The sequence below is a fragment of the Caretta caretta genome, chromosome 5 (genome assembly GCF_965140235.1).
Source record: "Caretta caretta isolate rCarCar2 chromosome 5, rCarCar1.hap1, whole genome shotgun sequence".
Taxonomy (NCBI): domain Eukaryota; kingdom Metazoa; phylum Chordata; order Testudines; family Cheloniidae; genus Caretta; species Caretta caretta.
Genome location: NC_134210.1, coordinates 62,424,336 through 62,489,241, shown reverse-complemented (window position 1 = coordinate 62,489,241; position 64,906 = coordinate 62,424,336). Strand labels below are relative to the sequence as shown.

The 64,906-nt window shown below is 41.2% G+C and overlaps 1 protein-coding gene across 1 annotated transcript; it reads left to right on the top strand.

Annotated features, from left to right (window-relative positions):
- Positions 1 to 4,438: 4,438 nt before the first annotated feature.
- Positions 4,439 to 47,052, top strand: PCSK1 (proprotein convertase subtilisin/kexin type 1). The gene is made up of 15 exons (XM_048850582.2): positions 4,439 to 4,565; positions 5,054 to 5,425; positions 7,321 to 7,425; positions 11,155 to 11,265; positions 15,108 to 15,254; positions 16,376 to 16,452; positions 18,269 to 18,357; positions 21,488 to 21,660; positions 24,114 to 24,326; positions 27,005 to 27,105; positions 29,189 to 29,422; positions 31,001 to 31,158; positions 34,511 to 34,644; positions 39,682 to 39,843; positions 41,154 to 47,052. Exons 1-15 carry the CDS (start codon positions 4,539 to 4,541, stop codon positions 41,514 to 41,516), a joined length of 2,466 nt encoding a protein of 821 aa, XP_048706539.2. The 5' UTR covers positions 4,439 to 4,538; the 3' UTR covers positions 41,517 to 47,052.
- Positions 47,053 to 64,906: the final 17,854 nt, after the last annotated feature.

The following is a 64,906-nucleotide window of genomic DNA, read 5'->3' as shown; positions in this document are numbered from 1 at the left end:
GAGACAAGAGCCTACGGTCTCCTGCCTAGGAGCCTGATTTTGTCTGTTTACTCTGATGTTACACTGCTATACTTCTTTTGACTTCAGTAGCATTATTCCTGATTTATGCCAACTTGAAGATAAAATCAGGGCCAGACGGTTGAAATCCTGACCGCACTGAAGGCAACAGAAGAATTCTCATGGACTTCAGTGGGGTCAGGGTTTTGCCCAAAATATTTAGATACTACAGTGATGATGAACATACTAAAAATGTACAGATAAACAAATTCCTAATTTTGCACTTTAACCCTAAGACCATCCTTTGCCTCAAGAATTTTAATGATTCTTCTTAATTTATGGACTGAAAAATGAGCCTTTTCATTAATCTTTCTCTGTCCAAAGGTCAATTTTATCTTTGTCCACCTCCTATGCCATTCAAGAAACAAGTCTGCTGAAAAATGAAAAGTAATATGGGTTTAGAAAATCACTTTGTCTTTATGTTAAATTGAAGTTGTGCATTTAGAAATTTCTTTTTTTTTTTAAATTGGTCTGATTGTATATTAGCATATATTTAGCCACAGTACCCCTGGGTGCATCATGGAATAAACACATCTGTCACTCATAAACAGTGCAAAGTCATGGAGCATGAAACAATTATTCTTGGCTTCACCTGATTCTGCTGTACAGGCTATTGCTTTTACATTGCATTATTATTAGACAGGAATATAATGAGTAAAACCTTCATTTTTATGACATAAGTACATAAGAACGGCCATACTGGATCACACTGAAGGTCCATCTAGCCCAGTATCCTGTCTTCTGACAGTGGCCAATGCCAGGTGCTCCAAAGGGAGTGAACAGAACAGGTAATTGCCAAGTGATCCATCCCCTGTCGCCCATTCCCAGCTTCTGGCAAACAGGCTAGGGACACCATCACTGTTCATCCTGACTAATAGCCATTAATGGACCTATCCTCCATAAAAACCAGGGTCAAGATTTTCAAAACAATCTAAGAGATTTAGACATGCAATCCCATTCATTTTAACTGAGATTCTGTAATATGAATTAGAATCACCCTTTTACATCTTTGACATAATTTCTTACACATAGATACTGCTTTTATCGATTTGTTTAAATATTGAGTGAAAAATTTATCACACAAAGCAATATGAACTTGCAATGTTATAATATTAATAAAAAATGAAATAAATATCTAGGTAGCTCAAGAAACTGAACTGAGCGATTACCACAATTAAGAAGAGACCTATAATGTAATTGTCCAGGAAACTGAAGAAATCATATTCTTGGCACTGAACACGGATAAAATCAAGGAATGATTAAAATGAATTAAAATTAATGGAAGATTTGTCCTAATCCCGTAATTGGCTTTGAAAATCTCAACCTAGGTTACCATACTTCAGTAAATATGAGTATTCAAAATTAGCAGCACTAAATTCCAATATGAGTACCATTATGTTAATTGCTGTTCTATTTTAGCCTGTCTAGTCCAGTGGCTCTCAACCTTTCCAGACTACTGTGTCCCTTTCAGGAGTCTGATTTGTCTTGTGTACCCCCAAATTACACTTCACTTAAAAACTACTTGCGTACAGAACCAGACATAAAAATACAAAAGTGTCACAGTACACTATTACTGGAAATTTGCTTACTTTCTCATATTTATTATATAATTATAAAATATATCAATTGGAATATAAATATTGTACTTGCATTTTAGTGTATAGAGCAGTACAAACACGTTGTTGTCTGTATGAAATTTTAGTTTGCACTGACTGCACTAGTGTTTTTTATGTAGCCTGTTATAAAACTAGGCAAATATCTAGATGAGTTGATGTACCCTCTGGAAGACCTCTGTGTACCTCCAGGAGTACAGGTACCCCTGGTTGAGAACCACTGGTCTCGTCTATTACTTACATCATCCTTCTTCTTCCCTTGGCCTCTCTAAACCTCTTGCTTCTATAATCTTACTACTTCTGTCTCCTGTAAATGTGATTAGTCTTTCTTGCCAGAATCTTTTGTCCTCTCACCACCTCTACCATCTTCTGTGTCTTTTGACTTCCTGCCTCATTTGTTTGGCACTTCAGCTGAGGAGCCCAGCTCTGCCAAATGATTGACTACAGGTATCATAAGGCATTCAGACACCATAGTAATGGGCATGGTTTAAGAACCTGAATAAAGCAGAATACAAAACTACTCTCCCATGGCACTTCTCTGAAGTTTAAAAGCAGCTTGCTTTTTCTTCGTAAAGTGTTCTAGTGATTGCAGGTTTGTTCAGCATTACTTTCTCTTCTACCAGACCTCAACCCCACTGATGCTTCAACTACCTTTGTCAGATTTATTTTGTATTAGGAAACTAAGAATACAATTCCACTCTTGGAGCTGCATGGCAGATCTCCACTTGATTCTAGAGTGTCTGTCTAATCAATTTTTATCTAGATATTTATTCTGAGCTCATCACCATAGAATATGAGCACCTTGGTATCTGATTTCATTACATTTTGGAAGAACAGTATATCAGACTAGAGACTACCTTTGGATCTGAGAGGAGGATTTTGCCCAAAGGGAGAAGCTGTTTACTGCTCTTACATTTTAGGTGGCCCCTATGAAACAGAATAGACATGCTGGTCAGGCTGAGGAATAGTGCCAGGAAAACTGCATCTGTGCCATGATTTTGACATTTAAAAACAACTTTTTGATTTCCGTGTGCTGCATATCATTGACTGACTTGACATCAGTGGGAGCCGTGCAATTGAATGAGGGCCAAATTTGATCTTTACACCATAATGTCTCTGAGAGGATTAAGTAGGCCATGTAAGCTATAGCATACAATGTTAACATTTCTTATAGCGTGATTGCACTTTTTCTTTTCTCATACCTTTTTCTTAACTTTATATTTGTATGCACTATATGTAATGACAGGCCAAATTTGGAACATCATGGGAACAGTGCGGTTGAGGTTGGGTGGTGGGCAACAGCATGGCAAATGTATGTACAAATGCCATGTTCAGCTACATCCCTGGAAAGAGTATTCAGGTGAATTGTCTATTCTTTGTAAAAATAAACTGGGAGCATTAAGCAACCCACATGTAGTTGTTCAACTACAAAACCAAACTGACCAACTGTTTAGGACAGATGGTTAATGTCAGGCAAAGCAAGTATAGTGACTAGTCTTCAGGAGGGTTTCTGAGCTGTGGGGAGAGGGAAGAGAATGAAATGGCAGCTGAATAGCTAAATAAAATATAAAGGGGGAAATTATGAACAGATAAAATGATATATATTTATATAATATTCTGTTCTTAACAAATGTCAGCATTACTGGAGAACAGAGCCATGCCATGATATGGCAATATAATATTTTAATTCTTTAAAAATTAACAATGATACTTTATTTTAAAGATCCCTAGCACATAGACTGGGGAGCGGTGCAAATTAATGCATACCTGTGGTGCGATGGAAGTATCAGGGGACATTGTGCATTAATCAAGCATTACTGCATAGTAGGTTTTGTCTTATTAGCTTAATTGAGAAACGTTTTGTTCTCCCAGCTCTTCCCTTTTATTGCTTCTCTGTCTTGACCACAGCTCTTCCCAAGGATGGCTAGCAGCTAAAAAAAAAACCCCACACTGTAAAGGTTTTGTTTTTAATCAGATGATAAAATCTTTACTCATTTCCAGTTTTAGTACAGGATGAATCTTAGAGTTTGTGGGGGAAAACAGCAACCGTATGTTCATCTTGAGGTACTGCCAGGAGTCTGCCAACGCACTTGCCTCACAGTTCAATTACTGCCTTATTAAAAGAGAAGTTGGATCTAAAGCCAGTGTCAAGCGGAGCGGAGATTCGCGGCCGAGAGGGCATGAGACTATCTAGATGCACAGCTCACTCAGATGCAGCCGCTAGTCGCTGTCCATCCCAGCCATGCTGAAATGTGCCATACTTTGGACTGCATTTGAGCAAACCTGCACTTAGACACAGAAGGAATCTATAGTACTCTGCGCCTTCCCTGTCTCAAGCTGTTTTAACTGCATGCTTACTTCTAAGCACCTAGGATAATCGTTCTTCATCCTGACGTACTGAAAAAGATTGTACTAATAGAGAGGGGAAATAAAAATAAACCCCTTACGATTCTGAACGCTTTGTACTGTGCTAAATATCATTATTGGGAAGACGTGTAATTAAATAGGCACTACTTCCCATTTATTTTCGTGATTAAAATTTGACTTTGAAATACTTTTTCCGAGGGGTAACATCAAATATTTAGGATGTGCCTCTAACTCATTGTCCCGTCGACCCTTTCCCCAGAAAACAGCTCTTCCCGTTTAAACAGAGCAAGAAAGCGAACCGGTTTCGGATGTGTATCCTTTATCTCCATCTGCGAGCATGTGGTAGGCAACGTTATTCTGCGCGCAGCACACACTGTAATTTCCACTGTCACGCCTGTTCCCACTGCCGTGATTTTTCAAACCCCTAGTTTTAAAATCCCCCGGGAGTAAGGAGGTAAACTAAAGTTGGCTCATCAGAAAACTGCACGTCCCTTTGCTGCAATGGGAGCTGGAGCTGCTTCAGACGAGGTTAGTGCTAGCTGTTTATCTCTTGGACAGAACCCCTTTACAAGTCATCTGCTGGGGCAGTGCAAGCATTTTCCAGGGCGGTTAGAGCCAGTCTGTGAGCTGTGTCGGGCATTAACTCGTGCCTTCTGCAGGTTAGAGCAGCCACCTCCTGGAAGAGGAGCCTAAAGCCCCCTGATAAGAAAAGGCACAATACTGTTTGCTAGTGCCATGCACTTGACAGAGAGCTTATCTCTGGCAGCGCTTAGGGAAGCTGTTAATGGTGGAGGATGTGTGTGGGCAGGGGTAGAGGGGTTCAGCTCCTAGCAGAGGGTTGGCTGGGTTTTATTTTTCCTCCTCTTATTTGAATGTGCGTCTGTCCCTCCGGCTTATTTTAGCAACCCCCCCCCCTTCCCCCTCCCCGCTTGGGAATAACCCGCTCGCTCGGGGGCCAGCTACATTTGACGTCAGGCTGGCGTTCGTAGTTTTGACGTGTAAACACTCGGTTCCAGCCCGGCGCGGGAGAGGGTTTGGGCGCCGTTCAGCCCCGCGCCAGAGCCGTGGCGCGCTTGGCTGGGAGACGCTGCGCCCTCCAGCCTGCCGGGTGTCCGCATAGCAACCAGGAGCGAAAGGGCTGCAGCCGGGGCGATCGATCCGCCGCCTGGTCCCCCCCTCCCCGCGTTTCTTTGATTTCCCGCGTCCCTCGCCGGGCCATGGACGGGAGGCGACGGGTGGCTCTGGCTCTCCTCTGCGCCTGGTGCGCGGCTGCCAGCCTGGCCGGCGCGGAGAAGCAGTTCGTCAATGAATGGGCGGCGGAGATCCCTGGCGGTCCGGCGGCAGCCCAGGCCATAGCCGAGGAGCTGGAGTACGAGCTGCTGGGCCAGGTAAGGGGCAGCCGGCAGGTAACTTTCGGACGCCTCTCCCCGGGCACGGACCGGCCCCATGTAGCCTGGAGCGCCCCCCACCCCCACCCCCAGGCAAGGTCCCAGCCCTGGGCTCGCTGGGGCGGGGAAGGCGATGGCGGGCGCCGATCCAGTTAGCTGCGGCGGGCCCGGGTTCGCTCGGGGGGCTGCGCGCAGACGCGCAAGGCGGCAGGGCCCCGGTGCCCGGGGGCGAGGAGTGCCGGGCTCGGGTCCCGCCTCGGGGCTGCCTTGAAACTCGCGCCCCCAGGGGAGTGTTTGCAGCTCCGAGCCCTCTCGCGCCCGGCCCCGCCCGCGCCAGGGAGGTGGGTCCAATATGGCAGCATCGCGTTCCCCGAGTGTCTGGTGTGAGTGGCCGGCGGCTGCCAGCCCTCGGCGCGGGGCGCGGGACTTGCAGTGGCAGCGGGCGAGCCGGCAGACAGATGCCCGCGGCCCGCCAGCTCCCCCGGCAGGGAACGGAGCCTTGTTAACTTTGCTTTCCCCGGGAGCTGGTTCTTGCCTCCCCCGCCTGTGCGCGTTACAGAGGGAGATGCCGTAGCCCGTACCTAGCCAGCGGACAGCGAGCCCTCCCCTGCCTCGTGCAAAGCCAGGGGCTTCCGCCCCCGCCGCCCCGGGCTCTCTGGTTAGGCAAACTTCTGGCCCGGCGGTCGGGGCGGGGGGTGTCTGGCGGCGCTGGCTCGCTCCTCCAGCGCTCGGGATGCCGTGATGTCAGCGTTGTCAGGGATGAGTAACTGCCTTGACGTAACAGCATCCTTGCTGCTCCGCTTCTTCTGGAGCTCCAGCCCCCTGGGTCCTGCTGCTCCAGCCAATGAGATGGGCGGCGTTAGGAACCAAACCACCGTGCAAGGGTAAAAAAAGCCTGTATCTAAGGTTTCAGAGTAGCAGCCGTGTTAGTCTGTATTCCCAAAAAGAAAAGGAGGACTTGTGGCACCTTAGTGACTAACCAATTTATTTGAGCATAAGCTTTGGTGAGCTACAGCTCACTTCATCTAAGTAACCCAAGTAGGAGAGAGGATGCTGAAGATAGAGAGCCTGGGGACCCTAGTCTAAAATCCATCTCTCCTCTTCCAGTCCCCCATTGGCTAGCGCCACACAGTTTTCCCAAACAGTGTCTTGCCCCGCTGATTGCCAGGGGGAAGACAGGCCCTCTCCATCAGAGAGGTTTATCTTTTCCTAAAACATACTGCAGTATGTATAATAGTAGGTCCATGATTATGGCCCGGACCTGGTCCCCCTGAAGAAAATGGCATAACTGCCACTGACTTTAGTAGGATATGGATGGATATGTGTATTACTCCCAATATGTCATATGGAAATATAGATTTCATAGCTGTAAACAATAAACTGGGATAGAGAACCCCATCAGTCTAGTTTGCATGCACAAGGAGCTCATATTTGTATAGTCACTGGCTACACATTTGAATACTCCAAGAAAATATACATTCCCTTATTCAATCCCATCAACATCCTAAAGAGATGCTGTCGGCAGTAGCATGTGCCATGGTCAGAAATAAAACCTTGTCCTTAAAATGTAATTTAATTAAGATATGTCAAAATAGGGACCAAGTTTTACTTTAATTTATACCAGTGTAAATCAAAAGTAACTACTTTAGCTTCAGCTTGGAGTGTGCCTCTTGTTTTCCCAACATTATGCCAAATAACACACAGCTTTTGTTAGTGATCAACACCTTAGCTTGGAGATAATTTTATTTTAGAATACAAATATTATAAACTGTACATTTATTCTAGTTTTCACTCATCTGAAGATGGACTCTAATTCTGACAAGTTATGAATGTTGATATTTGTTTGCAATAGGAGAAGTATCTGGCAGTATGGAAAATATTCCTTTGTTTTATAGATTGGATCACTCGAAAATCACTATCTATTCAGACACAGAAGCCATCCAAGAAGATCTCGAAGAAGTGCCATTCATATCACTAAGAGACTCTCCGATGATCATCGTGTAAGTGTAGCATTTACCCTTTCTGATATCCAGCATCCATGTTGTCAGCTTATTGCTTGACTTGTAATGTGGTCACAGACACATTTTGCAAGTCAAATATATTCTTCCATCCATACTCGTGTGGAGTAGTACATTATTCCATGAACAGGCCCATTGACTTCAAGGAGTAAGGCACTAGTCAAGGTCTGTAAGACTGGCAAAATCTGGTCCTAAGCTGCTGTGTATTTTTCTGCAAATTACTCTTTTATAATTCCAGACCTGCAGTAATTCTGGATTGAAATGCTTATGTGTGGTTGGTGAAAATACATACAAAGAACTTCAGGGCTTGATCGAAAGTCTGTTGAAGTAAATGGTAGTCTTTCCATTGACTTCAGAGGACCTGACTGAAAGCTCATTCTGTGCTATTTCTAGGAAATCTAGGTCTAGTTCATTGTGCTTATATATTAGAAAAAATTAGAAAAAAGTGCTGAGATTTTGCTGCAATACTCTGTTTCAATAACTAGCTGTCCAATTAACATTTAAAAAGGGCCTGTTATGGGGCCCAGTCTTTCAGTATTTGAGCACTCAAAACTCTTATGGAAATCAGACAAGGCTGGCCATCTGATTGAAACCGTCAAGAGGAGTTTTGACTTTGTAGGGTCTTAGTTACACCGGTGAAACAGATCCTCCATTTATCTAATTTTGTGGATGGTAAAGGTGGTGGCTGCTTTTTAAACACACCAGGTAACTGGTTAGTTTTTCAGTAACTAAAAGCTTAGCTTAAAAGTTAGGAAATTTAATAAATTTTAAAACTACTATCTAGTGGAACAGCAAAAATCTAAATCTAAACTTCTTATAATATTTAGAGATCCAGTTGTGAAAAAACATTTAATCATTTAAGAACAAAAATATTTAAGTGATCAGTTACTCAAAGAAAAAAATTAGACTGTGAGCTTTTGTTAGGAGGCAACATTCAATATGAGAAGCTAGTCAGAGATGAGAAAAAATGGGTTAGGATATACTTTGTTCTGCTTGCTCTGTTTCAAAGTCACACTTCCCCTTGTGTCTTACTGCTAGCATTTCCTTTGATAGTGGAGATAGGTTCAAGCTGAAAAATGTGAACATTCTAAATTTGGAGATGTTTATATACAGGATTTGGGTTTGGCTGATTGTAAATAAGGGTTGCATTTCCAAATTCACATCCAGATCTGGCTTCACATTTTCAACACCCCGATAATACCAGGTTGATCTGATACAGAGTTTAGGTTCAGTTCTCTCCATTTGATCCAGTTACATTTAATTTATCCATTACTGGGGGAAATACCACCAATTTTGTTTATAGTATATTTCTCTGCTATAACACAGAGAGTGGGGGCAATTGCGTGACTGACTTTGATGACAATCATTATTGCATATTTATCTATTGAAGTAAAGAATAGAGGGCTTTGAAATGTTGCAGGTGACATTTGCAAAATCATCTCCAATTTGCTTTTTATTTACCATCTAGTATTCAGATAAGCTATTTAAAAGAGTGAGACGTAATTATGTAAGTATATACAGAAAACCAAAAGCAATGCTGTAATGCTATACAGTTATACATAGACATCTTCTCTAAAGATCTATACCTGTTCAAGAGCAGCCCATCTTAAAAGAATTAAATACATTTTTAAAAGACAGTTAATAGAATCCTGCCTTTAGCTATGTTTGTAGCATTTCATTTACTTTAGTAGGGCTGTGTGGGTGTAAATTAAGGAAACTTTTGGCCTATAGTATTGAGAATATTAATTTGTTTTATCGAAATGCAGTAAGTAAGATCCTGGAGCTATGCCTCTTTATAATCTGCCCAGTGTTTAAAGTAAAATATGTAATGCTTTTAACTGTTTTAAAAATGTGTAATTTTCTGGTCCCTAACTTCTTCCAATATTCAGACTAGTTTAAGAAATCCATTTTCTATCAACAACATTACATCAAATTCAAGGGATAATTTTAACTATTCTGTATATCAATGGCTCCCAATGGGTTAGTACAGAGCCTTGTTTCTCTCTATTAGATTGACAGTTTGAATCAAGCCCAACTACATAGTGACAAAAATTTGGCTTGTTAGACTATGTTTTTCACTGATATATGAGTTTGGTGATCTCGACTCATGTCCCAGAGGGCAGTTGTCCTCATCACAAAAATGATGAGCACAGCTGACACTAATTGTTAACAAGCATTAACTGACAAAGAGGCCAAGCACTGAATGGACATGGAGGAGAGTGAAGGATTACTGTCCTTACTTATGTAGAAGTGGTCCTCCTGCACATTGATGGGGCAGTAGTAGAATATTTCTTGCACTAATACAATCCATGCTATTCCGGTTAAGTGAATAAGGAGAGGACTACAGTCTCCAGGGCTGTCACTCAGCACACATTTTTAGCACTAAATGTACACAAAGTAGGAAAATCTATATTATGCAGTGTACTCTCAAATTACATATGTGCAGTGGCCTCAGTTTTTTTTAGCTATATTCTCTTATTTGGAGCTTTTCATTAACTTTCCCTTATGTGAAATACATTTAAATCATATCAGTATAACAATTCATTAAATTAGGTTTTTCATACTCACAATTGTGACATATCCTGTGACAGATGTGTAAAGCAAAAAGGTATGAGAGCACAGCCTAGAGAGATGAGTCCTAATAAAAAAACCTAATCTAATGTTTAGAGCAAAGAGTTAGGGAGCCAGGAACATCTTGGGCTGAGGACTTGTTGTAGGATCTTGGCAAGTCACCTAGCTTGTTTTCACTTTACCAAGCTGGAAAATGGAGCAAAAAGCAAGTCTATATTAGACACCAGCTATGGGCCAGATTCTGATACCCTTACTCCTGTTGAATAGCATCTTACTTCAATGAATAGTTCCCCAACTGAATAAATAGCATTATTTGCAGAATAAAGTTACACTCAGCATAAGTAAGGGTATCAGAATCTGTCTCTGTTAAAATTGAACTGAATTTTTCTGGGTAAATAGACAAAGGAGTAATTCATTCCAAAAGACAAAATGAGAAACCTTTTGAAAATACCATCAAGTAAATTAAACATAGTCACGTATATCTATAACTGGCATGCAATTACATGCATAGAGACATTCACAAACACACTTGAACGTATTCATTTTGGTGTAACCCCACTGACTTTAATAGAGTCACACCAGTGTTGAATTTGGTGTACTATTCGCTGCTTTCTAATTGTTCACACTTTGAAGTGGAATGTGATCATAAGTGCCATTTGGAAAGAGGCTTTGAGGGACAGATGGACTATGAGTAGCAACATCGCTGTGACTGTAGCAAGAATAGCTCTTTTTCCCTCTCTAAAAATTCACGGTTCCTGTTCTTTCTAGTTCACACAGAGAGATATTAAATTGTAGGCTGAAGAGTGAAACAAATGGTGTTTTTGCTTGTTTGAGTCACTACCACAGATTAGGCAATCTTCTAACAGCTATATACTTTTAACAAATAAAAGGTACATTATAGGGCATTTGCACAGAAAAGATTTTCACTCTAGCTGTACTTTAAATGATTTTATAGTACCATGGTTTCACTGAATCTTCCTTCTGCTTAAGATACACTTTAATGCAGAAATGCACTTTGCAGCAACGAACCCTCCACTTTCCCCCTTAGATTCCAAGGTTCTGTTTTACAATGAAACACTCTCAAAACCAGTTAATCTCTGTGAGTTTATATGTTGTTATTGTTGATAAAAATACTTGTAGGTGTCATGGGCAGAGCAACAATATGAAAAAAAGCGAACTAAGCGTTCAGCCTTGAGAGACTCAGCAGAAAACCTTTTCAACGATCCTATGTGGAATCAGCAGTGGTACCTGGTAAGAGTTTATTTTTATATGGTATTAGCAGGCAATGAACCTTATTTCTACTAATCACTTGTGCTATTTTATTGATGTCAAAGAGGGTGCACAGAAGGGAGCAGACTGTAGCCACTTTCTTTGGTGTAGCCCATGGAAATGATAGGTCTCAGCGTTTGATATCACCAAGCAACATTCTTTTTCTTTAAGCCACGCAAAGGCTATGTCATCCAGTTTCCAGTTCAAGTTTCTGATCACTGGAATTATGTGATACCTTAAAAAGCTGTTAAACAGTTAAGAGCCATGTTTACAATAACATGAATTTTAGCCTTACCAGATAATACCAGCATCTCTAGTTTTATCTCTTTAGTTGGTAGCATATTTTCTGTGTTGGAGCTAATAATGCACACTGCATAGGTCAACAGAGAATAACGCTTCAAACCTGCCAGGTGCTGAGCACCCCAACTTCTGTTGACTTCGGCTGGAGCTGAAGGTGCTCCTCATAGAATCATAGAATCATAGAATCATAGAATATAAGGGTTGGAAGGGACCCCAGAAGGTCATCTAGTCCAACCCCCTGCTCAAAGCAGGACCAATTCCCAGTTAAATCATCCCAGCCAGGGCTTTGTCAAGCCTGACCTTAAAAACCTCTAAGGAAGGAGATTCTACCACCTCCCTAGGTAACGCATTCCAGTGTTTCACCACCCTCATAGTGAAAAAGTTTTTCCTAATATCCAATCTAAACCTCCCCCACTGTAACTTGAGACCATTACTCCTCGTTCTGTCATCTGATACCATTGAGAACAGTCTAGAGCCATCCTCTTTGGAACCCCCTTTCAGGTAGTTGAAAACAGCTATCAAATCCCCCCTCATTCTTCTCTTCTGCAGGCTAAACAATCCCAGCTCCCTCAGCCTCTCCTCATAACTCATATGTTCCAGACCCCTAATCATTTTTGTTGCCCTTCGCTGGACTCTCTCCAATTTATCCACATCCTTCTTGAAGTGTGGGGCCCAAAACTGGACACAGTACTCCAGATGAGGCCTCACCAATGTCGAATAGAGGGGAACGATCACGTCCCTCGATCTGCTCGCTATGCCCCTACTTATACATCCCAAAATGCCATTGGCCTTCTTGGCAACAAGGGCACACTGCTGACTCATATCCAGCTTCTCGTCCACTGTCACCCCTAGGTCCTTTTCCGCAGAACTGCTGCCTAGCCATTCGGTCCCTAGTCTGTAGCTGTGCATTGGGTTCTTCCGTCCTAAGTGCAGGACCCTGCACTTATCCTTATTGAACCTCATCAGATTTCTTTTGGCCCAATCCTCCAATTTGTCTAGGTCCCTCTGTATCCTATCCCTCCCCTCCAGCGTATCTACCACTCCTCCCAGTTTAGTATCATCCGCAAATTTGCTGAGAGTGCAATCCACACCATCCTCCAGATCATTTATGAAGATATTGAACAAAACCGGCCCCAGGACCGACCCTTGGGGCACACCACTTGATACCGGCTGCCAACTAGACATGGAGCCATTGATCACTACCCGTTGAGCCCGACAATCTAGCCAGCTTTCTACCCACCTTGTAGTGCATTCATCCAGCCCATACTTCCTTAACTTGCTGACAAGAATACTGTGGGAGACCGTGTCAAAAGCTTTGCTAAAGTCAAGAAACAATACATCCACTGCTTTCCCTTCATCCACAGAACCAGTAATCTCATCATAGAAGGCGATTAGATTAGTCAGGCATGACCTTCCCTTGGTGAATCCATGCTGGCTGTTCCTGATCACTTTCCTCTCATGCAAGTGCTTCAGGATTGATTCTTTGAGGACCTGCTCCATGATTTTTCCAGGGACTGAAGTGAGGCTCACTGGCCTGTAGTTCCCAGGATCCTCCTTCTTCCCTTTTTTAAAGATTGGCACTACATTAGCCTTTTTCCAGTCATCCGGGACTTCCCCGGTTCGCCACGAGTTTTCAAAGATAATGGCCAATGGCTCTGCAATCACAGCCGCCAGTTCCTTCAGCACTCTCGGATGCAACTCATAGGATCAATCATTAATGAAGAGGTGGCAGAGGATGAGGTTTCCTGCCCTAAACATGTTTTTTTACCTCCTGTGACAACTCAGCTAAATACAGCTGAACAGCTGAGTTTTACATTGCTTTTCTGAGAATCTGCTGGACATATCATAACTAAACTTAAGCCTGTTCACCACATATGATCACACTGTGCATCTACTTATGCCTGTACCTTCAGACTTCATTGGCTCCAAAAGAGGGAATGAGGGTAAGGTACTGTCGGAGGCCCCAGGCAGTGCTGGTTCTAGGGACGGGCACTTGCCCTGGGCACCAGCTTCACTGCTGTGCCCCTGTGGATTTTTTATTTGCTCTGCTTTGATTGACCAGCTTTTCTCTTACCCCAGTGCTGTTTGGTCAGATGTGAGTTTTTTGTTTTGTTTTTGTTTTTTTGCAATGGAGACTATTCAGAATCTTATATTTCCGGGAGGCCTTTCCCCTGTGTTCTCTCTCCAGCTCATTTTCAATGGAGAGAATGCAAATATAGAGAAAGGCAGTGTGGTCTTGTGGAAAAGGCAATGGACTGGAATCTAGGAGACCTAGTTTCTCTTCCTGGCACTGCCACTAACTCACTGTGTGGCTCTGGCCCAGTCATTTCTCCTCTTTGCATCTCAGTTTGCTCATATGGGGATCATGATACTTACCCTCCTTTACAAAGTGTTTTTGAAATCCTCAAATAAAAAGTGCTATTTAAGGGTTAAGTATTTTTTTAAGGTGCTTCCCTGTTCATGTAATAAATACATTGCTCATTGGCTCCTCTGATGACAAAATAGAACTCCCTGCCCCAGGTTATCCTCACACATTCATCAGAAAAGCAATTAAATGATAGATCCTACAGAACAACCCTATGACCTAGAATATTTCCCTGAACTGCAGCTGCTAGAAAACAGGGCATTGTAATGCAAGAAATGTTGTTCCCGCAGTGCATTTCATTATCTGGATCTCACGCTTGGTTCAGCATTCTTCTGGAAACAAAGATGTACAAACATTTAAAAAATTCCTATTTAATAATGTATTTATGTGCTGAGAAACACAAAGAAAACATTAGTGATTGAATCTGTGCCTGTGTTTTTATAGAGGTATTAAGTAAAGCTGTCATATATTGAAATATATATATGGTTATGGTTAACATTACAAAAAAAAATCCGTTAAAGAGTTAATCTTTAAAGACACTTCCTTAAAAGGAAAGCCAGCATAGGTGAGTCATGTTTCCAAGAGATTTTCCACTGAGGTAGTAAATAGGAAATTGTGAGCCAGCACAGTCCTTCATAATCAACCCATCATTTTAATTCCTTCCATTTCCTAATTGTTTTCCACTAGCTAACCTGGACATCAAAGGAGAGACAATTTAGAGAAAACACAGCTCCTCATATCCTGGGTGGCTTCAGTTTGGTTCTCAGTGGATGAAAGAGAACCAACCTTTGTAGATTTGACTAATAACTCAAATATCCAAGGATCATCCAGCATATCCTGCTCCTCAATCTCCCTTACTCCTGTTATCAGACACAGGATGCCCTTTTCTTACCTAAGATATCTTTTGGGAGCATCATAAGTCATAAGGTGAACGGAATGAGGGAAGCTGGGTAAGGACAGGTTTGTCAGCATCCCAGCTATTTGAACAGGCCAATCTTTGTTGATTTTTTGTAAAACTTGGGTGGAATTTACAAATTCTGGTCACACTCAAACCAAGGTTGATTTAAAGCACATTTGTAATATGGCTCAAACACAGCTTTGAACAGGTGTCATATGAATGTATAAATGTTAAAATGCTTACTATCATTTTTCCTCCCAGCAAGATACAAGGGTGACTCCATCTCTGCCAAAACTGGATCTCCATGTTATTCCTGTATGGCAAAAAGGGATTACAGGCAAAAGCGTTGTTATAACAGTGCTCGATGATGGCTTGGAGTGGAATCACACTGACATATATAATAACTATGTAAGTTTGTGCTTTAAGAATGCTGTAGAATAAATCAACCAATTGCAGATGTTTATATACAAACATTCTTCTTTGGCTTTTTCTCTGTTCAGTAAGACAGCTCCCACATGACAGAGAAACTGAAATACTCATCCCAAGCATAATTTGGACCCTGGCCTGTATCACTAGGAATTGAGTAATAAGCTCACCAGGATAGTGGGTTCTTCAGGGTGGTTTAGTCCCTGGACATGTTTAGACATCAGGTTTAATGCTGAATTATTAAAAGTCTAGTAGCCCTTTGTGTATTTTATAATCACAGCATCATAGAAATGTAGGGCTGGAAGGGATCTTGAGCGCTCACCAAGTCCAGCCCCCTGTGCTGAAGCAGGACCAAGTAAACCTAGACCATCCCTTACTGGTGTTTGTACAATCTGTTCTTAAAACCTGATGGGGATTCCACAATCTCCTTTGGAAGCCAGTTCCAGAATTTAACTACACAAAAATTAGACTGTTCAAAATTGTTGTCATTTCAAAGATTTCTTAAAAGATCCATGTTTAATTTTGCCAAAAAAAATGGAGAATTAAAAAAATATTTTTGAAGATGCTATGGAAATGGTTATTTTTTTTACTGAAAACAGATAGTAAACAAAAAACTTTCACCAATTTTTCATGAAAAAATTGGTTTTGAAAAAAGCCACTTTTCATTTAACAAAAACTTGTCGTTCAAAACAGCTCTGACTGTGAGTATTCCTTAATTAAATGTTTGTAAAGTTATTTAATGATAAATAAACCATCCAGTGCCCTTCTTCCAGATATCCCAATACCTTTCTTTGCAGGCCTCCCCACACTAGCCTTCCAACATCCAAAGCTTTAATAGCAAGAAACCTTTCCCCCCGTGCATGCTAGTCAATACCTGTTCTAGAAGATTAATTTAAAGGTTATGTACCTTTATTTTATGAAAGCGAATTGTTCACCTAAACATCGAGAATGATGACTAACGCTGAGGAGAAAGTATACATTAAAGTTGATGTCACATCTATCTATCTAATTATGCCATCACCTAGTATAGACTTCAGAAACTTTAAAACTTGTTTTAGAGGATATTTTCTCATTGTAACTATAAAGTCTATTTTTTAATTTAGGATCCCGAGGCAAGTTATGATTTCAATGACAATGATCACGATCCCTTTCCCAGATATGATCCAACAAATGAAAACAAGTGAGTAGCCTCTCATTTTGTGAAAAGAAACAAACTAATGAAGTATTATGCTGTGCCTTAGAACAGGCAAATGCACAGCTCTTCAACATTGACCTGAGAAATATTTGTACTCAGAAGGACTATTACATGTAAAAGGGAAAAAACATTATGGTATTTTTGTGCATATTGTATATGGACATTGAATAAGTTTCCAGATCAAGATGAGTTTTTTCAATTTAATTTCCACATTATATTTTGAAGCTCTCTTCTTCATATGGTTCTATCTATGAAGCACTGATAACATATTTGTAATCTCAGGGGAACAATCTTTTGGTGTTAGTGCTAATGAATTATAGGGCATACCAATCTGACTAAGCAGACTTTTTACTCAGTTATGCCTATAATGCATGGCCTTGCACAGGGGAACGATGAGGAACTATATCTGCCCATCGGAGGGCCTCTGGGAGGGACTGTGTCTTAGGCACTAGGGAAACATACCCACCACACCATCCCTTGTGAAGGTGCAGCAGGCTCCCTCCTACACACCTGACCACTTATTTTATTGGAATTTTATAGCATTTTGTGGCAGGGAAGGAATGAAGAATCTTTCCGCATGACCTCCCTACAACCCACCTCTCCTCTGCATAGTGAAACACCATAGTAGTTCTGCTGCACCTAGGTCCTTCCATGATAGTCTAGGGAGACAGCTGGTCCACAGAGAAGAGAACAGACCTCTTTACAAGCTGTAGCACAGAACAAGTTAATTCTGTAAGCCAGTTAGGATGTCACTATTTAATAATGATACAATGAGGAACTGACACGCTGGTTCCCCACTGTCCGTCAGGCATAGGGTGACCAGATGTTCCAACTTTATAGAGACAGTCCCGATATTTGGGGCTTTTTCTTATATAGGCTACTATTACCCTCTACCCCCATCCCAATTTTTCACACTTGCTGTGTGGTCACCCTAATTAGGCACAATGGTAGCATCCACATCATGAATTCATTGGTATAATAGAAATAAAGTCACCAGAATGGGAAGTTATCAGAGAATAAATGTTCTATGATTTTGGAAATGAATGTCTCTGTTTTGCTACAGCATTTATGTATCAGTAGGAGGCCATTATCCTCTTATTCCAATGACATTATCTTTTAAATCTACCTGCATTACCTCTAATCTTTATTAATATGTAAATGGAATTCCACCCAGAAGCATTGAAGCATTTCATTGCAACCAAGCTGTAGTACTAGATAAAGTAACTCTGTATAGTTATGCTGTCTTGTTAAGTTTGAAGGGTAGGAATCCTTCATGGCAAAAGATTTTTCATACAAAATATCTTGTTAGAGGAACCATTTCACAAAGATGAAGATATTTGTTTATTTTAAATACTACGCAGTTGTATCCCAAAATAAATTAAACATCTAAATTTTTGCTTAAAAGTGGCTTTTTTCATGATTACTTTTAAGGGATTTAGCATTCCAAATTTGCCTTACTATTGCAGTCTGTTATAGCAGGTATGGTACAGCTCATGGTAGACATTGTAACAACATGATCTTTCTATTGACTTCAGCGGGGTCTGGATCAGGTTCTTAGTGCTTCATCCTGATTATCCATTGATCATGGGATGGTTCGAAATTATGATTGCCAAAGCCTAAGTACAAAAAGCGCCTTCTTTTCCAAATGGACATATTTCCAAACCTATTTAATATTCAAAGAGTTCACATCTCAATGATGAAAGAATGCACCAATTCTAGAAGAACCGTGACAAGTCTCTCTGTAGGTTAAATAAATGCACTAAGTTATAGTATGATTTAAATGGTCATTTACTTTATCCAGACATGGAACACGATGTGCAGGAGAAATTGCCATGCAGGCCAATAACAAGAAATGTGGTGTTGGTGTGGCATACAATTCCAGAGTTGGAGGTAAGAAACCAAACAATAATTTGATTTAAACTTTACTTTTTCTGATGTGAATAGAAACAAAGTTAAGTAAGGAACTGGTCCTGCAAGGTGCTGATTGCTCAGTTGGAAGTGCTGAGCACTCTGAGCTACCATCACCTTGAGCTGAGTGTGCTCAGCCTGTCTCAAGAGGCATTCAGGACCTTCCGGTATTTGGTTTCATACCAGAAATAGTTTAAGTTGCTACATGTATATTGTCCCAAATCCAGAGCAGTCATCAGTTTCTCAGGGTTTGATCCATAATATAATTATTGGTTGCAACTAAACAGAGGGCTATATTTTTAAATAAAGGACTGGTGGGTTGGTATTTAATTTTGAACAAAAATAAATAGAACCTGCGGAGAGAGAGAGAAAATCCAGTTTCCTTTATTTAGAGTGTTTTGTTCCTGTCTACACAGTTATATAGAAAGGTCATGTCAGTCAAGGTATTCATATTGCTGTGGTTTCCATTTCAATTGCTTGTTTCTCCACTTCAATAACATGTTAATTTTGAAAAAAGGTAAAGTCTTGTTTATCTGTTAGTCAACACTGCCCTTTTTTTAGAATGGTGTCTGAAAGTCTAGTTTATTACAGATCTGTGAAATAGACGTGATCAAAATATCAGTTGCTTGTGGTTATTTAGCACAAAAGAAAATAGACTTGTAAATTTGTAGTTTTTCAATTTAACATTTTTTTTTCCTTGACTCAAATGGGACAGCTGAGCTGGAGTTGACAACTGTGATTACTGTTCTCACCGTTTGAGTCCTGTTTTCTCAGAGGAGTTAGAGCTGTCAGAGATGTCATTTTCCTGTCCGCCTTTGCCATTCTGCTTTATGCTTTCACACACTGTTTAAATAAAATATCTCACTCAGAAGAAGACATCAAGGATCAAATATTCAAAGCAGGGCGAAGGGATGAAACTGCAAAAAATGTTGAACACCCACTGTACCCACATTTCCAAGCACTTGCATATACAAAGCAGGTTACTTCACACCTGTCTGCATGTGTTATTATGTGATTTGCAAATGGAGAGACAGGTTTTTACTGGTACACTTCTCCAGGAAGGAATGCTCTTGTTTATTTTTCAAATATTTAACATCATAACTCTGGATGTTCTCATTATCCATAGAAATGTCCAATCCTGTTCTGAATTCTGTTACATTCTTGCTCTCATTGAAATAATATAACAATGAGTTTCACAGGCTTATTGTGCATTGTTTGAAAAATATTTCCTTGTACCAGTTTTAAATGTCACATTTCAATTTCATTTATTATATACATGCACTTCCCCTCCTTTATTTTCTGTAGAAAAAAGAAATGTGGTTTATCCCATATGCCATTTAGTAAATGGAATTTATTTATTTACACATACATCACCACAGCACTGTTTCTCTGATGCTGCATGGAAATCAAATGATTAAGAAGTTGTATTTTATGAAGGACTGGGCTGAGAGTTCCAACACAGTGAATGTGATGCTAAAAATAGCCATCTGTCAGGCAGATACATGTATCTGTCTGAAATTCCTTTTGCTTTTGCCTGCTTTTGAATTCATGAGGCTGATGATGGGAAACAAGCATGTAGAAGAAAAGGGAAAGACAAATGTATGGACAAATACTATGACACTGCTTACTGGTGAAAACTAATTTAATGAAAAACCATTGCAATAATCATATCCCTGAGTTTATTTTAAAAACAAACGGAGTTTTCAGAGAGAATAGAACCGAAACAACAGTTTTGCTTTAATTGTTTTTCACTAGTGCGCTGAGGATATAATTGTTTGTTCTTGTATTATATTACAGGTCTGTACAGCTGCCTTTATGTCTATTGGTGCTCTCACAGTGTCTATACTAGCTCCTGTGTTCTAATTGTTTCATTGCATATTACAGTCTCAGGCCCTAATCCTGCAGTCAGTTTCCTTTTTTTGTTTCTTAACAATGCAAAAGAAGGAATCAAAGCCTGAGGTTTGGTGGGTTTTTCCCCCCTCCCATTAGAAATTCAGATCTTGTCTGTCCTTCTTTGGAAAAATGTATGCGAATTTCTGCACTAGAAGAATTATAATCCATAGTTCAGCAACTGCCAGCAATGGTACAGCTTCTCCAGTACTAAATCGCTAGCATAGACAGAGCCCAAGCATTTTTATTATTGTGCCATGAAAACCTGTTCTGAATCCTCATTACATTAGCAGTTGTACTGTTGCTACCATTGCTGTACAACTGCTGGAATTGTGTAAAAGTTCCCCACCATTTCTAACATAGTGTGACAGTGTTAGCAATATTGGGAGTTCTAGTGCAGATGAGCCACTGGCTGCCCTTGGAATTTGGGGCATTCTGGAGATCCTGCTCTGAGCAAGATTAGATGACACGATTCTGATGAAAATGTTAATGGCTGGCTATCACTGGGGCTTCCCATATTGTTCACAATGGTAGAAATGAACTAGTATTAACAATGCTGGGAAAGTTCTGCAATGTTCCTTTGTGTATTCAGGATTGGATAGCTAGTGAAACAATAACACCATAAAAGACAAGCTTAGTAACTGAGAGGGGGAAGGGATTCTTTAGTCTGAGTGTTTAAAATTCTTCATTTTAAACAAAACTTTTAAACTCAAAACTTTTAAAGACAAAAGACTTTTAAAAACTCTATTTTTGATAACACCTATTTAACTTTTGAAGACAAGAAATCTTTGTTAAAAGATGAGAGAGACAGAGGGAGAGAGAGAACTTAAAATAAGAGGATCCAATACCTCTGCTATGAGACATTCAGGAGGTCCTCCAGAAAAACACACTGTAGACCAGATTTGTTCTTTTTTATATTTCAAGGGTAAAAAACAAACTGGGAGAGGGGGGACTCTCACAGTTCTTCTCTGTAGACTTTAAAATGAAAAAACGGGGAGAAATAGTGGGGCACAGTCCAATTTTTATAGGGTCACTTTTAATATTTGTAAAATGCCCTGAATTCTTCAAAGGAAGGATGATACATACATGAAATGTTTTACAATGATATTATAATCTTGGACCAGGATCCCATTGTGTTAGGTGCTGTACAAATAGTTAACAATGATAATGTAAAGGAAACATGAAATAGATTCATTCTACCTGTTTTTTTTTTTATTTTAAGGTATAAGAATGCTGGATGGAATAGTCACTGATGCAATTGAAGCCAGTTCAATTGGTTTTAATCCAGAACATGTGGATATTTACAGTGCAAGCTGGGGCCCTAATGATGATGGTAAAACTGTAGAGGGACCTGGCAGGCTAGCACAGAAGGCTTTTGAACATGGGATCAAACAGGTAAGCTGTCTAATAGGTAGTTAAGTTGAAATACAGCCCAGCTTGCAGGTAAAGATCATAGTTTAAAATGGTGCTTGGGGTGAGAAAATGGCAATGGTTCTTTGTCTATTTCTTGCTAAAGCGTTCTGCTCATTCAAACAGATTTGAGAAACTGAATCATTCTTTAGAAGGATATTAATATAAAGGTTCAGCAAAATTTCCCAGCTGGGACCTGACTTTTGAAAGCGTTCTTATAGTATTCTGCTTTCAAGGGGTTATTCTCTGCAGACTAGCTTTCCTTCTTCATCCTTCCTTTTGCTGCTTTTGTGCCTCCCTTCCCCCACCTCCTCTCTCTCTGCTTGTTTTGCTCTGAATAGTAATTGGATTTCTGCACAGAGGCTCCTATAAAAATTTAATACAAAGTGTTCGCTTCACGAATATTTCATTTTATAAAATGGTGATGTGTTTTAGCACTGTGTGGATGGGTTGTGTTATTCTGCTGCTTACACTATGTTAATTGCATTATGCATAACCTGATCCAATTAAAATGAAGATGGTGGGAATGCGTGCTGGAGAATACTGAAAGCAGCAGCTTTTAAATTCTCTTTTATGTTATCCCTGTAGATCTGGTTAGAAGATAAGTGGTGTGTTGAATGAGAGTGCTGGGTACACACACAAAAACGCAGACACATAAACACTGTCCCCACCTGTTAGCCAGGAGGAGGTATCCAGACATCTAAAGGTGGTCTAGAGATAGTGTTGACAGGAGCATGCAGCAGAGAGATAAATGGAGAAGAGAAAGAGAGCCTGAAGCAGAGCCTGTGGAGTTGTAGAAGAGAAGGAGAGGAGTCTGGAGAAAAGGGAAAGGCCAAGAACAGCAGAAAGAGGGACAGGAGAAGGGGGAGCCTGACAACTGTGGGAAATTCTAACCAATGAGAAAGGTGTTGGTAAAGGAGAGATAGAGATAGGGAGGGAGAGGAATGGAGGTCTGAAAAGGGAGAAAGGAAAATTGAGTCCCAGGGGAGTGGGAAGGGAAAATGGACAGAAAGGGCATTGGAAAGAGTAAGGAACCAATGCCCCTGAAATCAAGGGCCTGAGCCTAGACCTGGGAAATCAGGAAATTTGCTTGGTGAAGAGGACAGCATTTTTTCAAGGTTTATTTTGTACCAAACTAACCCATTAGGGACCCATCCTGCAAGGGTGCCCTCAACTGAGTGCCCTTAACTCCCATTCAAGTCAGTCAGAGATGACAGTATTCAGCTAGCTTCAGGACTGGCCCCCTAGATCTGGATCCAGCAAAGCACTTACGCACATGTTTAACCGTAAGTACGTGAGTAGCCCCATGAGTATTCCTGCTGAAGTCAATGGAGTATCTCATGTGTTTAAGTGTGTTGCTGGATTGGAGCCATAGTTACTAAAACAAGTTATTATTTCATTATTGTGATTTCCAATGGAGCCACCCTGACAACTCTAATAGGAAGAGTGTTGCTTGTTTTTCTATTTTTATTTTTTATTTTGAGATTGCTACAATTGCCACTTGGCCCTTGAATCAGCAATGTCAACGTTGATTAGAGGGGAAAAATTGATGACCTGCTTTTCTAGTTGCTCTCTACAATGAATGTACATAAATTAATACTGAATTAGAAATGTCAGCTTCTGCTCTGCACATTAGCAGATACTCTCCACTGAAAGTCTACAAGAGTTTAAGATGTAATGGCAAATACTTGTTTAAACTAGGAAAAGCGTGGAGTTTTTCATGCTGCTCCAGCTCTCCACATCCCTAGCTATCAGCATCTTTATAGCTGCTACTAATTTATTATACATTGGAAACTGGAATAGGAAGTGGGAGCAATTGTGCCCTGAGACTGATGATTGGAAGCCCACAGACTTGGGAGTGATGAGTAGACTCTCCAATAAAATGAGCTTATGGTTTTGCAGTTTTTCATCAAGTAAATGCCAAACTGTAAAGGGCATAATTACAAAGGGAGTTGGGTGGAAATGTCATCTCGCACATCAGACATATCGCTTACCAATATTACTGTGATCACAACAAATGCAAATGAAATTAACTCATAATGAAGTTCCATTCGTTGAAAAAAGTATCACTGCTTTTTGTAAATGCATTCAGTGCTAAATGTATTCACAGGGAAAAACCCCACAGCTACTGATCACAGTCTCCTGATTTGCATCCAAACTGTATTTCCAGTAGACATGGTAGATGCCCTATTAATTGTGACATTTAAAACTAGACTGGACCAATCACAAGATGATGTACTATAGAGAGCAATCCTTCACTGGCAGGGAGATAGACTGGGACATATAATAGGTCTTTTCTATCTCTAACTTCTGTGATTTATATGAACAATTATTCTTTATCACCGGCGATCATTTAATTATGTGGATTTTTGGTGGGAATGTATTAAAGAGACTGTAGACTTTCTTCCTCTTGATAATCATCCCTTTCTTTTCCTTAGGGCCGAAATGGAAAAGGTTCAATTTTTGTATGGGCTTCTGGGAATGGTGGTCGTCAGGGTGATAATTGTGACTGTGATGGTTACACAGATAGTATCTACACTATATCCATCAGCAGTGCTTCTCAACAAGGTCTTTCTCCCTGGTATGCAGAGAAGTGCTCCTCGACACTGGCCACAGCCTACAGCAGTGGGGATTATACTGACCAGAGAATTGTAGGTTGTTTTTACCAGATTTATAAACATGCTTGAGGAACACATGTAGAATTGTTTTACATATGAAAACAACAAAGCAGAAACAGCTTTTAGAGGCCCGATTTTTAAGTGCTTCATTTACTTATGCTTTATATGCCTAATACTGTCATGATGGAACCCTGGAGAATTAGCACATTGAAAAAATGGTTGCAACCCTTTAACGTCCCTTAATTTTAAAGCAATAACTACATAGTACCATCATTTCATTACAGTTGATCTCTGAAATTATACGCTATTTAAATGTGATAGAGGTTTGATATGATATCCTGCAAAAGGGAAGATATTCAGAACCACATCTCATCTATCTTTGTGTTGGAAGAGTCTCAACAAGTGGGTGGGGTCTGACCCAAAGCTGGTGAATCATAAAAATACAAAACTATGGAGGGTTCATATCGTCAGAAAACAGAAGGAAAATTCACAAGTGTAAATTCATGCTGAACTTAGCTGGAAGAATGTATGCTCTTCAGAATTCAAACGTGTGACATGAGGGGTAATTACCTGTTAGGAATATAGACAGATCCAAACCCCTACACTAGACCTGAAGGCCTGAAAATCTGGGGAAATTCAGGTTCAGATCTGTTGATCGTAACTCAAGTCCATTTCTAGTTGGGACCTTGACCTTTTAACACAAACATAAATGTGCTTCAGAATATTGCATTCCCTGCTAGTAAGAGGATCATTGTATTTTCAGGTATGTGACCTTTGAGACCAGAACAGGATTTAAATCTAGCCCTAGATTCAACGATTTTTTTTTTATTATTATTATTATTTTTTTTTTGCATCTTCCTCTCATGAGATGAAATCTCCAGGTGTTAGGACATCTCTAAGAATTTCCACTGCCTGTGATTAACAGTCAGCTGGCCTAAGTGCATATCATCAGCACTAGAATGGTTGAAATTTTTTGAGCTGAAAAATTCTCTACCCCAAAATATAGCTTAGTCAAAATCAAAATTTCCAGTGGAAAAATGTCAATTCTGATGGGAAATTTTGGTTTTCCTGGAAGAATTTCAAAATGAAAATTTTTACTTCTTTGACACTTCAAAATGAAATGAAAATGTTCATTTCCCTCCAACTTAAAATGTCATTTCATGGCACAGTTGAGTCAGCAGGAATGCCTCAGCTGTATCCCCTCATTATCCAAGATAGGAGGCAGCTGGCAGGGCATTCTCTGTGAGGACTCCAGGTCTCTGGAACTTGCTCCCCACCTCGTCCTTTGTCTGAAATAGCCTGAATTTAGTGACCTTCAAGAGACGTTGAAAAAGACATCTGTTGGTGAGGGTTTTCTAAGAGGCCTGAGGGTTTGTTTCCTAGCACAATGAAAGGGATGGAAAGGAGTTTTATAGGTGTCTGGTTGGTTAGGTTGAAATTATTATCTTAATGCTGCTGATATTTAATGATGAGTTAGAGTACCTAGAGCATCGGGTCTCTTTTTTTAATTATTATTGAAATGTAAGTAAATGAATTTCAGGTTTTTGTTTTGAAGTCAGGATGTCAATTTGGAAGAAAAATGATCACTTTGAAGCCGTTTGAAACTTTGTTCAGTAAAAGAAAAAAGATTTTGTTCAAAATTTCTTGTGGGGGGGGGAAATGTGGTTTTCCAACCATCTCTAATTTTCCAAACTCTGAGGCTGATTGTGCTAGATGTTCAACCCTTCTGGTGCGGCTCTGGGCACTCTCCACTCCCACTGACTACAGAAGGAGGGAACTGATCAGCACCTTGCAAATGACGCTCAGCAGGAGGCAGAATTGGGCTCTATGTCTCTTTCATTATTTTTTTTTTATTGTGGTAACACATACAAGCCACAGTCAAGGCTCAGGATCCCATTGTGTTAGGTGCTGCACATTATATATATAATGTGCAGCACCTAACACTGTGTCTGTGTGTGTGTGTTTGTGTGTGTGTATATGTATGATATCTTGCAAAATATATATAATAGTCCCTGCCATAAAGAGATTATGTGTGCTAAAGTAGCATTTAAATAACTATAACACCAGCTCTGATCTGGTTGATGATAATCTTACCATGTACTGCATAGGGGGAGGTTAAATTAACTTTTCATTTCAGTAGGTCAAAAGAATGTCCTTCCAAAGTGGCTTCTCTGCAGCTGAGATGTAAAGCTCTCAGCATATCACTTTCATATATTGCATGCACATGGGCAGAGGAATTAGGTACTTCATTTTCAAATAAAATGCATGTTTCATTTACAAATTATAGTGCTTCTGCTGAAGAGAAAGCAGAATGCTACTACTAATCCTGTGAGTAATTTTTAAGCAAGCAGTAATTTTAAATGTTCTAGACCAAACACAATGATGGGTTTTTATGATTCACAAATGAGTCTGAATCACTTATTTTTATATCTCTCAAATCTCAGAATAAGGCAAGATATTCAATGTGGGAGTACTTTGTTCCAATACAAGGGATTTTGATACAAAAATTATAGTTGAAATAGATATAGTAGGAGGAATAGACTAAATTATCCTCAGATTTAAGCGTCCATTATTTTGTTCACTGCTGGAAAGTTTTTCTACGGTGAATTAAGGTGCACTGAATAAAGGATGCATAACTATGTTTATATGTGTGGATACAGTAATGCTTATTCAGCTTTTTTCATGTTAATATTAGTCATGTTTTCTTCCAGACAAGTGCTGATCTTCACAACGAATGTACTGAGACTCACACTGGGACCTCTGCATCTGCTCCATTGGCAGCAGGGATTTTTGCTCTAGCTCTTGATGCAAAGTAAGACTTCCTAAACTCTCTACTTATGTAGTCCTCTCATACTGTGACTGTACAAAAATGGCACCATCTCACTCAACAGGTCTGCTTCCTGTCAGTTAGGTCTACTAACTTTAGTGATAAAAATAAGTTAGTAGTTCTTTTAACCCCTGCTAGCCAGGCAGATCAACATAGATAAGATAGGGTGAGCCTGGGGATTCTGTTTCATTCTGGACATCAGCAACAGTTTGTTTACTGAGGGCTTATCTACACTGCCCTGCAGTTTGGATTGTGGAGGTGTGAATAGCCTTGCGCACTAAAGTGCTGTGTGATAACTCCCCCATGTGGAAGCTGCAGACACAAACTAAAAGGTTCCTAGTTCGCATTGCCATCACCTTCTTCAAACAGGAGTACATTAGTGAGAACTAAGAATCCTTTAGTATATGACCATGGCATCACATAGTGGGAGTGTAACAGGGTGCGCTTACCAAACTAGCACATCCTGCTGGCTGTCTTGGGAATTAGCTCTGTGTGTTAGCCCTCTTTGGGTGTGCCTTGCCACCATCACTCCTGCTCTAGGGTCCACGTCTCTCCAAGGACCACTACACTCTCTTCAGTGACACAGCCCTCCAGCCATGCCACACACTGTGCTCCCCCCTTCTGGGGGACCTGCAGTCTGCTGTTCAGCCACTTCCCCTAGTTGCTACTGCAGCAAATTGTCTGGTCACTTTCTCGTGGCCCCAGCATCCTCTTTGCCTTTGCCTCAGGGCCTCTGCCTGCAAACCCCAGCAGCCAGCCAGGAGCTGTCTCTCACTCTCCTGGTTCCTGCTAGCAGCACTGCTCTGTCCAGGGTGCTGGCAGTTCTCTCAGCTCTCCAGAGACACAGTCCTTCCTCCCTGGGCTCCCAGCAGAGAACTGCCCTCCTGTGCCCTGCAGCTCCCTTTTTGCAGCTCGGCCCTGATTGGCTGCTCCTTTCAGCCCTTCTCTGATTGACTGCCTCTGGTGCAGCCTCCTTAGGGCTGCTTTTAATCCCTTTTCTGCCAGCAAGGAGCAGCCCCCCATCACAGGGAGTTACAGTGGAGAACTTTGGTACATGCTGCCATTCACACCCCCTTAGTCTGAACTTCAGGGCAGTGTAGACAATGCTTAAGTTCCAGTCAGTTACCTATGAAGGCAATGGGGTTGCACATGTGTCAGTGAGCACCTACTCTGAAGACAATAGGGTTGCAGAGGTTTAAATGAGGTGCTAATTCAGACTGCAGAACCCTTAGTGCTAGTGATGATGCATGAAATAGAAAGCACCCAAGCCTGATTCTCTAGGCAAGTGTACACAACAAATTTGTACAATTTGCTGCAACGCTTCCAGTGAAGATGCTCTAAGCCGATGGGAGAGAGCTCTCCTGTCGTCTTAATAAGTCCACCTCCACAAGAGGTGGTAGCTATGTTGGTGGGAAAAGCTCTCCCGCTGACATAGTGCTGTCTACAACAGTGCATAGGGTGGCAAAACTACGTTGTACAGGGGGTGTGAATTATTCACACCCTTGAGTGATGTAGTTGTACCAAAGTAATTTTGTAGTGTAGATCGGGGCTCAGAGAACAATGCTGAGTTTGCAGGTCTGGTAGTGAGAAAAAATGTCTTCGAAAAATCATGGAACTTCACAACAGCATTTTCACAAAATCCCTTTTCAGAGAAGAAATGCACTGTGAGGGAGGAAGGGATGGTCCAGTGTTTAGGGCACTTGGAAGTCCTGGGTTTAATTCCCTGCTTCACCAGAGACTTATTTTAGGCAAGTCATGTAGGGCCAGATTTTTAAAAGTACTCAGGTACCTAAATACATTTAAAAATCGGTCCCTTAGTCTCTCTTTGCTTCAGTTCCCCATCTGTATAACAGCCATAAAAGTACTTCCATATCTTGGAGTTTTGTTGGGATAAATACATTGTGTGTGAGGCTCTCAGATACTACAGTAATGGGGCATGGGTGCATATAAGCACCTAACAGAAAAAGATTTTGCTTTTTCAACATCTTTGTGTGTGTAGAGTAAAATTATACCATTAGAGAAAGCTGACTGACAGTTCTGTAGGAATTAACCAGACTTTTTAAAACAGTCCTAATCTAACCTGGAGGGATATGCAGCATTTGGTAGTCTGGACTTCAGAATATGACCCACTGGCCAACAATCCTGGATGGAAGAAGAATGGAGCAGGGTTGATGGTGAATAGCAGATTTGGATTTGGATTGCTTAATGCCAAGGCACTGGTGGATTTAGCTGATCCTAAAATCTGGAAAGGAGCACCTGAAAAGAAAGAGTGTATAGTAAAGGACAACAGCTTTGAACCTAGGTAAGAATTTGCATTGCAATTAATACCTCATATCAATTTATCTGTCTCTAATCTAAGGCAAGAAGGTAGTATCTTGCACAAATTTGTCCAATAGGTATAAATGAGAGTGAGATATTTTATTTCCGTTTCTTTGGTTTTGCCTTGCTCTGTTTCTCAGGAATCCAGGGAGTGGGTGAGTAATGCCCCATCTATTTGTTTTATGTAGTTCAGTGTAAGACTGCTGCAAAATACTAAGATCCATGATTCAATGAATGAAGATTCTGTCTGCAGGTGTAACCAGCATCTGGATGGATGACACTGAAGGACTATTAGCTCTGTTATGCTAAATCCAACCAGTTAAGATGAAGAAATACAAGAAATAACCCTGATATAGTTTAATTTGTTTTTTCTTAATTGTTCCTAAAATATTTTTTTCTGTAACATATGTGACATATATCCCAAACATGACAGTGTGATATAAAGGTTGTATCAGCAGCACTCGTGATAACTGCATAACTCACAGTCATCCTGCTGTACCTATGTACACAACCATCCCAAATGCACTCTGATAAAACCTCATATATCATACCTGAAAATATTTCCTATATATAGCACATAGACTCAATATTAATAGAGGCAAGCCATAATGACGCTCTCATTAATTAACTTGTTTAATCAATAAGGATCTTTAGACTCTCTTATTTTTGGTTTTCACAGGTTAATTTATGGCTTTGCTGTCTGAAATAAAGATAGTTATAACAAATTTTTAAATCACATCATCTAAGTGCACCAAGTAAAAGTATATTACAGCTATGTGGTGTTTTACTTCTTGGTAACCTGTTTATTTATGTTGTTTTTATTATAGTGCTTTTTTAAACTCTCTTGCCTTTTTTCCCCAATCTGTTCTGTTTTCCTTCGTGTTTTGAATTTAATACAGAGAGCTGATGTGCATGAAACTTATTAGTTAGGTATCATTACTGCAATCCTTTTATGTTGCATTACAAAAACAAAGCTCGCTAGCTCCTACATTTTTAATGCATTGTGTAGGGAGGGATTCAAGCACCAGATTCTCATTAAAGTTAATGAGAATTGTACAGAGAAAGCCACGCACAATGCTTTGAAAATGTCGGGAAGGTGTAGGCTCTATTCTAGGAATGATTCAGAGGGCTACAGTCGCTGCAGCTTTTTCCAGCCATTGTAACTATACAATAATATTCCTGCCGGTGATTTTACTGAGGCAAACAACATGTACATCTGATACACTCGTGTGATGCTGGTTTTTTAAGAGAATGTCTTTTAGGAGTCTCTTGGAGAGCAATGTAGACATTAAGACTTGAAAGAACATATTGATTATCCCGCTTGCTTGCTTCCGTAGTGTGTGGAAGAAATCATGCCCAGTCGGTTTAAACAGTTTGGCTGATTTCTGTATTTTGTGTGCACTCAGAGCTCCCGAGGGTTCCACTGGCAGTTTGGGATGAGCAAGGAGTGCAGTACATCTTCCCCCCAGTCTGATTGTTCATGATACAGGTGTAAAATGCATCCATTGGACTTTGTGTAATAAGCTAGTAGGTAACCAAATAATCCCTGTATCTTTGCTAGGTTATTAAGAGCAAACGGAGAAGTAACCATTGAAATTCCCACAAAAGCTTGTGAAGGGCAAGAAAATTCTGTCACGTCTCTGGAGCATGTGCAGTTTGAAGCAACAATTGAATATTCCCGCAGAGGTGATCTTCATGTCACCCTCACTTCCCCATCAGGTACAAGAGGCAAACAAATGTGTTCAAAGAAATGATTAGTTTCTGCTGTTGCAGTATAAGACATTGATTTTATTAATCTTTATATAAAAATCACTTAATCTCCCTGTGTTAGAAACAGCTGAATACATTATAGGAAAAGTAATTACTTCCAAAAAGGTGCATGCTGGGTGTGGTGCTCAGGGATCTCTCAGTGCTTCAGGTGCTTGCAAAATCTCTGCTTTCTTCTATGTCCAGTTCCAACTGGCTGTGCACAACGGCAGGCACTTCAAAGCACCTTGCCCAGACTCTGTCTGGGAAGCTCAGCCTTAAAGGCCCAGATCTTCATTGCCACTCCTGGAGGAAGCATGTGGTGAAGGCGGGAATTTGGCTGCCTATGCCCCACTATCTACCTCCGTGTCTTTTAAGTTATTCTTGAAAGCAAAGACCTCAAAATGGTAACTGAAAATGATAACTGAAAGTAGGTTTGCCACCCATCCAGGTTTTCTGAGGATTGTTCCTTTTGTGAGGTAGCTGTCCTGAGAATTCTGTAAGCATGCTCAGTAGATACTGCCAGCTCTCCACTTTTACAGCCTCAGAATCACTCCAGAGTCCCATTTTTTGTACCTCAGAGGTAGCAACCATAAATGAAAATGATATTGCAGGGTTGGAAACAGTGATTGGTTAGTTTTGAGGCATCATTTTCTGATGTCCCTTATTCCAGAGACAAGACTTCTGGGTACAGTGTTCCAGTGCTGAGGGTGTGTAGCCCATTTTGGGGGTTTCTGTAGGCCACCAGCTTGTAGTTTATGCTTTGTAGGGGCCAGACAATGACTCAGTGAGTCAAAGGAGCTCTGGGATGGGGGTGAGCAACTGCATCACCTGAATGGAGGCATTATGTTTGTATCAGGCACCTAGATATTACAGTGATGGTTGCATTAAAATATATATAAAACAAGTAATCTTAACTTCGCCCTGAAATGGCACAGGGTTGGGGGTAGCAATTTAATATGGTCTTTGAGATCAGTGTTATCTAATCTGAGACCACAAACACTAAACTGCATTAATCCTAATCATATACTTATGGCACAGTATCACTAGAAGGCAGAGTTAGGGTTCTTTGGGTTGTGCATTTGCACCCTTAACTCGTTTGGATTTCTTTCAAGTATAACCTTAACTCTGAATTTCCTGGGTTTACAATGTCTGTTTTTATTGCAACATCCCTGAAACATATTTTACTCTAAATTACTGAGCCATACTCTCAGCATTGACTCCATCTTAGTTTAGTTTTTGTCTGGGAATAGCTAGATAGAAACTAGGGAAATACAACCTACATGGAGCTACTATAAGGTGGATGCATAACAGGTTGAAAAAACGTTCCCAGAGAATAGTTATCAGTGTTTCATAGTCAACCTAGAAGGGCATATCAAGTGGGGTCCTGTGGGAATCTGTTCTGGGTCTGGTTTTGTTCTATATCTTCATCAATGATTTAGATAAATGGCATAGAGAGTACACTTATAAAGTTTTTAGAAGATACCAAGCTGGGCAGGGTTGCAAGTACTTTGGAGGATGGGATTAAAATCCAAAATGATCTGGACAAACTGGAGAAATGGTCTGAAATAAATAGGGTGAAATTCAGTAAGGACAAATGCAAAATACTCCACTTAGGAAGGAACAATCAGTTGGACACATACAAAATGGGAAATGACTGCCTAGGAAGGAGTACTGCAGAAAGAGATCTCGGGGTCATACTGGATCACAAGCTAAATATGAGTCAACAGTGTAACACTGTTGCAAAAAAAGCAAACATCATTCTGGGATGTATTAGCAGGAGTGTTAGAAGCAAGACGCAAGTAGTAGCTTTTACTCAGGCCAATACTATAGTGAAAATGCCTTTCCCCCTGTTACAGCTCGTCACCATGGTGTTACAATGTAACCCGGGCCTGACCTATACATAAAATTTAGGTCCACATAGCTACTTTGCTCAAGGATATGAAAAAAACCACCTCCTGCATGGCATAGCTACAGTCTACACTAACCTAACCCCGGTGCAGATTCAGCTAGGTTGATGGAAGAGTGCTTCCGTTCAACCTAGCTACCATCGATCAGGGAAGTGGTGTTCCTACAGCAATAGAAAAACCCCTTCCATCACTGTAGACTCTGCCTGCACAATGGGTTACACCAGCATCGCTACGGCAACATAGCTGTGCCACTAACGTCCCCATACTGTAGACTTGGCCTGAGTATGAGGCTGGTCTACACTTAAAAGTTGGGTCAGCAGAGCTACAGTGCTCAGGATTGTGAAAAATTCATACCGCCAACGTAACTCCTGGGCTAGACATGGCTAGGGCAACAGAAGAATTATTCTGTCAACCTAGCTGCTGCCATTTGGAAAGGTGGACTAACTACAGTGATGAAAACCCCCTTCTGTTTTTGTAGGAGGTGCCTGCACTTCAGCACTACAGAAAGTATGGCTGCAGTACCACAGCTGTACTGCTGTCGTGCCATTAGTGTAGACATGGCCTAAGAGACGCCCCACACTCACTGAAAACACAGTGATAAATTTTGCTCTCATTTACGCCCATGCAAACTTTGTGAGCAGAATTTGACCCACAGAGGTTAAAGTGGTTTTTTATTACTGAATGACATCATAAGGTAGGTTTCAGAGTAACAGCCGTGTTAGTCTGTATTCGCAAAAAGAAAAGGAGTACTTGTGGCACCTTAGAGACTAACCAATTTATTTGAGCATGAGCTTTCGTGAGCTACAGCTCACTTCATGCATCCGATGAAGTGAGCTGTAGCTCACGAAAGCTCATGCTCAAATAAATTGGTTAGTCTCTAAGGTGCCACAAGTACTCCTTTTCTTTTTGCATCATAAGGTAGGAAAGCATGACATGCCCTTCCTAATTCCTACAAGCTCTTCCCTTGTGGGTGTATGTTCCTGTCTGTTAGGCTGTGAGATCCTTGCTGGTGTGATTCTGATACTTCATTATATCTCCTGGATTAACTGCAACCCTCTGTAGTAAATACTACTTTGAAAGGGGTTTAACAGCTAATGTCCAGAAGTAACATTGTCCCATCCCATAATCAAACCAAAAGCAAGTGTAACTGCTCCAGGTGATAGTAGAGTGCAATTGGCGGTTTGATAGTATGAAAGATAAGAGAGCCTTGGATCAACAGTCAAATGGTCTATTCAGTCTTAAAGCAAGCATGGGTATTATTTAACGAGGTGGGCAGTTCTTGATGATAGGCAAAAATCTCTACAAGGTGATGAATGGAGAGGAGATACGAGGGGAGGATTTACAGGAGCTGTAGTTCAACAAAGTCAGTGGATCCTCACTAACTCCATTAATGTTTCTTTGTTGCACTAACACAGGAACCAACACTGTCTTACTGGCTGAAAGAGAGAGAGATAAGTCTCCCAATGGTTTTAAAAACTGGGACTTCATGTCTGTTCACACATGGGGAGAGAATCCAAAAGGCACTTGGACTTTGAGAATTACTGATGTGGTAAGTATGCGTGCGTGCTAATTAGCCAAGTATATGAGTTGGGGACATAGACCAGTGGATCACTAACATCATCCAGTACAGAGAACAGCTGGAGTTAGTTCAGTGAAAAGCTAATTTATTTAAAAACAAAACAAAACATGCACTTGGATAAAAGTGGAAAAGGACAGGCTAAACAGATAGAAACTCAAAAGATTGGGCCAAATTCAGCTGTGTAAAACCAGGATAACTTCATGGAAGTTTCTGAGTAGCAGCCATGTTAGTCTGTATTCGCAAAAAGAAAAGGCGTACTTGTGGCACCTTAGAGACTAACACATTTATTTGAGCATAAGCTTTCATGAGCTACAGCTCACTTCATCGGATGCATTCAGTGGAAAATACAGTGGGGAGATTTATATACACTGAGAACATGAAACAGTGGGTGTTACCATACACACTGTAACGAGAGTGATCACTTAAGGTGAGCTATTACCAACAGGAGAGCGGGGGGGAAAAAGCCTTTTGTAGTGATAATCAAGGTGGGCCATTTCCAGCAGTTGACAAGAACGTCTGAGAAACAGTGGGGGATGGGGAATGGAATAAACATGGGGAAATAGTTTTACTTTGTGTAATGACCCATCCACTCCCAGTCTCTATTCAAGCCTAAGTTAATTGTATCCAGTTTGCAAATTAATTCCAATTCAACAGTCTCTCGTTGGAGTCTGGTTTTGAAGTTTTTTTGTTGGAGGATGGCAACTTTTAGGTCTGTAATCGAGTGACCAAAGAGATTGAAGTGTTCTCCGACTGGTTTATGAATGTTATAGTTCTTGACGTCTGATTTGTGTCCATTTATTCTTTTACGTAGAGACTGTCCGGTTTCACCAATGTACATGGCAGAGGGGCATTGCTGGCACATGATGGCATATATCACTTTGGTAGATGTGCAGGTGAACGAGCCTCTGATAGTGTGGCTGATGTGATTAGGCCCTATGATGGTGTCCCCTGAATAGATATGTGGACACAGTTGTGGGCTTTGTTGCAAGGATAGGTTCCTGGGTTAGTGGTTCTGTTGTGTGGTGTGTGGTTGCTGGTGAGTATTTGCTTCAGGTTGGGGGGCTGTCTGTAAGCAAGGACTGGCCTGTCTCCCAAGATCTGTGAGAGTGATGGGTCGTCCTTCAGGATAGGTTGTAGATCCTTGATGATGCGTTGGAGAGGTTTTAGTTGGGGGCTGAAGGTGATGGCTAGTGGCATTCTGTTATTTTCTTTGTTGGGCCTGTCCTGTAGTAGGTGACTTCTGGGTACTCTTCTGGCTCTGTCAATCTGTTTCTTCACTTCCGCAGGTGGGTATTGTAGTTGTAAGAATGCTTGATAGAGATCTTGCAGGTGTTTGTCTCTGTCTGAGGGGTTGGAGCAAATGCGGTTGTATTGTAGAACTTGGCTGTAGACAATGGATCGTGTGGTGTGGTCTGGATGAAAGCTGGAGGCATGTAGGTAGGAATAGTGGTCAGTAGGTTTCCGGTATAGGGTGGTGTTTATGTGACCATCGCTTATTAGCACCGTAGTGTCCAGGAAGTGGATCTCTTGTGTGGACTGGACCAGGCTGAGGTTGATGGTGGGATGGAAATTGTTGAAATCATGGTGGAATTCCTCAAGGGCTTCTTTTCCATGGGTCCAGATGATGAAGATGTCATCAATGTAGCGCAAATAGAGTAGGGGTATTTGGGGACGAGAGCTGAGGAAGCGTTGTTCTAAGTCAGCCATAAAAATGTTTGCATACTGTGGGGCCATGCGGGTACCCATAGCAGTGCCGCTGATTTGAAGGTATACATTGTTCCCAAATGTGAAATAGTTATGGGTGAGGACAAAGTCACAAAGTTCAGCTACCAGGTTTGCCGTGACATTATCCGGGATACTGTTCCTGACAGCTTGTAGTCCATCTTTGTGTGGAATGTTGGTGTAGAGGACTTCGACATCCATAGTGGCCAGGATGGTGTTATCAGGAAGATCACCGATGGATTGTAGTTTCCTCAGGAAGTCAGTGGTGTCTCGAAGAAAGCTGGGAGTGCTTGTAGCGTAGGGCCTGAGGAGGGAGTCTACATAGCCAGACAATCCTGCTGTCAGGGTGCCAATGCCTGAGATGATGGGGTGTCCAGGATTTCCAGGTTTATGGATCTTGGTAGCAGATAGAATACCCCAGGTCGGGATTCCAGGGGTGTGTTTGTGCGGATTTGTTCTTGTGCTTTTTCAGGGAGTTTCTTGAGCAAATGATGTAGTTTCTTTTGGTAACCCTCAGTGGGATCAGCCCCCAACTAAAACCTCTCCAACGTATCATCAAGGATCTACAACCTATCCTGAAGGATGACCCATCACTCTCACAGATCTTGGGAGACAGGCCAGTCCTTGCTTACAGACAGCCCCCCAACCTGAAGCAAATACTCACCAGCAACCACACACCACACAACGGAACCACTAACCCAGGAACCTATCCTTGCAACAAAGCCCATTGACAACTGTGTCCACATATCTATTCAGGGGACACCATCGCAGGGCCTAATCACATCAGCCGTACTATCAGAGGCTCGTTCACCTGCACATCTACCAAAGTGATATATGCCATCATGTGCCAGCAATGCCCCTCTGCCATGTACATTGGTGAAACCGGACAGTCTCTACGTAAAAGAATAAATGGACACAAATCAGACGTCAAGAACTATAACATTCATAAACCAGTCGGAGAACACTTCAATCTCTCTTGTCACGCGTTTACAGAAATGAAAGTTGCCATCCTCCAACAAAAAAACTTCAAAACCAGACTCCAACGAGAGACTGTTGAATTGGAATTAATTTGCAAACTGGATACAATTAACTTAGGCTTGAATAGAGACTGGGAGTGGATGGGTCATTACACAAAGTAAAACTATTTCCCCATGTTTATTCCATTCCCCATCCCCCACTGTTTCTCAGACGTTCTTGTCAACTGCTGGAAATGGCCCACCTTGATTATCACTACAAAAGGTTTTTTCCCCTCCGCTCTCCTGATGGTAATAGCTCACCTTAAGTGATCACTCTCGTTACAGTGTGTATGGTAACACCCACTGTTTCATGTTCTCAGTGTATATAAATCTCCCCACTGTATTTTCCACTGAATGCATCCGATGAAGTGAGCTGTAGCTCACGAAAGCTTATGTTCAAATAAATGTGTTAGTCTCTAAGGTGCCACAAGTACTCCTTTTCTTCATGGAAGTGCAACTATCAGCAGAATTTAGATTTTAATAATTTATCATGCTGTATATACTCCTCATATGGCTGAAGAATAAACATTTAATGCAATTTTTATGTGATTTTGGAGTGGAATGTGTAGTGGCTTATTTGCAAATTTGTTTCCTGGGGAGTAAAGCACAAGGAGAGGTCTAGTCTCTTCTTGGTACATGTGCATAATTTTCATAGACTCAAAAACTTGTGAGTCTATTAATTCCTGTTGACCTCAGAGAACAATTCTAATGTATATCTTCCCCTATATTGATTCTCAAAGTAATGAATGATCCACAAGGATTATAGCTAAGAAATCTAGAGATATATAATACATGTTTACTAAACCATATGGGAATATAGATTACAACAGTGAGAGGTTTGAGGAGAAAGCTGCTTGGTAGATGACTGAGAAATCATTCTCTTCAAAGGGAGAGCAATCAATCCAAGCTCACTCATCTATCAAGAATTGCACTGAAGTAGTTTGGTAATAAGCTTGTCACTAAGGGCAGATCCTATCAGGTGCTGAGTGCCTCCTATGAGACATATGAGTATCCAACCACTTTGGTCTCTATGGTCTCTATAGAAATCAGTGGGAATTGAAGGTGCTCAGCACCTTTCAGGATCTATCCTTTACACCTTAGTCCTGGAAAAGGAACACTGATTCTGTTTTTCTCCGTGGGACATCTTTAATTGGAGGATCACCATGTAGGAAAATAAATGGTGCATTGTGGAATGAGAGGAACTTGTAAGTAGCAGGGTAATGCCAAGCACATAGCAGGTGAAGAAGGCAGCAGAAACAAACATTATTCTACACCGGGAGTAGTGTTAATACTACGTGTAGGACTTGTAGGATTGTCAGATAATCCCATGGTTAGAGGTGCCCTAATCAATAGCTCATTGTAACAAGGCGAAACATTTCTTGGAATGTATATAAGAAGAGCATTTTGTTTTTAGTTAGATGGATAGTCATGTTCCATCTTCAAATACGAGGTACCTGAACTCTCATATAAACCCCGCTTTCCCCTCCCTGAAAACCATTTCTTCAGCTTCTGGCACTCTTTGTTATTCCAGAAACAGTTTCTCACACTACTGAAGCATACTTGTAATTATAGCTACCCAATGAGATCCTCACTTAGATTTACTGCTAATTTTAAATAGTGTTCGTTGCCTTTAAATCTCAAGGCTAGTAAGGTAGGGTTTTATTAGAATGGATGGATCTTCAGCAGCTGTCTTAGTTCAGGTAGACAGTTGAGCAAGAACTCCAAAGATGATGTTTGTTGAAAACATTTTCCAGAGAATTCCATACTTGACTTTTCCCTTATCAGATTTTAAAATTACTGTATTACATAGTCCCGGTCCCAAAACCTATTGCTTGCAGTAGTGAGCAGTGTTACTACTGTACAACATTATTGAAAATCACAGTGCAGAAATCACTGTCCAGTGACTCAGAACAAGTACTAACATTATGAAATATCTGGTTTAGTAATTTTTGACATTCTGTACTATATTTCCACCTGTAATGACTAAACTAATGATAATGATACATATTAAAAACATACATGTACTTTTGGCATATTTGGGATAGTTTAGAATCACTGGACTCATTCTTACCTTCCACTATGCATCATACATTATGTATCATATTGACGGTATCTTTCAGTGCTTGTAAATCAGCATCTAAATTTACATTTAAAAAGTACTATAAACCATTTGTGTGACTCCTGTCTTTGTTGACATCTGCTGTCCTCTCTCTTCTTCTCTCTCATTCCCTGAGTCTATGCTAATACAATACTCATGCTTGTCCTTTAGTCTAGGAGAATGCAGAATGAAGGGAGAATTGTGAATTGGAAATTGATTTTGCATGGCACTTCTACTCAACCTGAACACATGAAGCAGCCTCGTGTATACACATCCTACAATGCAGTGCAAAATGACAGAAGAGGAGTGGAGAAGATGGCAGACTTTGTAGAGGTATCAGTCACTTTGTGGTGTTTCCTACATATTTTACTTTTAATTCTTAAAACAATTTAGAAAAATGGTGGTTTGCTTTTATGAATGTGCCTATCTCTCTATTCATTTCACCCAGCCCTTGTTCTTTTGTGAGCTGAGTATTGTGATGTGATATGTACCAACAATGGACTGTTTAATTTATCTTGTGGTTTGATATGACATGATATGAGAGACCTCGTGATCATTTTATGTTATCAGTTCTCAAAATGAACTATCCACTCAGTCTGTAAAGAAGGTGAATAGTGGCGGGGTGGGGGGGACAATCAAACTGCGTTTTAGGGTCTAATCACTTATAATGATTCCAGTGCGAGTAGGATCAGGCCCTAAAAGAGCATGCCAGCTCTGATGCCTGCTGTGAGTTTTGGAATGAAGCACACTACAAATGGTTCTATATAGTTTAGGGAACCTCTGATCCTGAATGTTTTTCTGGTAACTAGAGCTGTTGCCTTTGGTTCCTTTTTCTCCTCTTTCTTTGCTTGGAGGTGAACTGCTAATTATTTTTGAAAAATAATGTTTCAAGCCTCTGTGTGTGGGAGTTGGTGCCAGATAGTATGATTATACTGCTTTGCACTTTTACAATACCTGCTTATCTGAAAGTTTTTCATAGCATTCACAGGCATTAACTACATAGTCTCACATCAGCCCTAATAAGTAGGTAGGTATATCATTAGGATATATTTAGATATCAATTCATCAGCCACTGAAGTAGTTGTGTGCACAGCAACAGTCCACAACAGTGTATAACAGGAAGAGAAGTAAAACTGTAGTCAGCTGACACTGCAGGGGGAATGGTGGGCAGAATGTATCTGGACATCATTTTCATGTCTCATCTGAAACAGCACCCCCAGCAGAAATGTATTCATTATTTTGGCGTATTGGTATAGTCCTGTTTGAGAGGTGAAAATGCCACCTACTAAGTCACCACTTCATGCACCACTTCCTGAGAGGTGTTCTTTCCAAGTTCGTACCCAATCCAATTATATTTACCTTTTAAGATCTGCAGGGATCACTATATAATGTAGGATGGTAGCTAGATACACAGAATGGGTAACTGGCTAGTAGAGTCCAAATTAATACTTTTGTGATCTGTTACTTATTTGGGATATTAAACATTTTGCACGAGATATTTGCAATCCTTTTCCTGGTGCCAATGGTTCCTAAATGATCAATATAGCATTTATTCAAACACACAAATCCCTATTAATAACAAGACCTACTTCAGTCAGCATTTCATTGATACCTAATACTTTTGATACTGTTCTGTATTTTAGGATCCTACCACACAAGAGAACCTGAGTGCAAAACCCAAGGTCACCGAAGGTACCAGCAGCAGCACTGATAAAATGGGAGACAAAATCCTGTCAGAGGCAATGCTTCGTCTATTGCAAAGTGCTTTTAGCCGGCACATGGCCCAGAATCGAGCACCAAAGAAGACTCCAAATGAAAAGTTAAATATTCCATATGAACATTTCTATCAAGCCCTTGAAAAATTAAACAAACCCTCCCAGTTAAAAGACTCTGAGGACACTCTGTACAGTGACTACATTGACCTTTTTTACAATGCCAAACCATACAAACATAGAGATGATAGACTGCTGCAAGCCTTGGTTGATATTCTGAATGAAGACAACTAAAATGTAGGGTATGGCACTGAGTTGGAAATATTCATGCTCCCCACCCCCACTGCCCTTTTCTGAAGTATATTCTACATTTTACTCATGTGATTACTACTTTGATTGCTTCATACTTAACCAGGATGTGAAGCAGGGTGGGAAACAGATAGGAAGTGTAATTTGTTCATGGCGAGGCACTAAGCTGAAGGGTATAAGTGATCGCTCTATTACAGGGGTTCTCAAACTTCACTGCACCACAACCCCCTTCTAACAACAAAAATCACTACATGACCCCAAGAGGGGGGACCAAAGCCTTAGCCCATCCGAGCCCCACTGCCCCGGGCGGGTGGGGGGTGGGGAAAGCCAAAGCCCGAGCCCCACTGCCCCAGGTGGGGGGCACGGGCAAAGCCCAAGGACTTCAGCCCCAGGCAGGTAGCCTATAACTAAGCCCCACCACCCAGGGCTGAAGCCCTCAGGCTTCGACTTCAGCCCCTGGTCCCAGCAAGTCTAACGCCAGGCCTGGTGACCCCATTAAAATGGGGTCCCGACCCACAGTTTGAGAACCACTGCTCTATTCAAATCTTGTCTTCATTATCACCAAAAGAGGTAGTTTCTTCCTTCTGGCATGAAATGCAACTATATTCCTCTGAAAACACTACAGCTCCACTTCAAACCCTTTTTCCTTTCCCTGTTGTTTTCCACTTGATTCCTTTAGCAGGCCGTGGTTTTGAACAGGACTGCCAGTGCTACGCGAACTGTCAAGGAATGGGGGAATACCATCTTCCCTTGTAGTGAGCATATCAGTTCTTCTTATACCTGGTATTCTCATAAGACTTAATGCTGGCTGCAAATTCTGTCTCAGTGCAAATTCTAGAGCAGAGAGGAAGCTTGCAATGGGTTTGAGCTTTGCAGACAGTTATAAATCAAGAGAATTCAGTTTAACTATTCCTTATGATCCATGGCTGGAAGAAAGTATTGGACTTGATTCTTATGACACACCAGGGAGTTACTCCTGATTTACACTAATCCAGAGTCACACTGGTGTAAAAGAGCTTGGCATCAATAACTACAGTGTTGGAAATATTGCACAAAAGCCTGTGACCAGCTTGTCTTCTCCCTAATCTCACTGTGGCCTAGGGAAAGGACTTCTATCCATAGAGAACACGGCAAGACTGGATGTGGGCATGCCAATGGCTGATTGCAACATTTCTTAAATCTTTCGGAGAGGTGAGGGGCAAATGGAGAGAGAGAGGAAAACAAGATAGGAAGAAATCGTATGGGCCTGAAAAAGGAAGGAAAGAATAGGTAAGAGGGGAAAAAAGGATGAAATGGAATGTGAGTAAAGAGGAGGCAGCAGTCAAAGACAAGGAAGAGAAAAATGAAAGGTCAGAAGTCAGAAAAGAAAAGAGAGGAGGGAGAGAGAGATGGAGGGAAGTCCCTCAGAATGGTTCCAGCAGCTCTTGTCAAATAAAGTGCTGCATCCAGAAGATCTGATTCAAACTGGGAGGACTGGCTGAGTGGAGTGGTCAGATCACCTTATCTAATGTAGGAAGACATAATCTGGGACAAAATGGCTGAGGGATGGTGGATGTCAGAGTAGCAATGTTTCACACATTTATTTTAATTGAAATCAAAATGGGTACAGGGGTGCTGGAGCTAGGGGTATGGAGTGGCTTCCATCATATACAGAGTTTACAGTTTTGTTCAGTGGCTTTCAGCACGCCCACTATACAAATTGTTCCAGTGTCCCGGATGGGTATATGATTTATTACTCATAGGGTCAAAAAATAGCACACAGCTGAATATCCTGCTAAAAAATTGAGGGAACCCTGGGCAGGGGAATACAAAGTCTCTAAATGAAATGGAAAATGCAGTGTTTCTCTACAATGCCAAAGATACTTGAATAGATATTGACTAGATTTTACATCATCTATCTATCTATCTATAGTTTCCAAACAGCTTTTAGAAATACTTGTCACTGTTTCAGTATCTCCATTTCATAAATGATGCTGGTATCTCTCAAACTAAGAGCTTAACATTTTGCTAATACTTCATCAAATTGGACACAGACTTTCAAAGCTGTTGTGAAATTCTGTTATTTAAAACAAAACCTGGTTACTCTCATAGTAACAACTGTTAAATTAACCAATAAAAAATAGCAGGATTTCTTTTATAACAACTTTGAAAATCTCTGATTTCTCATTCATTCCAGTAGTAGTATACATTTCTAGGGCCTAATTCTGCATGAAGCCAGCTTTACACTAATGCAACTCAATTGATGTAAGGAATTTCTCCTGATTTACACCAGCATGAGTGAAAGGAGAATCATATTCTACCCACTTCTCAAGGTTGTGACTTCCTGTTTGATTTGTCTCTTGTTACTAAATCTCCTCTTCTCTCTGTGCTAATTTGTAACATTTTCTTTAGCATGGAAAGCAGTCAAAATATTGAAATGGTCCAAACCAAAAAGCATTCTCATGATGTTCCTTAATTCTACTAGCATTTAGAGAGACAGGCAGTTCAGAGACGACTGGCCTTGACTAATTTGAGAGGTAGCACTGGGCAGGAGGAAGTGCAGGACAATTTCCACTCACATTTTAATTTTCAGAACTGGGAGCTACCCTGTCAAGAACACAACACTGTTAGGATGTGTGTACAGCTGAATGAATAACTGATTTTCTGATGCACTGGCAATTCCAAAAATGTTTTAATTTTATTTTCCGGTTGGCCTCAAACCAAAATCTTTCAAAAATTCATTAAATCCAAAAGTGAAAAAATTGTTTTGGGTCAGACATTTTGTTTGACTCAAAAGGAAATGTTTCATTTCAATTTCAAGTAGTTTTGTTTTTTAAAAAAAAGTGAAGGAAATTTCAAATCAAAAAGGCACTTCAAATCGAAAATCAAAATGTTTCATTTAAAAAATGTCCAAATGACATTTTCAGAAATTTTCTTTTTTTATATATGAACAGTTAAGATAAAATGGACACAAATTTGCTAAATGTTTTGGTGTCACCAAATCTGCATTTTTTGCCAGACAAAATTTCAGGTGCAAAATTTCACCTAGCTCTTGTTGTATCAGTCCAGCTCTATTGTTGTGTCAAGATTTTTAGAGGCTGCTTTCTTCAATGAACAGCAGTAACCACTAGTCCTCGCTGTCAGTGAAAATGATTACTGCTTACCTTTGGTAGCAGCAGCAGCAACAATGGCCAGTCCGTGAATGCAGTGCTCGTGTTAACCATGTGGAATAGACATGACTCTTCCTTTGTTTAAGTCCAGTCCTCATGCTGTAGCCAAAGTTTCATCAGAGACCAGCTTTAAAACTAACCTGCTGAAAATCTGTCTCTTGAATCTTTCCAACCCAGAGTATATTGTACAGACGTAAATTATTTTTGTTAGTCTTTTCTTGGTGCCTGTGTAGGTTTTGTGAAAATGTAAAAGGAAAAAAAAAGACTAAAATGTTTTCTCTCAGAATTTTAAATTATATTTTCTTTACAGGTATTTATAATATATCAAAGCTTTTATCAAACAGACAGAATTTTAAAAGGCATAATAAAATATATTAAAGCACCAGATTTTTCTTGAGAAAGAGACAATTTCATCCAATAAAGTATTTTTAAAAGGCATGTTCCAATTACAGCTGCAACATGTATGTGATGTGATGTTAAAATTACATTTGTCTAATAATAGCATAATACAGTATGTTAGCAGAGCCCAGAGTGTGTGGTCTTAACATTTTTGAAGAAAAGACAAAGGCAGGTTATGGATTCGTTTGGTTGGGAAATATGAAATGTAATTAGAGTTACAAAGGATGAGTGGCCTGATCCCTGAGAGAGGGGCAGCAGGAGAGAGAAGATAATATATATTTTGTTGTATACAGAGAGTTTACAAAGGATTTCTCTGGCAATGCACAAGATGATACTGTGGGCCTGATCTTTCACCATTCAAGGCAAAGAGAGTTTTGCCATTGACTTCAGTGACAGCAGATCAGTCCCTGTGGGTCTGAAATATAAAAGCATTCTGTCTGCCTGTGATCACTAACAGAAGCTTGTGTGTCACATGTACCAGCTTTATAATGAAGTGACACACGAGCATAGAGATCTTGATTTTTCCACTCCCTTGCATCAGAATAGCAACATTTAACATCTGTTTTGCAAAGGCGGTAAAGAACAACCCCAGGTACCAGGCAAGGGAGCATCAGGCCCTTATACAGTCTCACAGTAAATTGTCCATGGACAATTTTCTTTGAAAAGGGGAACTCTTGGCTGGTGTAAGTCTGATGGAGATTTAGGGTCATGGCAAGGAAGGGCAGGGCAGGGGAGCCAGGGGCTGGACAGGGACACGGTGGAGGGCAATTCTGCTATATCAATCCTCCACTGACATACAGCTCATTAGGAACCATATACTAGTTATTCAATTTAGAGCACACCGTAGGCTGTTCTTATGTTAGCACCAAACCAGCTCAGGGTCAGGAAGATGTAACTGGCTCCATAAAGTGTCCCCCATCCACTCACTACTGCACCAGTAGTTCTCGTGCACAGGGGAAAATTGAGCCTTTAAATGTTAGCGTTCTAAATTTAAGCTAGGTGGAAAGGCTTAAAGTTCTACTGTGTGTTGCCTTATATACAGCTGGTAGGCTTACAGAAATGATATTTGAGTGTTCGTTTCTGTGTGACTAGGAATAGAAGGAGGCAGCTGGTGAATCATTACAACTCATAGATTTCTGTTGGAACAGCAAACTAAAATCTCCCAGTGCCATTTTTCTAACATTACAGACTTTAGGAAGCAATAGGCTCCTAAAAAGTAGGCTCCTAAAGTCTGCAGTGTTCAGCTTTGAAAATAAATTTAAATGAAAACATTTTAGGAAAACCTTTTCCAATCATTTCAGAAGCATTATTATGATTGGGGGAGTCTAAATCAACTAAGTCCTTACCTTACCATACCTTACTTTACCTACAACATACTTGCATAGTTAAAACCTTGCTAGACAATCAGATGTGTCCTTTTATAATGCCCATTTTATCCTGAGACCTGTGGATATATCCAGCCTCATGAAATGAGAACTCACCAGCTACTCATTCAAATAAATGGCATTCTGGAGAGCTCCAACCATGGAGAATGTATATTTTCCCTTGAATCAACTCAACCATTAATGGTTCAGTTCACAGATTGAAAAGACTCAAGCTTCCATCCCATTAGGCATAAATATAAATTATTTAAGCAAACACTTTGCGAGCCTAATGACAGGCACTTATTAAAAATATCATTTTGTTGTATTGTCACAATTTATGAGAAAATGTGAAACAATAAAGGATGGAAGTTTTGCTTCAAACTCAATGAATACCAAATGTAAAAATGTAAGCCAAGCACTGTCAAGTTCCATTAATATAACAGAGGAAAATAGAAAGATGGTGTATAAAGGAATAGATAGTTATCAGGAAAATAGCTCTTAATGGTTATACTATTCCAGCTATTTAGATCTCTATGACCGCATGTAGCAGAGAGTAAATCTTTTTCCTGTTGTGACATTCTTTACCAAGAATAAATGGATTTGCTGTTATTTCATGTTGTAACATTTTATTTAACTATGCATGTATGTTATCAGTCAGTGCTCCAACTCATTAGTATGCAATATAATGCCGTGCCATGTGTTCTGATAAGGAGATGCACTTAGAACTAAAGGCCTGCAGTTTTGCTTATGGTGATTTGCAAAGTGCCCCTGTGAAATAAAACAATAAAGGTTAGACTAAAAATCAAGCCATATGTCAACTCCATTAAATGTAGTGAATTAGTGCAGTAGTCCTACATTTTAAGACCAAGTAGGCTACAGTGCATGGCACTGCAAACATCCAGGAAGCAAAGGGCATGGCCAATCAATAGCTCAGTCAAATATCCTGTGGCTCATAGTTATAAACAAAAACATTAAAAACAGATTTTTAAAAAGCTGTAGCTATTAATTTATCTCTATTATTTAATAGTATTTTAGTTATTTGGCTTTTAGACTGATATGGCATGCCTGAAAGATGTTTTTCAAAAATACTTAAAGATGTAAAAAAAGACTCTCAGTTAAAAATGTGTTTGTCAGGGGCAGAGTGGGCCCTGACTCCTATTAAAGGGGCCAGTCACCCTGTGACAATATTTAACCATTGAACTTCCATCAGCTCCTCTCAAGCAATTGCAGTTGACCAGTCATAAAGAAGATGCCATTAGAAGCAAGCTTAAATACATAATTATATGATCTTAAAGATCATTCACACTGATGGCAGAGCATGGCATTATTTAGAAAGAACAGGAATGGCAGAGGATCATACAGAAGGAGCAACAGTGTGATAAAGACTGATTTCTAAGCTGCATTTTGTTTCCTTGCTTTTCTTGATCTTGTGTCAGGCCTTAATAGTAACAATCTGTGGACACTTGGGCTTTTTGGGTTTTTTTGAACTGTTAATGTGATAAATAGCTGATTTACATACTGCTATATATCTGCCCTGGTAGAAAATTGACCCTTATTCATAACAAACTATTGATATTTCAAAATTAGTAGTCAACTGTTTGGGAGCCTTTAGGACGGAGAGAGTTAAATTGTTTTTAAAAGAAATATTTGAGTGACAAGAGCTATGTATTTCGTTAGGTACAGTAAATGCTTGATCTTGGATCTTTCATGAAGACACTACAGTGAAAATTTTTCCAAAGTATCCACTGATTTTGGATTGTTCAAGTTTTGGGAGCCCAATTTCAGACACCTGGGGTCTGATTTGCAGTGAGGCTGAGCATCCATAACTCCAGCTGAAGTCAATGGGAACTATTGGTGTTTAGCATCTCTGAAAATCAGGCTCAAGCTGTATCCGGTTGAGCATGCACCCCAGAATGGAGACACTCCAAATCAGTGGCTAATTCTTAAAAAATTTGGCCTACGTATAGTAACTGGGCCAAAGGCTGCACTCTCAGAGGGTGTGATGGGGTGTTTACACCCCAGTTGCCTAGAAGGGGTTAATGCAGAGTGAGAAATGGTTTAATAAACCCAACAAGCCACAGTTGAGGGGAATTAGGTGGCTAAGTAATCCCCTGACTGACTGAGGGAGCCCAGCTGAGGGGGAACGAACTGGGCTGGGACTATAAGGACAGGAAACTGGTAGCAGAGTTGGGGTAGTTAGGAAATAGACTGCAGTCACTCCCTAGGAAAAGGAAGAAGATTTTAGAGGCTGCAGAGATCAGTAGATTGCAGTTCCCTCCTGGGAGGAGGGAGTCATGAAGCTGGTGAACCTGGGGTGGGGGCAGGGAGTGCTAGATGGTAAGGAAAAGGCTTGGGGAAAAGCAGTAAGGTAGAGGGGGAACCGACCTTCTGCTGGCTAGAGGGTCCCTGAGCCATAACCCAGAGTGGAGGGTGAGGCTGGGTTCCCCTGTCAGCCACTGAAGGAGAAGCACTATGTGTCAGTGAATGGGAAGACTGTTTAGGATTGCAGAAGGAAACCTTTAATACCCTGGAAGGGGAAAATATGTACAGTGACCTGGCTGGAGGGCTGAGTCATGAAGAGGCAGCAGCAGCAGCTTGTGGAGCAAGGGGTGGGGGTTGCAGACTGACAGAGGCAAAGAGATGGTGTGGAATCCTGTGAAGGAGTGTTGACTGTGTGAGATATTCTGCAGAATGACCAGGAGGAGGTGTCATCCTAGTGGTATGCGGAACATTTGCTAACAGAGGACCATACACACACTATCTTCAGGTGAAATTCTTGTTGCCTACAATGGGCCCCACTCAGCCAACCATTTAAGTACATGTTTCAGTCCAACCTTCTGAAGCAAAACACCTTAGCATGTCTCTAAACTCAGGCTTAAGTCCCACTTAAATATGTGCCTGAGATTAGGAATGTGCTTTGCTGAGTCGGAATGGACTGTTGAATTATGGCCCTTCTGCACAGAATAAGGGCAAGTGAATTTAAATGTTTGTTTTAGTTATCCTGAATGTCCATCTGCAATTCTATATCAAGAGTCATGCTTAGATTTCATACACTGGGCCACTGAATTTCATAGAATGCTTGCATTCCAATGTATTGGATTTCAAATGAGTGAATCTCATTCCTTCTTTTTCTTTAGCAGTTAGTTTAATAATAATTCTCTAACAGCAACTCCAGACATCCTACTGTCTACACAACTTAATTTTTATTTTATCAGCCATCTGACTGTCTTAGAGTCTCTTGGTATATCTGTGACAAACCTTCTGACGGTAAGAGAATTTTATCCTTTTGGCATAAGATAATAAAACAGTATCATCTAAAATATTATTATTGCCTGTCCAGCATCTTGAGAGATGAAACAAGATGCAACAAAGTTGATCCACCAGTGGTGCTTAGCCATGGTATGGAAAAAGAGCCTGATGAGCGAGTGGCAAACCTTCCCGCTGTGGCTACAGGTCCACTTGCCAGATGGAGGTTGAAGCACACTCTGCTTCCTGGCTCGCCTGTGAGCCTCAGCCTGGGCTCTCTGAAGGCTCTCTGCAGTGACTGCACCAGCCTTAACCTGGCTTCTCCAAACTGAGCGATTGTAGACAGGATTTTCCTGGTTGTCAGTGGGAATGCTGAATTTCTTGAGGTCTTGCTTGACCATGTTGGTGTACCAGAACTTTGGCCTTCCTCTGCATCGCAGGTGGTTCTTAAGTTGGCCATAGAGTACAGCCTTCAGCAGCAGATCTTGAGGCATTATTATAATTCATGTAATCTTACCGTACAGTGCTTTACAAATACCTAAGACCCTTGCCCTAAAGAGCATACAGTTTCAGGGACAAATTCAGAATTTGCATTGCGGTAAGTAAGCACAGAGTAACTCCACTGTCTTTGGTGAACTTATTCCACATGTGTAACTGAGTGGTGAATCTAACACTCAGACATCATATTACAGGCAGAGAGAATTGCAAAAGAGTAAGATGGCAAACTGCAGAGAAGAAGGCATAGACCAGGGAGAATGTTTTCTGCCTTTTTCTTTCTTTTCCTTTACCAATAACTTGCTATTGTTACATTGTCTTGTTTTCAAGTTTCCCTTATAATCTCAGGGATATTCAGGACAGTACCATCAGCGATGAGCAGCGAAAAAATTTTGTGATCAGTTGTAATTTTTGTTTTAAAATCATGTGCTTGCTTGTTCTCTGGTGTCTCCGATTCCTGCCAACATCCTTACCCCTAAAACCTCAAAGACAAAGGCCAGCATTTTCCAACTGGGGTGTCCAAGTTCAGCACCTTAGGCCAGATCCTCAGTTGGTGCAACTCAGCATACATCCTGTGATGGGGTATACAAACCTCACACTGGCCAGGAATGGGTTAATGAGGTGCTGTGGTCTCAATCTGCCCACCCTGCTGCACCTGCAGTAGGTGTCAGGCTTGGAGGGGGGGGGCTTAAAAGGGGAGAGCAATGTTCAGGTCAGAGCTTGAGATTCTGCTGCCTGTTAGATCCTCCCTGAGGGAATGTGGGCCTCCCCTTGATGTCCTTGAAAGGCTGCTGCCTGCCCAAGTCTCCCTGAGGAAAGGTAGGCCTGCTGTGAGACTACTGGTGTGACTTGCTACCAGAAACTTGCATCAGAGGCTGCTGCTTGCCAGAGCCTCCCTGAGGGAAGGTAGCCCTGATGTGAGACCACTATTTGCTACCAGTGCCTTGCTTCTGCCTGTGAGGTAAGACTGGCAGGTGATGCCTTGTCTGACAGGGTAATAGCTACATAAACCCCTGTTGGGTTATGCTACATATGGCTGAGGTCTTGCAACTGTGACCAGGACAAATCACTTCCATTGACTTCAATGATGCCACTTAACACCAAGTGAGGATCTGGCACCTATGTCCATATTTTGGCATATGAATTAAAGTGTCCTGATTTTCAGAGAAGTTGAGCACTCTGGACTCCCAGTGAAGTCAATGGCAGTTGTGTGAACTCAGCAGTGGGGCATCAGAGACAGAGTTCAAAACTCATCTAAAGCTTCCACAGTATAATTACTAACTAGTATTTAGCACAGTCTGGGATTTTCAAGAAGCCTGAAGATGCTTGGTGCCCAGCTCCCATTTGGCTTACAATAGCATATGGGCATCTAACTTCCAGGCTCCTTTAAAAATGCCAGCCCATTACACAGGCTTCTGGAACCAAATATGCCTGCTACAGGTTGCAGTGCATGACAAAGGGATTATTCACCTTTTCTTTAAAAGCTAACATGGGTACAAGCATTCTAATTAATTCAAGAACTGAAACTCAAGTGGCCAATGTATCCTATTTGCCTGCTTCTGCTTCATTGTCAAGTCATACAATGAGCTTCTTTGTGTGGATGGGAGTGACGATCAGTTGTAGAAGAAAATATTTAATTTGCTGCATTGTACCTTGCATGCAAAAGAGGTTGCTAGCTGGATTCTGTTGTCGCTTGATGGTGGTCAGCGTACTCTCTTCTACATCACCAATGGAGTTGATCCACCAGCCATAATTACTTTTTTATATATTAGCACTATTGTCTTTCAACCCATTCAAAAGAACTGAATCAAGAAAAAGTTAGCAGCATATTTAGCCACTTACCTTTTAAGAGCGACCTGTTTGCTTCGTTAAGAAATCTTCTGACTACTGAATCCACAGAAAATGAATAAAGGAAGGTGGGTTTTTTAGAGTTCATCTGCATTATAGAAACACATGGGGAAATTGAGCAACATTATTCAGTTTCCAGATACAGTGAAAGCTAGAATCATCTAGCAGTTTGAAGACCTAGTGTAGACAGAATCACAGCGTTCACAAATTATACTACCTGACAGCTAGAATACCATTCAGTTCCCAATTCTCCACTTGCATGTACTATTTGTAGGACTGAGAGAGGCAGGATTAGGTCTGCCCAAAACTAAAGGCCCATCCCCTCACTAAGGGGAAGGAACTACTAAGCCCAGACCACAACTGAGTATGTGGGACAACTAAGGAGAGAACAGGAATAGGAGTGAGCTCAAATGTTAAAAATGAGGGGGTACTGAACAGAGAAACCTGGACAGCACCTACCAGTCCTCAAAGATATCTAAGGAGTAAGTGGATGCTGCCCAGAGGAACTCTGCCCAGAGACATAATCAGATGAGGAACTGGAAATAGGCCCCACAGTTGCAGAATGCCCCTCATTCACCTGCATGTACCTGCAAAAAGGGGAACTGAAAACTCCTTTCCTGTCAGTTGACTTCCCCACGCTGCCCCCTAAAGACACACCAGTTTAGGCCTTGCACTGTAATGGATTTCCCAGGATAGCTAATGTAGATGCTGCTCACACTAACAAAAGAGCTTTTGCTAGTATAGCTTATAACCGTTCTCTGAACAAAATAAAATGTTCTCTTGCTAGTATACCTGTCTACACTACCGCTTTTGCTGGTATTTAAATGTCATTTACAAAAGTCACACCCCTAACCAACATTACTATACCAGCAAAAGCTCCTAGTGTAGGCTTGACCTTAGTTTCTCTCTGTCATTTGGGAGTGGGGGGAAACCCAAACTAATCAAATTAACTTCCTTTTTTTTTAAATCAGGAAAATAATATATTCCCGCATAAGCGGATCTGGAGAACTGTGGGACTCAAGCACTGTAAAATTTTGCCACCTGTCTGGAATCTCTGGGTCAGATTTCCCAGTTCCCCTGTATTGCACTTGATGTGTGAATGGAGCTGAACCAACACTCTGTGTCCCACTCAAGCCCAGCAGTCTTGTACATGGGGAGCCAGCTGCAGAAATAAATTGACTGGGATCATTCAACAGCTGACCTCATGTGCAAAGGGTTTCTTCTGTAAGTGCTACTCCTTGGCAGCTGATGGTGACCCAAAGAAAAGGAAGACAGTGCTTCTGTATACACCTAACATTGCTTCAAGCACAACAGCCGTTATATAATTTTCCACATTCTTTAACTGTGGGAGCTGAGTCTTGTTCTGTTGCTTTGTGCACCATCTGCTGTATAATACTTTAAGACTCCTATCCAAGTCTGGATTCTTCTTAATAGGTATGGAATATGTCTATCATGAAGTAGATTGAATGGATTTCTCCCCCCCAACCCCCAATTTTATTGTATCTGTAATTTAGGTTTAGAAGATACCCAGCAGCCTAAGTGCATATGTGGATCTGCAGTGGCATTTAACAATTTATTCTAACTAGCAGCCTCAGCAAGGTTGAGGCCACATTGTGCTAGGTATTGTATAAACACAGAGTGTTACGGTCCCTGTCCCAAATAGCACACAATGTAAAACACAAGACCTAATAAACAGAAGTAAAGGGACAGGGAGGTAAGGAGAAGGGCAGAGGTGACAAAATAATAGGATGCCTTAGCATAGATTAGCTGTGTGCACAGTTCATACCCAATCTATTCCATTTCCCAGCAGCAGTGCTTTGTTTCTGAGTGAAGTCCATGCTGGTGATTACAGCATCCCATTTGGTACCGTCCTGATCCCCCTGTAGCAGCATTTCCTCTGCATGTGAAGGATTTGCTATTTTGCCAAAGAATCATAATTACTGCCTTGAATTTTCTGAACAAAATGGTTTTCCTTTGCTTAGTGCAGAAAGGAAAACAAGGAATTCTCACAAGCAGCCCCTGGTACCAGTTTCTAGGGAGCGCTCTAGTCACTCTTTCGGACTGTTGTTCAGCTTTTTTCCAGGTACTCAGCCCAGCATTTTCAGTCTCAGCCAGGCTCAGACACAAAGGGCCAAGTTTAGCCCCGATTCAGAGAGATGTCTGAGAACATGAGAAAAGAAGAGTGTGATAAATGAGAGGGGGGATAGCTCCCTTTTGTGGACACCCACCCAGCCAGTTGGCTATGGAATCCCTCTTGGTGGTGGTTCTCTACTTGCTTTACCTGTAAAGGGTTAACAAGCCCACAGGTAAAAGGAAAAGAATGGGCACCTGACCAAAAGAGCCAATGGGAGGGCTAGAATTTCTTAAAATTGTGGAAAAAACTTCCCTTTGCCTGTGTGTTGTGGCCCTCCAGGGAAGAGGGGAATAGAGAGCAGTTTATCTGGCTTAAGCTTCTCACACCATATGAAAAACCATCAAATCATACCTAGAGATTGCTTATCTGAAATCCCAAATACGTAAGTAAACTAGGGAATGTCTAGAAAGACACCATTCGGTTTATTTCTGTTTATTTCTTATTAGCTTGTGAACTCCTCTGGGCTAACCCCAAATGGCTTTCTGTTTTGCTTGTAACCTTTAACCTCGACCTCAAGAAGGTTATTCTTGAGGTTTAAATTTTGTAAGAGGGTTTTTTAAATCTAGCAAAAGCCTAAGTTCCAGATGTATTTTCTTTTTTGTTTTTAATAATTTACCTTTTTAAAGAACAGGATTGGATTGTTGGTGTCCTAAGAGGTTTGTGCATATGTTGTTAAATTAGCCGGTGGCAACCGCTGATTTCCTTTGTTTTTCTTTCTCAGCTCTTCCCCAAAGGGGCGGGGGGTGAAAGGGCTTGAGGGTACCCCACAGAAAGGAATTCCCAAGTGCACCTTTCTGGTTTCAAAGGGGTTTTTTTGCATTTAGGTGGTGGCAGCATCTAGCCATCCAAGGTCAGAAAGAAACTGTAACCTTGGGAGTTAATACAAGCCTGGAGTGTCCCGTATTAATTTTTAGAATCCTTGCAGGCCCCCACCTTCTGCACTCAAAGTGCCAGAATGGGGAATCAGCCTTGACAAAGATTATCAGACATTTTCCCTCCATATGGGTCTGAAAAGAGAGCTTTGCAGGATTCTACAACTCATGGAGCCTTTTCAGAGTTCAGGAGCACTAATTCAGCAGCATCAAGCCCAGTACTCTACAAATCTATCTCAGCTACGTCAGCCTGAGGGAAAGTAAAAGCAGAATCTGGTCCATGAGGTGTACCAATGTAGGCCACTCCTATATGGAGCTCTGATATCAGGAGGAAACCACTGAACTCACCCAGAAAAATCTAATGTTCTGCACCAGGGGAGGAGATTTTGTAAAGCTGATAGACCCAAATCCTGCTCCTTTTGAAGTCCATGGGAGTTTTGCCATTGACTTAAATGAAACCAGGATTTGACCTGTTCACTACAAAGCCTTGGGCCCCAGTTCTAGTCCCCTTCCTTATGCTGCATATAACAAATTACTATGTAAGTAACCCCATTGCTTGTCTACGCTATCACTGTACCTGTGAAAACTGATGTGTCATGTTACACTGCTTTGAAGAATATTATGTTACTACAGCAGTCTTGTCTTTACTATAATATGCAGGGGTGGGGAAGCCCAGGAACCATATCCATGTTATAGCAAATAGCAATTTTATCTAACACGATAGATGTGTAGTCTCTCTTCAAGATTCCATATAATCTTTTCAAAGCAACCCCCTGCTGTTGCCAGTCCAGCTAGTGAGTATTGCGCAGTATGATTTGAAAATCTGCTCATTAAACACTTCCAAGAAATGGACGTCACACAGCAACAGGCCAGGTTCTTTAGAATGTGGAGAGCGTGCCAGAAAAGGAGTCTTGTCAATACTAGCTAGAATTAGGAACTTGCAGATGGGCTTTGGCGCTCTGGCCACAAATGGTGATTCAATGCTGTCTGGCAGCTATGCTGAATCAGTGTCAATGATGCTCAGTCAGTAACTGGCTTGATTTGTTTGCCTTAACTGCTACTATTAAATGGGATTCATGAATAAAAATAAGACATTCCTGGCAGGGCATCTGAGGGCGGTTATTGCACTTCTCAGATGATTAAAGTTACTTGACCATCGGCCTTTATCATGCAACCCATAATTACTTAGACATGAACTATTGTATCTTATTGCATGGTCATTGTCCTCTTATCTCTATCTATAATTTAAGGCTCATGATTTATCACGTCCCAATGATATTTCAATTAGAGTAATTCAGAGAAAACTATATTGCATTTTCCTTATTTAGCCAGGTAGATTATGGCTTATGCATTTTGAGCTCCATTATGTGTCAGAAATAGTAAAGACCTATTAGAATAGTCAATCTATTTCCTTTCATTAAAGGCAGCCGTCTGCCCATCTGCAAATTTTCTAGTGTTCTGTCCAGTTTAATTTCAAAAGTCTCAGGTAACTGAGCTTCTACCACTTCCCCTGGAAAACTTTCTTCCGCACAACAGATTTCACGACCAGTTCTTCCTAGTGTTCAACCTATAGTCTCTTTTTTCTTTCTTTCTTTCTGGCAATGCTGCCAATGCCAAACCTTTCAAAAATCATGAGTCCGACCTCTCCCCGCCCCCCCCCCCCCCCCCGCACACACTTCTAAAAAAAGATATTGGATTAAAAATTTAGATTTTTAAAATCAATTTGATATTTTAAATCTGTCTTCTGGATTTTAAACCTTTAGGTTTCATGTCTTGCAAACGTTTCTCTGAAATCATGAGGGCTAGTAAGCTACTGTTAAAATGAAAGATGAGATTCTGAGGTACTAACATGACTCCAGGAGCAGAGGCTTTATGAAAAACCAAATATTACATGACCTATGATTGCAAGAGTTGGCAACATTGTTTTCATGAATCCTTAAATGCAAACTACCATGCTCCTCTTTTCCCTTTCCCTTTAATTGTTGCTTCTCCAAGCTGAAATTGTCAAGCTATTTAGTGCATTTAATCTTTTTTCAAGGATCAATCCATCCTGACCACTCACAATCACTTTTATAACTGCTTTCTGAACTCTTTCCAATCTGGTACTATATTTCTGGCAGTGAATTGCCCAGAACTGAACACAATATCCCAGGATGAATAGCATAAAACTCATGTAGGGAGAGACTTACCTCTCTGCCTTATGATGCAGCCCCAAATTGCTTTGGGCTTTGTTGCAACCATTGTGTAATTTGCTGTACGTTATCACCCATAGGTTTCTCTCAGTGCTACTGCTTCGTCCTTTCTCTCACTGTGTGTATTTATTTGGCCATATTTCTAATCTCTCTAGAGTCCTTTGTATTTTTCAGTTTAGTGGTGTTGCAACTCTTCCCAAATCTCAGATTTCATTACCCTGTTTACTTCCTGTGCCAGATCATTAATGAAGATATTGAATAAAATGAGTCCTAACACCTGTCCCTGCACTATTCTATTAGACAATTCTCTCCAGTCTAGTATATTGCCATTTCATTTATTTTTGGTGTTTTAGCCATATGAATATTCCTACAGAGGCCAACTTTCATTAATTTATTAGTGAAGATTTCATTAGTGCATCAAATGCTTTCCTACACTCCAAATATATTATATTTGCTTATCTAATGCATTCCCCTACTCACTCATTGTGATTGCTTTTGGGGGGGGGGACTTAAAAGAAACAAATTTTGGTTTGATTGGTTGCTTGTTACTCATGGTTCTGTTACCTTTCACATCTTTAGTGATTTTTCTAATTATGAATTATTTGGTACCTCAATTTCATTTCTGCATTGAGAATCCGCTATTCCTTTCACTGACAAATAAAATCCAGTATGCAACTCGCCTGCCAGAAGTGGCTGTGAGAACAGATCCGAAATATACAATTTAAAATATAGCATATAAGTATAGGGCAATACTCCTTTGATCAATTTTCACTTTGTTATTGCAGAACACTTAGTGTGCCTTACAGTGCCAGGTAAGGAGGCAAGACAAACATGAAACACTTTGGTAAGGAAGGGTATAGAGTGATCACTAATAAGCAGATAAGAGTAGGAGAAGGATTCATGGGGGGATAAAATGGGTTTGAAGGAAGGTTTAGAGGTGAAAACAGTGCTAAATGGGAAAAGTGAAAGATTGTTCAGATCATATCTACCCTTCAGTAGGGCAGGTGCAGTGTCTGCCTTCACAGAGATCATGGCAAAGGGACCAAGCCTTGGAGTCAACAAGGGATTTTTTTTTTAAGAAGAGGATTAATGGAAGAGTCCTCTGAAAAGAAGGCATGAATGGGGAAAGAAGATGAATGGAGCAACAGGGCCAGTTCTGACAGGCCGGAGTGCCTGTGGTCAGGGACATATGCTGGGAGGTGAAGAGTTCTGCTTTGAATGCACTAGCATCTGAAAGGAGGATGGGAGCAACAGAGTGAGCCCAGGAGGGCAAATAGCTGAAGAAGAGCCTCAAGGCTCTGAAAGGGACATGAAGGACTCTCATGCTGCCTGTAACAGAGCATGCCAGCCCCTTCAAGAGCAGGTACTGCCAGGCTGCCTTTTACTTGCCCTTGGCCCTTGAAGGGAAGGGAAGGGAAGGGAATGCTGGGAGATGTACTTTCCCAACAGGGACTGATGGCAAGTGTAGCAGGAACCATGTGATTGTCGGGACTAGATAAACAAGTATTTTTTGGCTTAGTAGAAATGGCAGTGGAGGAGGCTCTGGATCTGTACATAGCTACAAGCAGTAAGTCCTGAGAGAGTGTGCTCAAGAAGCAGGAGGTCAGCCTGGAGAAAATAAATATGCAGTGCAAGGAAGGAGGTGTGTGAAAAGGCCTGCAAGGAGGTTTAGACGTAGAAGTACTTGGGCTGGGGGGATGAGAATAAAGTGGCCTGGGGTGGTATGGCACTAGTGGATTGGAGGCCTGGTAGTGGAGCTTCCAGTGAAGAAGGGAAGCAGGTAGCTTCCCCACTCCTTCAAATCTGCATCATCAAGGTAAAGAACTGTTTCACCTAGTGAGGCTGGGTTCAGTATAGTTGAGTAACAAAAGCCGCTTCAGTCTCTAGGTGTAGGTCTTTTAACCACCTTCCTTTTGGGGAAACTCCAATTAAAATCCTTCTCCTTTCAGGGCTGAGGTTTTTTGGAGGGGCTGGATCTAATCACCCATCTATTGGAAGCAGAATGCCAGCAGGAAGAGGATAAACTGAGGCATGGACCTGTGACTCTTACACTGCCCAAAGAATGTCTACCAGCTTCTGCATCAGCCTGTTCAAGGGAGCTATCTTGCTATTAAAATGTACTGCAACTTCACAAGCTTCTGCAGACATCTTGCAGCTGCTGTTTTGCTTCCAAGCATCATTAAGATTCACTGAGCCAACACTGATGAGGCTGTCTCAAGATGTTAACAATTCTAAGTAGCCCAAGATCTTGTTTTTCAGGGCAGAACTCTGTCCTTTCAGAGAAGACTGTAGACCTTTCCAAATTTCTAATATTCCTAGTAGTCTCAAGGAATGGAAACTAATAACTTTTTCACTGATTTCTGATGTGGTCAGAAGATAGAATATTATCTGATTGATATGCATGATGCACTCCCCCATCAAACTAGAATTCTAAATATTAAAATACAGTTTGCCTTTAATTAGTCACAGTGCCCATAATGGGAGGTCAAAGCAAGAAGATGGAATACTAGAAGTTTTACAATTAAGTAAATTAGCTGGAAGAATTTCACATCACCATAAGAAACTCTACATAACCTTAATCCAAAACTATTTAGGAAATACATCAGTAAGGAAAAGCTTTAGCAAGATCAATTAATTAATATCTAGTATGCTGGTAACCATGGAACGAACAAAGGTTCTGATGTTACAGCACACTGACTGGGCAGAGCCCTGTTGATTCCAGTGAGACTGCATGTTGATAGAGGTGTCCGCCCACGTGGTGCTCACTGCAGGATCAGGGCTTCAGAATCAACAAGGCATTTGTTTAGAACACTTTTTTAGCATGGATTCCCTGAGAAGTATCTGACAAGAGAAGGCTGAGAATCTTAGTGATCATTTGCTGCTACATCTTGGACTTCAAAATGTCTTTGGTCGGTAAGAACTCTTATTTTGTTTGACTTTCTTTACTTCCAGTTGCTAATGGGAGTGAAATGAATGTTTGTGAAATGAGTTCAGAGTCTTGGTCCAATGCTATCCTAGTGGAAAAGTTATTCATACTACAAAAATACCTTTGCAGTGGTTCAAACCACAAAGTTTAGGTCAAGAGTCAAACTTTTAACACTCTGGGTCAGTTAGAGAGAGAGGATGAGCCACAAAGATTGGGGGGGAAAGTCTGATTCAGACCCAACCTTCAAATATGTTCAGATTTAGTCTTGACAGGGGCCTGAACCAAAACTCTAAATCTGAAGGTTTGCAGAAGAATCTGGAGGTCCTTTCTGCCAGGCCTGGAACTAATATAGAAAGGACCTTCAGATGTGACTTGTTTCTCTCCTTCTTAACCAGACTAGGTGAGCTTTCTTTCTCGCTATGAAATAGAAATATATCAGGCAGCGTGTGCTGGTAGGACAGGTTATTCATCTCCTTTACAGCAAGGGAGGACCTGAAGGGGTTAGCTGAACCCTGATGAGAAAGGAATCTTTCTCGGGGAGAGGGGCAGGCAGTGTTCTTTTCTGAAGGGACACCAGAACAGAACATCTGGATCCTGCTAGAAAAAGCCCTGAAGAAAAGTTTTAAAATTTTTATGGATGGATTTTTCTTATAGTACTTCAGCAACTTCTAGTCCATGGCTGCATGGCAGAGTCGCTTGTGCTAATCATATAGAGAGGACCTAATTGATTTGGTGAATCTGTTGAAACAAATAAACAATCTTCTGTCAATGAAGAACTAATTTTTTGAATTCAGTTTCATTTCTGGGTCTCAGCTATGAATAGCTTTCATTATTTAGAATACATGACTTCAGTAGGATCAGGCCTATTATTAGTCTTAAAAATACCAGTATAAAGGAAAAAATACCAGTGGAGAAACAGCATCTAAGCCTTTTTGCTTAGAAATGGGAGTACAGTTGTAATGTGGGCTTTAATATGCCATATCTAAAAAGTCTATTGGTTAGATAGTCTTATGCTTGGCTTCTTATATTTGCTCCCCTCTCTCTGAACCTGGACCTCCATGATACTACCAACAAGCCACAGCTCTACAATACTACATATGAAAGGAGCTTGTGATTGTAGCTAGTAAGATGAAAAGTGCATTAAGCTCAATGTGGGGTGTACCACCAAATGGGATAATGCAGCTGCCAGCAAAGCTCAGTGTGCTTAAAGTTGTTTACTTAACCCTTATGCTGAAACAAGGTGCCAGAGGAACCGAGTACACCTCAGTGTGTTTAAGATACTGTTGAAGATTTAGAGAAGGCAAAGAGCCCGGACTCTTATTTCAGTGTAGACCTACCCTTAAACACCTGTATCTGGCCTATGTCCGATGATTCAAACTCACAGGGCTCAGGCTGCAGGGCTATAAAATTGCCATGTAGAGATTTGGGCTCAGACTGGATCCTGGACTCTGGGACCCTCCCCTCTCATGGGATCCCAGAGCCCTAGCTCCAGCCCCAGCCCAGATGTTTACACAGCAGTTTCTTAGCCCTGCAGCCCAAGACCTACAAGCCCAAGTCAGCTAACACTGGCCAGCCCTAGGTGTTTTATTGCAGTGTGAACACTGCAGTCCCACTTCAATCTTTAATCTCTCTCCAAGTGAGATCTGGCTGCGAACCTTTTTCATGAAATAATGAAGATCCAACTAAAGTGGAAGAGGCGCTGAGGTAAGAATTCCTTTGTTAGATGAGGAAATACTGCTTCTGTATTTAGCACTGCTGAAATGGGCTATCACACAGACCACTTACGAAACCTGTCCAGCTACCTACTATCTCTACTACAATAACCCAAGGATGTTTAGAGCCCATATACTGGGATGTCAAAAAGCAAGAATTATGCCACTGCAAATTCAACTGATAAACTGACACTCTATTCTCTAGGGCTGAGCTCTGGAGATGTATGTGCCAACCTGAGCTGTCGGAGTGTCCAAAACAGACCCTTCCCCTTCCTTGAAACATGGGAAAAGGCAGAGTAGCTGCAGGAAAAAGTAAATGCTGGCCAGTCAGATTCAAAGTAGAATATAGCTGTTTAACAGGTAGGAGATGAATAAAAATGCTAGTGTAAGTTCCACTGGTAACAGTAGCCATACTAGTTCAGGAGAGAGAACCTTTTGTAGTGATAAACACCCATTTTTTCATGGTTTGTGTGTATAAAAACATCTTCTGTATTTTCCACGGCATGCATCCGATGAAGTGAGCTGTAGCTCACGAAAGCTTATGCTCAAAGAAATGGGTTAGTCTCTAAGGTGCCACAAGTCCTCCTTTTCTTCATACTAGTTCAGTGTCTCAGCTTCTTGGCGTGAGCTAAACTTTAACTGGTGGGAGGGCTAGTGACTGGTCTGCATTAGCAGTGCCACTAGCAGAGCTGCACTGGTGCTAATGCTAAATTACTCCTGCTGCCAAGGCTTAGAATGGCAGGGAGAGAAGAACAAGAAAGCGAGCACTACGTACAAAAGCAAACTCTCCTATGCCACTGTTATGCTAGGAATGGCAAACTGTCCTGCATTGGAAGTCCGTATAAAATAAGAGAAATCAGTGTTGCTGTTCATAGTGCTTGACAAAATAAGATGCAAATGGCTGAGTTAATGTTGCATATTGTACATAGAGGAACAGAATAAACCACAGGAAAGTAGTGGTAGATCATTCTGAACAAGGGCACTGACAAGCACCATTATGAGGAAATCCTGTGCTAGATGGACTGTGTAACCTCCTCATTCAGTAAATATCTAGAGATGAGAATTCATTATAGCTTTTATATGAAGCTCTTGGATCCCATGCACAGTGAACTGTACATAAGCTAAAACAGACATTATTCCTAGTAGTAGGGACCTGGTGCAGGTGGGGTGGAAGTACCATGAAGAGTGTTGATGAATTCATCTACCGTGGCTGCAGCAAACTGGATGTTCTCTGACAAATAGGTCTTGCCACCTCCTGCATGAAGCCCACATCTCGCTTATGGACAGAAACATCTCTGCACTGAGACAAAGCACAGGTCCGATAGATCCTGAATGCTATTTGTATTGCTCTACAGTTCAGAAACCTGGACCCTCTTCCAGGCAGCCTTGACGCAGCTAGAGGCATTCCGTATACAGTGCTCTCGCCAAATCTTGAGTGGAAAGTGGTTTGACTTTGTACAAAATCGGCCCGTCCTTCAGTCACCCACTCTATTTGAAAGCGGTGTTTCATATTCTTCAGCTGTGTCTCCAAGATGGACAACCCCCCCCACCACCACTGTGCTCTCAAGCCCTTCATTGACTCACAAAGGGGTGCACACCCTGGCCCTAGCACTGTTCCCAGAGCTTCCCAAGATATTTGTGAATTCAAAGAATTGGGCCAGATTGCTTCACTTCATTACGTTATGCCTACTGTGCCACCATCAGCTGTGGTCACTCTTGCTGACACAAGGGGCCTCCATAGACTATGCATGTTTGACCTATAAGTAGCAAAAAGGATGCAGAATCCCCAAACCGTGCATGAGGAAATGGGTGTCCTAGCAAATGTAGAAGAAAGACTCTATAGTGACCTGGGGAAAAAGGCATCTGATGTGATAAGGGGTGGCTCACTGATCTGTTTCTTGGACTTGAATGCCTACTAAGTGAATAGCACTGGGAGATGGATGCTAAAGCTAAGTCAGTACACTGTAACCCATGTAAAGTACCAAGACTCCTAAAACAGAGCTCAGGACAACCATATGCAACCTCATGCAATGAGGTGTTTGAAAAACATCAGCGCCAACTGATGGGATCTGTATGGTGATAGAAATCCAGTTCATTTCTAACTAAGTATCCAGCTTGGTGATCTCAGCTGAGCACTGAACTGTACACATTCCCTGAAAACTATTTTTGGGTGAGGGTAGGAGGGAAGATATTGATTAGCCAAGCAAGTCCTTCCATCCTGAATGCCAAAGATGGCTTTGGGAACAGTGCCCATAATAGGGTCCAGAAAAAACTTAAGGTAACACTGGGTTAGAATGCCAGTCTCTTGAACTTGCTGTAATTATGAGTAACACAGGTGACTGCATGAAGTGAATAGATTGTGATAAGGAGTTTACGGTAGATGACACTGGTGACTGGCTGCAGAGATACACTAAAAAAATTGCAGATGACCAAGACTGCAGGCAGCTCGAGGGAACAACACAAAACAGCTTCAAGCTGAACAAAAACTAGATTGACTGGGCTTTCCTATACTAGGCACCTGCTCATAGCGCAGATTCAGGGAGAATTTCAAGCTGGTCTGGATATGCTCAAATTAGACAACTTGCAATCAACATGGTTTCTCTGAGGTTTGAATTATCCCTCAAAATTCCTTTCCCACTATTATAGAGAAGAGCTTCCTCAATGACGAACCAGCAATGACAGATTGCAAGTGCTAACCCTGGCGTAACAAAGGCATTGAATAGATACTAAATGTTTGGTCACACACTCTTTCTTTCTCTCTCCCCCCTTCCCTCCTCCCCCCCCAAGATGCTACACTGGCAACAAGGCGATCAGGGAAGTGGTCTAGGCCCAAAGCTGTTCCAGGAGGGGTGAGTAGGGGTGTGTGTGCGTGTCTCTCTCACTCACAGAGAGAGAGCAAGAGAGAGAGAGAGAATGTAATATGCATAAATTGAAAAGGACTTGATGCCTACACCCCTGCAATAGTCAATAGTGATTCAGGAATAAGCGTGAAGAGAACATGTCTTTGAAACCCTCAGTCTACTCCTAAATATTTCAAT

Excerpts from the sequence above, each read along its gene's own strand:
- PCSK1 (XM_048850582.2), top strand. The coding sequence starts at position 4,539 with ATGGGAGCTGGAGCTGCTTCAGACGAG. Across the intron at positions 15,255-16,375 it reads CTGACATATATAATAACTAT|GATCCCGAGGCAAGTTATGA; the intron begins GTAAGTTTGTGC and ends TTTTTAATTTAG. Across the intron at positions 31,159-34,510 it reads CACCCTCACTTCCCCATCAG|GAACCAACACTGTCTTACTG; the intron begins GTACAAGAGGCA and ends GCACTAACACAG.